This window comes from Anguilla rostrata, chromosome 3, assembly GCF_018555375.3.
Source record: "Anguilla rostrata isolate EN2019 chromosome 3, ASM1855537v3, whole genome shotgun sequence".
NCBI classification, from domain to species: Eukaryota; Metazoa; Chordata; class Actinopteri; order Anguilliformes; family Anguillidae; genus Anguilla; species Anguilla rostrata.
In genome coordinates this window covers 576,018-645,723 of record NC_057935.1, presented here as the reverse complement: position 1 = coordinate 645,723, position 69,706 = coordinate 576,018, and the positions used below count along the sequence as shown (strand labels likewise).

The 69,706-nt window shown below is 48.2% G+C and overlaps 5 protein-coding genes and 2 long non-coding RNA genes across 20 annotated transcripts in view; 5 read left to right on the top strand and 2 right to left on the bottom strand.

Annotated features, from left to right (window-relative positions):
* Positions 1-4,389, top strand: part of lcp2b (lymphocyte cytosolic protein 2b) — a 7,919-nt gene extending 3,530 nt beyond the window's left edge. Inside the window, exons 3-11 of the mRNA XM_064325262.1 lie at positions 110-222; positions 494-557; positions 975-1,046; positions 1,572-1,647; positions 1,738-1,775; positions 2,089-2,192; positions 2,582-2,656; positions 3,252-3,401; positions 3,931-4,389. Of these exons, the coding sequence (XP_064181332.1) occupies positions 110-222; positions 494-557; positions 975-1,046; positions 1,572-1,647; positions 1,738-1,775; positions 2,089-2,192; positions 2,582-2,656; positions 3,252-3,401; positions 3,931-4,056 (818 nt within the window). The 3' untranslated portion in view covers positions 4,057-4,389. The remainder of the gene's footprint in view (positions 1-109; positions 223-493; positions 558-974; positions 1,047-1,571; positions 1,648-1,737; positions 1,776-2,088; positions 2,193-2,581; positions 2,657-3,251; positions 3,402-3,930) is intronic.
* Positions 2,367-7,990, bottom strand: LOC135249745 (uncharacterized). Of its 12 annotated transcripts, none has more exons than XR_010328760.1 (4): positions 7,969-7,990; positions 5,453-5,567; positions 4,391-4,472; positions 2,367-2,706 (listed from the first exon to the last, which is right to left on the bottom strand). It is a non-coding gene; the product is annotated as an uncharacterized LOC135249745 (long non-coding RNA). The 12 variants fall into 12 exon arrangements; XR_010328761.1 differs by lacking the exon at positions 7,969-7,990 and adding an exon at positions 7,593-7,613; XR_010328752.1 differs by lacking the exon at positions 7,969-7,990 and adding an exon at positions 7,477-7,608.
* Positions 6,369-11,823, top strand: LOC135249743 (forkhead box protein I3-B-like). Of its 2 annotated transcripts, none has more exons than XM_064325259.1 (3): positions 6,369-6,472; positions 9,459-10,213; positions 10,587-11,823. In XM_064325259.1, exons 2-3 carry the CDS (start codon positions 9,619-9,621, stop codon positions 11,150-11,152), a joined length of 1,161 nt encoding a protein of 386 aa, XP_064181329.1. In that variant the 5' UTR covers positions 6,369-6,472; positions 9,459-9,618; the 3' UTR covers positions 11,153-11,823. The 2 variants fall into 2 exon arrangements, with proteins under 2 accessions (XP_064181329.1, XP_064181330.1); XM_064325260.1 differs by having other exon boundaries at positions 6,398-6,472; positions 9,328-10,213.
* An 8,376-nt stretch (positions 11,824-20,199) lies between these two features.
* nhp2 (NHP2 ribonucleoprotein homolog (yeast)) lies at positions 20,200-22,474 on the bottom strand. The gene is made up of 4 exons (XM_064325258.1): positions 22,173-22,474; positions 21,788-21,857; positions 21,503-21,626; positions 20,200-21,215 (listed from the first exon to the last, which is right to left on the bottom strand). The coding sequence occupies exons 1-4, from the start codon at positions 22,327-22,329 to the stop codon at positions 21,105-21,107; spliced, it is 462 nt and encodes a 153-aa protein (XP_064181328.1). The 5' UTR covers positions 22,330-22,474; the 3' UTR covers positions 20,200-21,104.
* Positions 22,475-28,053: 5,579 nt separating this feature from the next.
* On the top strand, positions 28,054-36,426 carry gabrp (gamma-aminobutyric acid type A receptor subunit pi). 2 transcript variants are annotated; one of them, XM_064325257.1, is made up of 10 exons: positions 28,054-28,682; positions 29,913-29,989; positions 30,306-30,415; positions 30,683-30,750; positions 31,178-31,395; positions 33,156-33,238; positions 33,965-34,102; positions 34,342-34,494; positions 34,861-35,054; positions 35,333-36,426. In XM_064325257.1, exons 2-10 carry the CDS (start codon positions 29,934-29,936, stop codon positions 35,651-35,653), a joined length of 1,341 nt encoding a protein of 446 aa, XP_064181327.1. In that variant the 5' UTR covers positions 28,054-28,682; positions 29,913-29,933; the 3' UTR covers positions 35,654-36,426. The 2 variants fall into 2 exon arrangements, with proteins under 2 accessions (XP_064181327.1, XP_064181326.1); XM_064325256.1 differs by having other exon boundaries at positions 30,303-30,415.
* An 867-nt stretch (positions 36,427-37,293) lies between these two features.
* Positions 37,294-47,863, top strand: LOC135249739 (hyaluronan mediated motility receptor-like). Its single transcript, XM_064325255.1, has 20 exons — positions 37,294-37,490; positions 37,781-37,876; positions 38,101-38,177; positions 38,301-38,378; positions 40,016-40,204; positions 40,391-40,477; positions 40,587-40,698; positions 40,897-40,962; positions 41,162-41,235; positions 41,589-41,659; positions 41,754-42,121; positions 42,867-43,015; positions 43,305-43,747; positions 44,032-44,148; positions 44,428-44,586; positions 44,711-45,001; positions 46,023-46,098; positions 46,560-46,736; positions 47,029-47,191; positions 47,309-47,863. Exons 1-20 carry the CDS (start codon positions 37,445-37,447, stop codon positions 47,326-47,328), a joined length of 2,859 nt encoding a protein of 952 aa, XP_064181325.1. The 5' UTR covers positions 37,294-37,444; the 3' UTR covers positions 47,329-47,863.
* Positions 47,864-49,917: 2,054 nt separating this feature from the next.
* Positions 49,918-53,236, top strand: LOC135249740 (uncharacterized). The gene is made up of 2 exons (XR_010328749.1): positions 49,918-50,930; positions 52,496-53,236. It is a non-coding gene; the product is annotated as an uncharacterized LOC135249740 (long non-coding RNA).
* The last annotated feature ends 16,470 nt before the right edge of the window (positions 53,237-69,706 follow it).

Genomic DNA, 69,706 nt, shown 5'->3' with positions numbered 1-69,706 from the left:
CGTGTGTGTTGGTGTGCGTGTGTTGGTGTACGTGTGTGTGTGTACGTGTGTGTTGGTGTGCGTGTGTACGTGTGCGTGTGTGTGTGTACGTGCGTGTGCGTGTGTGTAGATGCTATCCTTAGTCATGGTGACTCATCAGTGGGTTCAGAAGGCTTTACCCTGCCCCAGGGCCGCCGGCCCCGAGACGGACCCAAACACCTCCGTCCCTGCAGCAGCCACAGCGTGAGCCCTCTCTCCTCCTTATTCTTTCTCTCTGCCCTCATCCTCTCTTCCCTGCAGCAGCCACAGCGTGAGCCCTCTCTCCTCCTTATTCTCTCTCTCTGCGCCCTCATCCTCTCTTCTTTTCACTCCACCGTTTTCATTTCAATTTTCTATTAGCACCACCCTTCAATCCCGCTTTTCCACAACACTCTTCTCTGCTAACTTAGCCTGCCCCTCCTTTCTCTCTCTCTCTTCCCTGGCCGGTTATCACTCCATCCTTCTCTCTATGCAGGTGCAGCCCTCCTCTTGTGGAGATGAGCAGCTCCAACAGAGGTCCCTCAGCACTTCTGCTAAACGTACGTGTTACTGACATGATGCTCATTCTACACGCTGCTAAGCGTGCGTGTTACTGACATGATGCTCATTCTACACGCTGCTAAGGGTGCGTGTTACTGACATGATGCTCATTCTACACGCTGCTAAGGGTGCGTGTTACTGACATGATGCTCATTCTACACGCTGCTAAGCGTGCGTGTTACTGACATGATGCTCATTCTACACGCTGCTAAGGGTGCGTGTCACTGACATGATGCTCATTCTACACGCTGCTAAGGGTGCGTGTTACTGACATGATGCTCATTCTACACGCTGCTAAGGGTGCGTGTTACTGACATGATGCTCATTCTACACGCTGCTAAGCGTGCGTGTTACTGACAGACGAGGGTCTGGTTTGTGTTAAGTGTGAACACTGCTTATTTCTCCCTCTCCTCAAGACCCCCACAGCCTTACTCCTCCCCGGGTGGACCGCAGTACGAAACCCTCCTGTCTGAAGATCTCTTCCCCAGGTACGACTCTCACCTGCCCACCTGTGCTGGATGCAGAGGAAGCCTTTCACACTCACTACGTCCTGCAGAGCACCATGCAGTTCTGCTGTCCTGCAGCATATTTCATACATGTTGCATTTCCACACAGGCTAATGTTGGTTAGCTCGTCCCCAAGGCGTTATAAATTTGTGCCCTATCGTATTAATGGTCATCCCTCTCTCCCTCTACTGTTCACTGCACGGCCAATCTGTGCTTAGCCTGTGTCACAGTGTCCAGGGACAAAATGCTAAATATGGGGAAAGAATTAATGTGTGGTTTAGTTACTGATTTTGTGCATATGTCCCTTTACTGTGCTTGCACATCCATCACCAGAACCATGTCTGAAAAAAGTAATTCATTGAGAAAAGATAGCTCCAGGGATGTGTGTGTGAATGATGGTGAAACAGAAGGATATTCTGTGCAGTGAGGACCAGAGCAGTTACTGCTCTCTGAGGAGCAGTGCAGTGATCTCACCACTTGCATTCTACCCATACCCGTAACATCCAGGAGGGGGCGTTCTACTAAACTCCAGGAACCCGCCCTGTCGGCCAAAGCATGCAGGACTGGGAGGACCCCACAGCAGGTGCGCTTTTGTATGCACTACAGAGCTGGGTGCAGATTCACAAAGACTACACTAACCCCTGCACAACACGTCTTTATTCTGTCCCTCCAGCCTGCCCCCTGGTGTTGCAAAAGGCAAACAGCAAAGAGGTAAGCACATCAAGAACACACTCAGTAGGTTGTGTACTGTAGTAGAGGACCAAACCTGGTCATTTAAAACAAACAGCTGAAAGCAGTGAATAAAGAAATAACTGCCAGATGTAACTGCCAGTTATATTTTAAGGAAGTGGTATTCTACCCACAAGTTAATTTTTTATGTAATACATTTTGTTATTTTGCTGGATTCATTTATTGAACAATTAATATATTTTGGTCCACCACACTTTAATGGCTGCTGGGATTAAAATGTGACTCCACTCCTGCACTGATTCAGACTCAAGACTGTGACTCTCTCTCCACACAGATGTTCCTGCTCAGTTCAGCTCCAGTTCCAGGTCAGACAGATGTTCCACAGCAGCGCCTCAACCCCCAGCACCACCAACAATACAGCAGTTTGAGAGCGAGCAGGTACACACACCCTCATATACACAATACATATACACACACACACACTCACACAACTAATCAAAGCCATCTAGGCCTTGCTTTTGTTTTGTTTTGTTTTTTGCCACAAGAGGGCACTAGAGTTCCAAAGAAGACATTTCTCATCCCCTTTTGTGGGCTCCAAGTGTCATAACAAGCTTCCATCTCTAAATACTTTAATAGTGAATGTGTTCCACAGGGTGACATTCAGCAGTCCATAACAAACAAGGAATAACATGGATCCATTACAATAATGACACAGATGAGATTAGAAACATGAATAATACTTGCTTTCTGAGCTCTGATTAAACTGGTGAAAGTGGACGCAGGACTGTAATTCTGTCTGTCTGTCTGTCCGTCTGTCTCGCTGCCAGGACCCAGACCCCAGGTGGTACATGGGTCAGGTGACTCGCGAGCAGGCGGAGCATTATCTCAGACAGGTGGGACAGGTGAGGCTTCTCCACCAATCAACTCACAGAACGGCTTCTTCACACACGGCCTGTCAATACGACACATCACACACACATTTTACACACACACAGCCTGTCAATATGATGAATCACACACGTTTTACACACACACACATGCTCTCTCACACACACACACACACACATTACATTACATTAATTTGGCAGACGCTTTTATCCAAAGCGACGTACAAAAGTGCATTTTCATGATCGTAGACAACTGCTGAACACGGCTGAACACACACCTGCTCTCACACACACAGACACACCTGCTCTCACACACACACCACCTGCTCTCACACACACACACACACCTGCTCTCACACACACACACATGCTCTCACACACACACACACACACACACACACACACACATGCTCTCACACACACACACACGCTCTCACACACGCACGCACACACACACACACAACACACCTGCTCTCACACACCACACACACACCACACACATGCTCCACACCCACACACACACACACACACACACACACACACACACACACATGCTCTCACACACACACACACACACACACACCATGCTGTTAATGTGTGTGTGTTTCAGGACGGGACCTTCCTGATCAGGGACAGCTCGCAGTGCTCCAGCTCACAGCCCTACACACTCATGGTGCTGTACCAGGGCAAAGTCTACAACATCCAGATCCGTTACCATAGCCACCAGCGCACCTACGCACTGGGCACCAGAGGCAACAAGGTACCACAGCTCCCTACTGTCACCATGACCACCACAGCCATGTCCTCACCATGACAACCACAACCAAATCCATGTCACACCCACACACAGCGTTCAGCTACAGCCATGACCATCACTGGGAACCATGTTCTCACCATGACAACCATTAATCCTCCCCAGGAACTCTACGTCTGCACTACAGCATAATTAGTAATAACATGTACAAGTGCTCTACCTGCGGGTCATAACTGAGCTGCTCGGTGTAGCTGCTGATCAGCTCAGTGTTAGTGCTCAGTGCTAGCTGCTGATCTGTTCAGTGTTAGCACTCAGTGTAGCTGCTGATCTGCTCAGTGTTAGTGCTCATTGTTAGCGTTCTTTGTTAGCTGCTGATCTGCTCAGTGTTAGCGCTCAGTGCTAGCTGCTGATCTATTCAGTGTTAGTGCTCAGTGCTACCTGCTAACCTGTTCAGTGTTAGCACTCAGTGTAGCTGCTGATCTGCTCAGTGTTAGCGCCCAGTGTAGCTGCTGATCCGTCTCCTACTGTCCTGCAGAGCTACTTGGGGCTGAGTGATCTCATCCAGCACCACAGGAGGGCGCCACTCATGCTGATTGACGGAAAGGAGCAGGGATCTGCGCCCCAGAAGGAGTGTCTGCTCACACACCCCGCCAACGCCTGACCCCGCCCTCACACACATTCCTACCTGGAAATTGAACCTGTGACCTTTAGGTTACAAGACCAGCTCCTCACCCATTATACTACAAGGCCGCCCAGTTTCTGTATTTATATACTGCCCCCCCATGGACTCACATATCAATTAACAAATGACCTCAACCATTCCAAGGAACGCTGATGTGCACCTTTAGCAAAACGTTATCTAGGATGAAAGTATCTGATCCTGTCTGGTTTGAGGTGTCTGGATTCTTTGCTTTGCCTCGTTTGTGTTGTGAGCTTCTATTTCATGTGCAGTGTATGACTTTACTGAGTGAAAAATAAAGTTTTTTTAAACTCACCACCTCCCCTCTGCCAGGGCTGCCATCTTGTCTGGGTGGGTGAAGCAGGTGGTCAGGTTGCACTGGAGGAGCTGAGTCTCCACTGGCATCGAGAACCGTCACAGAAAAATAAACTCGTTCATTAGCCTGACCACTGGGGACGTGTGTACTAATGACCACTGGGGACGTGTGTACTAATGACCACTGGGGACGTGTGTACTAATGACCACTGGGGACGTGTGTACTAATGACCACTGGGGACGTGTGTACTAATGACCACTGGGGATGTGTGTACTAATGACCACTGGGGACGTGTGTACTAATGACCACTGGGGACGTGCGTACTAATGACCATGTATGTTTGTAGTATGACTACTGGGAAAAAGTTTTACTAATGCCCACTGGGGCGTGCGTACTGATGGTACAGCAGGGGATGTGTGTACTAATGACCACTGGGGACGTGTAACTAATGACCACTGGGGATGTGTGTACTAATGACCACTGGGGACGTGTGTACTAATGACCACTGGGGACGTGTGCACTAATGACCACTGGGGACGTGTGTACTAATGACCACTGGGGACGTGTGTACTAATGACCACTGGGGACGTGTGCACTAATGACCACTGGGGATGTGTGTACTAATGACCACTGGGGACGTGTGTACTAATGACCACTGGGTACATCTGCACTAATGACCACTGGGGACGTGTGTACTAATGACCACTGGGGATGTGTGTACTAATGACCACTGGGGACGTGGTACTAATGACCACTGGGGACGTGTGTACTAATGACCACTGGGGACGTGTGTACTAATGACCACTGGGGACGTGTGTACTAATGACCACTGGGGATGTGTGTACTAATGACCACTGGGGACGTGTGTACTAATGACCACTGGGGATGTGTGTACTAATGACCACTGGGGATGTGTGTACTAATGACCACTAGTAAACTTTGTTTTTTTTTAGTCAAAAAGGATAACCGTTAGCTGGACGCAGTACGTTTGCTTGGCTATTAAGTGATAAAAAGGATAACCGCTAACTGGGGCCATTAAGTGATAAAAAGGAAAGACTGTACCTTCCAGAACTTTCATGCAGTCCAACATGGAGTCGAGCTGTTTGAGGACACAGTCGAGATTAACAGGGTCTGCAGGCCGTTCACCGACCTCAGCAATGCTCTCCACTCCCTGCATCTGAAACACCCAAGTGCACAGTCACTGCACAGCACTGCCGGCCCAGTCACTGCACAGTCACTGCACAGCCAGCCCAGTCACAGCACTGCCGGCCCAGTCACTGCACAGTCACAGCACAGCCAGCCCAGTCACTGCACAGTCACATCACAGCCTGCCCAGTCACTGCACAGTCACAGCACAGCCAGCCCAGTCACTGCACAGCACAGCCAGCCCAGTCACTGCACAGTCACATCACAGCCGGCCCAGTCACTGCACAGCCGGCCCAGTCACTGCACAGTCACAGCACAGCCAGCCCAGTCACTGCACTGCACAGCACAGTGTAACCAGCAGTCATTACATTACAGGCAGATGCCAGAACGATTTACACAAGAATTGCACACATCCATTTACACAGCTGGGTATATACTGAAGCAATGCAGGTTAAGTACCTTGCTCAAGGGTACAACGGCAGTGTCCTACCTGGGAATCAAACTTAATGTCTCACAGGTGTGAACCTTTAGGTTACAAGCCCAGGTCCTTACCCAACATGCCACCCTGCAACAGTACTAGCACTACACTGCACAGCACTAGCATTCACACCTGTGTGACATTAAGTCAATTACACTTACAATTACACAATTCTGAATGTACAGGAAGTGCATTGACATTCCGTTCAGTTTTGTATTAACTGAATTTTAACAGTTCACGATGTTTTCAAAAGCAGAGATCAGATAGCGACTAAAACAGTTTTTTTAAGCAATTTTGCAAGGTCAAAGAAAATCATTCATCAAAAAACTCCAAAATCAAACTCAATAAATCTTACGAATTGAGCTCTGAATTGTATGGACCACAATGCAAATGCTGATGAGGTCAATACGCAGGTGACCTCCGGCCACACCTGTGAGGGACATTCCTTTCTCGGGCAGGTGAGCAACACCTTGCCGGAGGGATTGACTGTTACAGCGGAGACAGCTCATCACCTCGTTATCGCCGTTTCATTAGCACAGTGAGCAAGTAAAGGCACAATCCACCGAAAAATCTCACATTTAAATGTAGGCCACTATGCCAGTCCAACCCTGGGTCACATCTGAACGATTATCTTACCGTAAAACGCCGTGCAACGGTTAGTAACCGGTTATTTAGTGTTAAAGATACACGGTGGTAAGCTTTGATTAGTCTGACGTGTAAAACAAAGCACTTGGATTGTATAGGCTACTTATTCGCCGGCCAGAAACTGCACACCCCTATGAACGAGAAGTGCGCAACAAAGTAATAAACTGAAAACGGTTCACTTTAAGTTTGTTTTAACTTCAATGTGAACTTTAAGGTGATATAAATCGTGGCCTCAGGCACTAGGCTCGGACTACGCGCGCATGCTTCTGTTGTAGATAGCAGCATAGCTAGCCTTAGCTACAAACACCGTGAACAAACTTCTCTCCGACAACGGTCAAAATTCCTATGTTTATATAGGCTAAATTACTGAAATATGACTCACTATTTAGACTATCTAGCTAACCGGGTTACAACGTTTCCTCGTCAACTGAAACTGCCTTTACTTGACTGTATTCGCATTGCTAGTCTAACATTACCAGCGGCTAATTTATCTAGTGTAGCTAACGGCAAACATGAAGGAGAAAGCAGTTAACGAATCCTGAAAATAATAAGCCTGGAACCAAGACGCTAATGAAGATGATAACGTACCAGTTTGTTTATATTGTTTGTGGGAATTTAAAGCTAATTTAATTTTTTTAAAGGTAGTCAGGTCACTTGGGTCTAACGGTTAGTCTAGCCTACCAAAGAGCACGCGACTGACTTCTACCAGTTTATACTGTCAAAGTGAGTCTAGTTTTGTTAACTCCGTAGGCTGTCGCTCCAGAATTTCCAGCAACGCTCGTTGAACTCCCGGTGTAACACACAAACTCACACACACCTTTACCTGCTCTTGTCCACGTAAGAGATTAGGCGCGAGGACGCGGTAATATTGTCATTTTTTGTATTCACAACAACCAAACACACAAGTCACAAAGGATGAATACTTGTCAGTACATTTCTGTCCACAAATAGGCGCCATGACACCTGAGGGGAAATGTTATTTTATTTAATTTTTTCAGCCAAAACAGAACTGAGTGTATGTGATAGACTATTGCATTAAATAAAAAAATAAACGAGACATTCATTGTGCTTCTAACAGTAACTTTCCCGGTTTGTGTTAGCTGACATCAGCGAAACGAGTCGACAACGTTCTAAAAAAACATATGTCAGCCTAAATGACGCGTCAGCTATGATTTACTGATGTTCTCATCAGATAACAGTTTATCTGTTCAATGTTTTAGAAGTTCATGACAGGGGGATTTATATCGTATTTGAGCTCTTGGGCATTGTGTGTGTGTGTGTGTGCGCGACAGAGAGAGTGGGACTTAACTGCTTTTCGCGTCGTCTGTTCTCTAGTTAGATAATGCAGCGAATTGGCAACTGTAAGGAGACTAGGCTTCATACCGTGTTAGATATTATCTCGTCTGTTGGTAATAAGAGCAGTAATTTAGTCAGGAAAATAGCGAACATTGTTGGACTGTAAGGGCTGTTCTCGTCATTATGTTATGTTATGTTATGTTATGTTATGTTATGTTATGTTATGTTATGTTATGTTATGTTACGAAAAATCAAAGCCAGAACATGAAACCAAATAATGAATGTGTAAGCACATTTATTTAATAAAATATTATCTGAACCTGTCGTTTGGCTGAAAGAGAAATAGACTATAATGTTGCTGAAAATCAAATGTAATCATATCACAACTAAGCCAGGTAATGTGGAGAGGATTTAAAAGAGACAGAGAGAGAGAGAGAGAGAGAGAGGCAGGCCTGCTCCTTGGTGCGTGCTTACGGGTGCGTCGGCACGTGGCGAGCGGGGCTCCAGGCGGTGGTAATGTTGTGTAAATTTAGGGGGGAAACCCCAAACAGATCGAATAAGAATACAAGTCTGTCTTATGTGGGTGTCTAATAGGGAGGGGCTGTCGATGGGCAGTTATTATAATGGACTCCGAGACAGTCTGATTCAATTAGACCGCATCATCTATCCGTATAATACGATGTAAACCGCTTTAAATATCAATAGTCACAAATCTATGAATAATCTTAATTTCACAAAATAGGTCATTTGTAACGGGCAGCTAAACAAATGAGGGAATTTTTAAACGGTTAAAAATTGTTATCTTTCAACACCTGCCTAGACATAATTTTCCTATTTTAAAATAAAACCTTAAATCTGACACTGGTTGCCTACTGATAAAAAATAAATAAATAAATAAAAATACAAGCCATTAATTACAGGGATTGCAGCTAAAATTAACTTAACTTTACAACTAAAATGTGACGCACCTTTCCTTCAGGCAAGAGTTACATTTTTACTGAAAAGTTTTGTTGAGAAATGGATGAAAACAAATTTCAAATTAGTATTTGTGATGTCGAAGTCCATGATCATATTTCTGTCGTTCCTGTCATATTCACCCAAGTTGCAGTTGGCTGCTTGCACATAAACCCACAGAAAACTCAAAATGATCTCCGTAGGCCCCAAGCAGGGAAGAAACAGAGAAATGGAAATATGGAATAAGTTGATCAATCACGTTATGTAGCTGGGTATCTGGGTGTTGTTTTGAATGCTCATAACTGAGGAAACATCCGCAGGATGGTTTGGGTTGTCGGGGCACCTGTAAGGGAGGACGGTTTTGGGTCTCCCTGTGGAAAATTCCCTTGTGTCTCCAGAATGATCCTTTGATCTTCAGGAAGAAGCTGATATACAGGAAAGGCACAGTCACACTCAAAGACAACCAATCTGGACAGGTGGGGGCGTGGCTAAGGCTGCATATATAGTCCAGGTGAGACAGGTGGCAGGTAGTGGCTTTCTTACTTGCAGGTGACACAGCGCAAGGACAAAGGTTATTTTCCCTTGGGGAGGACCTGAGAGGTACTGAAGAGAGCAAGAGGCCCTTTACCGGAGAAGGCTGGACGGACGGTGCTTGGACAGACCGGAGGACACTTGTGACACAGCAGGAGAGGAGACGGAGGGGGTGAACATGGCGTCGTTCGAGCCGCAGGGACAGTCGCCGCCGCGCTGCAGTCCTCAGTTCCCCAACCTGGCGCAGGAGCCCCCCGAACTGAGCCTGTACACGGACAGCTTCTACCCCCCTCCCTCGCTGCCCAGCCCCCAGAGAGCCACGCCCTCCTCCTACGACCTGGGAGACTACGCCGCCCCCTCTCCCAATCCCTACCTCTGGTTCAACGGCTCGGGCATCAACAGCTCCCCCTACCTGGGAGGAGGACCCGGTGCGGCCGGGCCTCCGTTCGTGCCGCAGCACTACGGGGTGCAGCGGCCGTACCTGGGGGGCGGCGGGGCGGGCGGCGCGGCGGGGGACCTGGGCTGGTTCTCCCTCCCCTCCCAGGAGGACCTGATGAAGCTGGTGCGACCGCCGTACTCGTACTCCGCCCTCATCGCCATGGCGATCCACGGCGCGCCTGAGCGGCGCCTCACGCTCAGCCAGATCTACCAGTACGTCGCCGACAACTTCCCCTTCTACAACAAGAGCAAGGCCGGCTGGCAGAACTCCATTCGCCACAACCTCTCGCTCAACGACTGCTTCAAGAAGGTGCCCCGCGACGAAGATGACCCAGGTGAGAGCTGCTCCTCTTCCTCTCGCTCACCTGTCACAGAGTCAGAGTCCGCCGCAGTGCCTTCTTACTGCCAGTCACCTGAGGCACCTGTCTGAGCGTGTGGGTTTAGGGCAGAAGTGTAGATTAGATCAGATTATTCCTCTGCCAGGTAATGCATGATCAAGTGAAAGGAAATATACTGTGTGTTTTCCTAAAAAAAAATGAGCAGCCTTTTTTTTTTTTCAAAAATGAAAAATGATATTGGAGTGTCAGCCAGTTAGAACACTGAAGGGGTTGTGGGAAGGTTTTTATGAATGAATCTGAATTGTGGTTTTGCTGAAGTGAGTGAGCTCCATGGTGACAGTCCAGTGTTTCTCTCCGCCTGTCCTTAAAGGCAAAGGAAACTACTGGACGCTCGATCCCAACTGCGAAAAGATGTTTGACAACGGAAACTTCCGCCGCAAGAGGAAGAGGAAGTCCGACGCGCTGGCCGGCGAGGGGGGGTCTTCGGGGCTCGGCTCTGATTCGGGGGACGGGAACGGTGCAGGGAGCCCCAAAAACACCGCCGCTGCGCTCGACGTCTCCAGCACGCCTGAGAGAGGCCCCTCCCCCACCGCAGCAGGCCCCTCCCCCTGCCTGAGCAGCTTCCTGTCGGAGATGTCGAGTGTGGCGGTGGGCCCCCCCGGCATCAGCGGAGACCCCCTCAGCCGCTCGCTGCCCCTGGGCCTGCCGGGGGAGGGGCCTCAGCGCGCTCCGCAGGGCTTTGGGGCGTACTCCCCCTCCTCCACAGTGTCGGAGTGGGGCCCCCCTCCCCTCCCCCCGCCCCCGGCCCTGTCCTCCTCCCCGCCCCACTCGTCTCTGGGCTACAGCGGCTCGGTGCTGGGCCAGTACAGCAGCCACTTCTACCCCAGCCTGAGCTCCACCGCTCTGCTGTACCCGCGAGAGGGCACCGAGGTGTAGACGCACAGACGGACAGAGGCACAGACGGCCAGAGGCACAGACGGACAGAGGGACAGACGGACAGAGGCACAGACGGACAGAGGGAGAGACCTGCCGCTTCATCAGCCTGCGTGTCTGGAGACTTCAGTCTACCACAGCAGACAGAGGGACAGAGCCACTGCACACACACACACACACTCACACACACACACACACACTCACACACACACTCTTTCCAGCGGGTGTGTACAGGATGGGTCTGCTCCCACAGGAAGGCCTGAGTCAGCGAGTGAGGAGCTGCTCTCCCATGTCCCTGTGCCCCCCCCCCCCCTCCCACACCCTGATCTCCTATCAGCTGGGCTGGGCTGAGCACAGTCTGTATTACTGTCATAGACAGTAAAAATAAAATCAGTAGAACACATCTACACTACTCAACTCTCGCTGCACTAAGTGCTTGCTCAGGAAGGACAAGCATACTGGTATTTGTATTAAAAATGTGTATTTTATTTGTCTGTGTATTTATCTATTGTGGCTGTATTATATATTGATTTAATGTTGGAAATATATATGTTTACTTTTCCTGGAATGAGTTTTGGGATGTCGCTGTGTCTCATGGGACTCGTGGGACGTGCACTGTAACCACGGGGCTTACGTGGGAACGACAGTGTTCGTTTTTTAAAAATAAAGTTATAACCAAAAAAATTCATTTTTGTCTTTTCTTGTATAGCAGTGGAGAAAGTTATGAAAAGCACACAAGGATGCCAAAGAGAATAAGAACAGCCTTAATTCATGTTTGTTTGAAAGAGTTTCTTTTATTAGAGCGAGCCGGAGCTTCTCTGGGAGTCAGATATCAGTTTGGCTTGGAAAAGCCGCAGTACGGGTAGTGTGACGGTCTCTACAGCATCACTGTCTGATCCGCTCGCCTTTACACGCAGGGATTCAGCAGGTGCCCGCATGCAGAATGGCTTACATAAGCACATGCATGTAGGCATAGGCAAATCATGGCCCCCACAGCACATAGCTGCAGTTCGCACATAAACCTACAGCATAATGTCAGCGGACTGAGGGGTTTGTGGGTTCAGAGGGGTTTGGGTGCTTTACACAGGAGAATGAGCTAAACTGCCTCCCCCCCAGACAAGAGATCTGTATGTTAAGTGCCCCCCCCCCCCTCCCCAGGGAAAAGATCTGTGCGCTATACTGGACTCCTGCTCTCTCAGCCTGAGGCAGGGACTCAAATGCCGTCAAATATAATTCCACAAATCCGCTTGTCATTTTCTCCTTCATAACCCACCAAAGGAACAACAGAAGGGGAAATACTATCCTCAATTTCTCTGTCACTTATATTCAGTTTTTTCTTCATTATTTGCATATGCAGCAAAGCCATGTTTACAGAATAGTCAAACAGTTGCATTGCTTCATGTATAGTGAAATTTTGACACCACAGATGGTAAGATGAAAAAGATCTGATGGTAAGATGAAGAAACACAGTGCGAAGTAACTTGAAATAATTTAGAAAACATTGGGTGACATTGCTGTGAAATACAGTTGGTTCAATTTGTGTGAGCTAAGATAGCCAATATAGTTTATTGTAACTTGGCCTAATCTTGATGTCAGTAAAAGAAAGAATGACTTATAAACAGTGCTTTGTATGTGTAACTTAGCATTTTTGTATGTTGAAATGGTTTTTCTTCTGATCTAATTCAAATTCATCCATGCTATATCTGTGTGTGTGTGTATGTATGTGTGTGTGTGTGTTTATGTATGTGTATGTGTGTGTGTCTGTTTATGTGGGTATCTCATTGTTGAGGGAAGTCCAGACAAGTTGCGGTTGGTGCAGTCAGTGATCCGCATTGGGGGGGTGGATTCATGGAGGGAAGGAAACCGTTAAACAAAATATTCAGAAAGAAAAAGAAAAAAGGGCAGGTTTGACAGCAAAGAAAAAAGATGAACACAGAAGAAACAGAACTTGTTCCTCCAGGTCACCCTAACCTCCTAGTCACCTTCACTTTCTCCTTCTCTCTTTCTTTCTCTCTCTCCCTCTCCTTCCCCGCCCTCTCTCAGATAGTCACAGATATGACGCTAATGCTGTGAAGACTGTAGTGAAGGACAGAGGGGAATAGGATGGCTTTCCCTCTTCCCCTCTCTCTCTCCCTCTCCCCATCTCTCTTTCCCTCTTCCCCTCTCTCTCTCTCCCCCCTCTCTCTTGCTCTCTTTCTCTCTCTCCCCCCCTCTCTCTCTCATCCTCTGTGAAATTTGAGATGTTGATATCAGTCGCTGTCCTGACTGATGTTTAACTGATTCCCAAAAAGCTATGGAAACGAGCGTACCCCTACTCTCCACAAACCCCTCCTGTTCTGCTGACTGGGCAGGGGGTGTGGGTGTAGGGGGCGCACAAGGGGAGGTGGGAGAGGTTCTAAGCAGCATTCCCGTGTCCCACAGCACTTCAGTACAGAAGTGTTTGTTTTAGATCCTTGTCTGAGATCAACAGCATGTCACAAAAGCAGATGGGCACAATGTGATTGAGTTCCAATAGCAGTGCTTCAGGTCCAATAGCAGAGCTTCAGGTCCAATAGTAGAGCTTCAGGTCCAATAGCAGAGCTTCAGGTCTAATAGCAGTGCTTCAGGTCCAATAGTAGAGCTTCAGGTCCAATAGCAGAGCTTCAGGTCTAATAGCAGTGCTTCAGGTCTAATAGCAGAGCTTCAGGTCTAATAGCAGAGCTTCAGGTCCAATAGCAGAGCTACAGGTCCAATAGCAGAGCTTCAGGTCCAATAGCAGAGCTTCAGGTCCAATCACTGTCGTAAAATGAGTGCTGGCTGTCAGTGATACCTGCATTAGAGGTTTATATGCTTTATTTAGCAATATACTAAATTACAATGATGGGAATGCCTGCCATTGTTGCCTGTAAGCAACTGTCCAAAAAAAGGACAGGTAGGTCAATAGGACAGAAGGACAGGTAAAGTATCACCTGCTGTCAGCCAGTATATAAAGATAATCTACAGTATAATAATATATAATCCTTAACTATAATGCAGATCTTTGTAAACCACAGAGTGGCAAACTAGGTAACAAAACTCACTGTACACAAGTGGTGGTGTCACAGTGATGAAAGCTTGGCATTGCTTTATCTTAGTGTGAATTTATAATAAAATGTAATGATGATTCAAAGGAAATTATGCACGTGTGGATGTGAGTTTAAATAATATTTCGGGAAGGGGGCTTATTCTTCATTTAAAAAATTATATTTGCACACTAGGTTTAAAAAAAGTAAAACAGACCATGCAGTGCAGGAGGGGTGAGAAACCAAAAGGGACTCACACAAGATGCCCCCCCTCCTCCGTGTCATGAGCACAGATATAACTGACAGTTCATCATTTATAATTTTGTATAAAAGACAGTTCATCATTTCATATTCGCACTGAATGAAGGTGGTGGTTCTGTTTCATAATGTGCAAATGAGTCACACGATGAAGGCCAAAGTTTAGAAGGCCTAACCCTAACCCTAACTCAGTTTTATCTGAGTGTTTCTGAAATTAGTGGGATATGAAAATGGACAAGTTCTGACTCCCGATATGCTGAAAACGCCAGGATGGACAACGTTTCAGCACAAATTTAAATCTCACCCTGACTTATCACTCAAATGTATATACTTGAAGTTTGCTTGTTTGGAGCACTGATGCGATTATCGCTATCTGCAGGGCTATTACTCATTTCTATTTGTTTTTAAACAATTCTGCCTCCGGGTTTATCTGACAGGGGACTGTTTAGCCCTAAACACAGGCAGCATGTCTCCTTTCAAAAAAAAAACTCTGCTTTGGTTTCATGAGTTGCAGGAATCCATTTGAGTGTCAGTGTGTGCATGTGTACGTGTGTGTGTGTGTGTGTGTGTATATATGTGTGTGCTTGTGTGTGCATGTGTGCGTGTGTGTATGTGTGTGTGTGTGTGTGCATGTGTGTGTTTGTGTGTGTGTGTGCATGTGTATGCGTGTGTGTGTATGTGTACACGTGTGCATGTGTATGTGTGTGTATGTGTGTGTGTGTGTGCACGTGTGTGCGTGTGTGTGTGAGAGAGCATCAGCAGTTGCCTGACTGTTAGCTTATCAATGGCCCCCTATCATGGAGGGTATTTTTATTGAGTGCCTCCTCTGACACATTAATCCTCGACTGAAAAAGAGCCTGACAACAATAAATAAACTAAACTGACAGCCAAATTGCACCAAATTGCAAACCGCTTGAACAGCTGTCGCTGGCAGTGTGGAACGCTCCGGTAACGACTGTATCTCTCTCTGACAGGGAGTCGCCTTCAGCCCCCGACAGGGGATCAGGGGTCGCCTGTACAGCAGAGCCCCCCACACCCCACACCCCCATTTGCATACAGAAAGGGGGGGGGGGGGGCTGGGGGGTGAAAGAGTGCTTTACAGTGAAGGGGAGAAGTTCAGCTTAACCACACACCTGAGTGCATCACCCAGGTGTATACGATCCAGTCAGGTTTTTTTTTTTTTTTTTTTTTTGGGGGGGGTGGGGGGGTCAGGTATGAACTCTTTGCAGATCATTTCCTACCATCTTTAAAGGCCACAATGAGGCAGGACTTCAGTTTAGGGTCTCATCTGAAAATGGGTCTTGTAATCTAAAAGTCACAGGTTCGATTCCCAGTAAGAAGGAAAGCAGCTCACGCTTCTGCTACCACTAATAAGCAAACTCACTGTAACGCTTCATGTCTGGTCATACCTATACAACACACCACACGCACACCACAACACACGCACACGACACACTGACACGCACACGCACACCACACACACACACCACACACACATGCACACACACACACACACACACACACACACACACACACACACACAGACACACACACACACACACACATGGCAGTTGAGTGGAAAAAGCCAAACCTTCGCTCCACTCACAGGTGGCTTTGGCTTCCATGGAGACGCAGAGGTGAAATTTTTCCACTCCGATCATCCCAAATCGCAGGTGCACCATCCCCCCCCCCCCAAATGGATGTACAGCCATTTTATGTTATTTTTTCAAATGGAACAAAATCCAACAGAACAACATTTGTGAAACAAACAATGGAATGGAGTCTTCCTCCCGGGTCACTAAATTAATCCCTCTCATCAAACATTTCCTTCATGTTAACTTTAAAACACTCCCAACTAGTTGATTTGAAAACGTGCACCAGTTTGTTTTTTTTCAACCCTTTTTATATATTTCCAACTCTCCCTTTTTTCTTGGTGTTTACCTTCCATTCCCAACATCTCTCCATCTCTCCAAATGTCCCATGTCCCATAATTCATATTAAAAATACATATTTGTTCAGGAGATCATCTCCTGGACTGACATTTATCACACGACTTTACCTACATTTTACATACATCACAGTGTGTTTGAATGCATCACTATCTGCCAGGTCTGCACCGTTCACAGTGCGTTTCACCCAGTGACCCAATGTGCACTAATATGATTATTGTCCAGCAGACTGACCTTCACTTATCTTCCCCCTCTGAACTGGGAGGAGAAAAAATCCATGGAGCCCAATGAAACACATAAAACACCACCATGGTTTATTGTGAATGTAATGCTTATTAAAATACAGTGAAAGTCCCCTGGATGCCCATCAATCAAACAGGTGCTGACAGGACACGCACTCCCGCCTACGGCCTCCGGGGGGAGAATTATTGCCCAACAGCATGTGATTAAAATCAATAAATCTACAGCTACACCTGCCCCATATGAGGACAGGTATACACACACCTGTCCTACAAACGGGCTGCACCAGACTCAGAGAGAGAGAGAGAGAGAGAGAGAGAGAAGAGAGAGAGAGAGAGAGAGAGAGGAGAGAGGAGAGAGAGAGAGAGAGAGAGAGAGAGGGAGAGAGAGAGAGAGGAGAGAGAGAGAGAGAGAGAGAGAGAGAGAGAGAGAGAGAGAGAGAGAGGCGAGGGTGAGAGGGTGAGAAAGAGAGGAGAGAGAGATTCTCTGGTTTATTATTAAAATTATATAATAGCAGGTAAAATAATCAACAACAACAGCTACATGCAATGACATTTTCATTTTTCTTTTTAAGTAGGTTTTAAATCAATACAGGAAATCAATTCTTGCTATTTCAAAATTACCATAGAACATTATTGGCATTTTTGATTTCAGTTAATTTCCTGAATTGCCTGAAAAGGGCCAGGCTCTGTATCAGCGAGGGCCACATTATGAGAAGAAAAAGGAAAAAGCTTAAATCTCCGAAGTTAATAGTTTCTTCACATCATGCTACAGAGTAATGACATTACACTCACAAACCTCTATCTGTCTGACAAAATTCAAAGACAAGAACAGTTGGAATTTCTGTCTTCCTGAAATTCCCCAAGACACATCACTAGCCCAGAAAAGTATGTTACTGAGGGAGGACAGAGAGTGAAGGAGAGATACGGAGAGAGAGATGGAGGTGAATAGCACTGTGACAGTAACACCTGGGTCAGTCCAGTTCTCTGGTTCTGTTGCTCTGATGAGGAGAGATGTCCTGGTCTGAAGCTCTTCCACTCTTTGAGCTAAGAGGGATTGAATATTTCAGCACGTTTCTGTGGGCTGGAGTAGACGTGTTCTTTCTTACTGCGCCTTCTCAACTGAATAATAAAATGTAATAAAACGTGCCTTCTGTACAAAATGTAAAACCAAGACTAATGCCATTCCACACAAGCCTGTCAGTCTGCAGGGCTAGGGGGCACAAACTCATGAGCTCGGTGGTGACCTCCAGCAAGGACGACGCTCCAAGAAGGACGTTTGGGGGGGACAAACCGTCCCGCTGGAAAGGCCAGAAGCCAACCCAACACACAACAGCACCCCTCCCAGCACGCGCGGTGTGTTTACGGGAGAAACACCGCTTCCTGTCATCCATGTTTACTAAACTGCGGAGGAGCGCCGGACGCAGGGCCTCACAGACCGCCTGTCTCTAGGGCGCGGCCCTGGTGGCTGTTGTGTGTAAACACAGACACACGCTGTCTGACACGTATCCATCAAAGAGACTCACTCACAGAGGGCAGCTCTCACTCTTTCTGTGTCTTCTTTTTCCATCTCTGCTTCCTGGGTGATTTCCTCTCTCTCTCTACTCCACGGGCTAAGCTTACCCCCTTCTTTAGCGTCATGTTTGTGTTCCCTTGCTGACCACAGCTCTGCAAAACTCAACATGAAGAAAACAACCTTAAAGAGCATCTACAACACCTTGCATTTTCACTAAAAAATGTATGATTGACCCCGAAGGACATTTAACTGCCCAAATACAAGATTAGCATAAAGGTCATAGATCCTCAAGGACCAAGCGAGCCTGAAGTCAATATTGGTTGAATTTTAGATGCTTCATGTAATTATTCAAATTCAAATCCTGAGTATATGTTGGCTTTGATCATTTACTCTTACACTTCAATTTTATAAGCAATAGTAAGGGTCAATATCAAAATCTGATTAAGACCTGATTAAAAACATGTGGTGAATACAGAACATTACAGACTAAACTGTACTCCATGAATGCTTATTATACAGACACATCTCTTCTAATAAATATACATTTAATAAAGAAATGAACACAACAGGTGAGTCAGAACAGAGATTAACCAGTAAAGCAAAAAAACACTTCCTTTTGCCTCTGAATCCATGACCTCTGACCTTCAGGCCACGGCCAATTCCAGTGCAGGAACATGATGAGGACGTCCCCACCATTCCAGTCTGAGTGGAGAAGGCTTCCATCTTCCTCTCTGCTACCAGAAAACACTTCCAGCACACATGCACAAAACGTTGAAGGAAAAAAAGCACATGCCATATCTTACACTAAATTGAAGCCCGTTTAAAAACAGAAAGCCCTACCGAATTCTCCACCTGACCAACAGCCTCTTGACGCATTCCAGACCCTCATTTTTCCTGTAAAAAATGTCCTGATAAAATATCATCCAGCGACAGAAATGGACTCTGTCCTTCTTCACACTTTCCAGGGGAAATCGGACTGCTATGGCCAGCCACTCTCACGCTTATATACTAGATTTGGGGAAAATAGAAGTCAAACACAACAAACAAGCCAGGCAGTGTGTACACTGTGGCTATTTCTCCCTAAAATATTTGAGCTGTCAACATGGAGTAAACAAGCCACAGAGAAGCCAGGGATGAGGAGAGAGGGACGCAGAGAAAGGAAGGAGTCTGCTGGCTGAACATGGACTGTTTATCAGTTTCAACAGCTAACACGCCATGTTTCCCCACCAAATACAGCAGGGGGGTCCAATATAATACTGAGAGAGCCGGAGTGGGTTCAGTCTAGCTCAGTACTACAACACCTGAGTCCACTTATCCAGGTCTCAACTGGAGGCCATAATTGGTTAACTGAATTGGGTGTCATAGCACTGGGCTGAAACAAAATCCTGCACCCAGATGGTCCTGTTTTTTGGATAAGACTGGACACCCCTGAAACAGTGTGGCTGGGCCCCTGTGAGAGGCGCTAACAGAGGGACTCAGCAGACTTGTTCAGACACTCACCTGGGGGGAGATTATGCAGGACAGAGCACTATACAACCCTGTACAACTACTCTCCCTAGTGGTGAAACTTTGAAAATAAACAAATGTGAAATTCACTGCTTAATTGAGCAGCAGTTTATTTAGGGGCCGGGCACTCAACTGCCCCCTTGTGGTGAGAACAGGAGACACATTCAAAATTGAGAGAGAAATGTGAGCACTTATGTAGCTATAATCCAGTCACATTTTAGCTTTGAAAACATGAGATTGAATTCCATAAACTAAGTCACGTCTGCACGCACAGATGCGGTTTAATATTTCCAAGACAAGTTTTTATACCAAATAAATCTGAAGCAATCGGCAGCATCCAAATCAGAATCCACTGCTTGAGTAAAAGAGGAAGGAGAAACATCGGATTGAACAGGTTTCAGTTTGCAGATTTATTGCTGGTGTGGAAAAGTGTGCAGAAATCAGGGTGTAACGTTTGAACCCCACTCCTCCTGAGGCTGCATGCAATGAGTGACAACAGACTCCAGTCACCAGACTCCAAACTCCTTTTGCATTACCAAAGTTTCTTTTGTTTTTTAACATTCACAGCAGAACAGAAACAGAAAAAGCAACTCCCAAGTTTTCAATTTACACATTTTAAAATCAAAGTTGTGACTCGCACGTAAATGTTTACTTTATTAAAAATCATAAGTTCAAAGTCAAAACATTTTTAATAAACATGTACGAGTGACACACAGTTCCTCAGCCACACACAGTAGTTTCCAAGGCAACACTGCAGCTGTGGCATGAGCCATTCCCATGTTCACTTGTACATAAAACCAGAAGACGGTGGAACAGAAACACATTCTGAAGATAAGCATTATAAGCCACTGAAAATTATGAAAAAAGAAAAATCATACTATGACATTCCACCTCACAGAGCAATTCAATCTAATCATAAATCTACATCAGACTGCGATTCAGGCAAAGTATGCCTGCTGACTCCCTTAGAAGTTCATGATTCCTGCAGTTGCTGAAACAGGAAAGTTTGTTTTGTGTAACTAAGAGTGGAGCTTGCTTACATCTGTCATTTCCAGAAAAGCACTAAAAACCCCTCCAGTTTCTTGGGGTTATTTCAACAAACATGGAGATATCAAACCGTAGAAGTCACACCTAATTCATAAAAACACACAGTTGTACACGCACACACGCACGCACGCACACACGAACACACGCGCACACACACGCACGAGGACATGCGCCCACACACACCCGTTCTCTTAAGTATGGGCATTATAACAGATTATCAGCACTGGCTCTCTGTGAGGTGGCATCACTTCTGTTGTGATGCAGGAAAAACAAGGAAGAGAGGACCCTTACAGTCTGTGTGTGTGTGTGTGTGTGTGTGTGTGTGTGTCTCTGTGCACGCGCGTGAGAACGTCCACGCCCGGTGGACAGGGGTCCGCCCGTGCCTCGGTGTGAGCGTGCTCAGACCGGTTTGGGCAGGGCCGACACCTCCTCCAGGCACTCGTCATAGGCGGACTGGTACTCCTCGTGCGGCTTGATCATGATGACGCAGGTGGGCCGCTTGGAGGCCGGCTGCGCAGAGACAATCCGCAGGTACCGTGCTGGGACAAGGAGCACAGATCACACAGCAGGGTGGTGTAAATCACACGCGTCACACACTGACTGCCAACACACACGGTACTGTCCCACAAATGCTACTGTCCCCCACACACACGCACCACTGTCCAATAAAGCAGGCGAATAAATCTGAAAATTAGTGAGTCAAAAGAGACTGTATTCAAGTGTGACTAGCTTTGCTGGACTCATATTAGAATTATGAAATTAATATTTCAGTAGTTATGCAGGACTTAGAACATCACGGCAGAGGGCAGACTCACCACTTTGGAGGGGATGTAGGCATAGGGGAGACTCCGGTCTTCACACATGACCGGCAGGTGACAGTACACATCAATGGGTAGCGTGTCTCCGGCCAGCACCACGATCCTACCCAACAAGACAGTGCGTCACACACGCGCACACATTACCTTCTCGAACACAGTAACAGCGTCAAACCTGGAAAGCGTACATTGAAAACCTGGAAAGTAACACCACAAAATACAGAATAACTGCATATTATGGTCAGATATGGAGAAAAATCACCTTACCCGGTCTCTCCTTTGTTTATAAACTTCTGAACTTCCTTCACACCACGCCGGATCTGTTTTACCTTGGAGGCTGAGAAGCAAAAGAAATTTAGCATTAGCTCGCTAATGCTAAGGTTGAACTACATCAATGCATATCGACGGCAACCCTGCGGAAACTACCCTTTCGCTAAAAAATATGGGTTTGTTACCTAATGTGCGTTATAACTAGCTAGGGTACCTACACACTGAATGCGCTGCCAACCGCTAGTTAATATCACACTAGACTAAATAACAAGCAGCTAAGACATCTCGTGGATGCGGTGTATTTTAATCTACAGCCGTGTCTAAAATTATTACAGAAACACTTTCATACTGGATGTTGCTGACGCACACTGCTGCAGGTTACCTTTTTTCACGCATTTGTAGAGTTTCTTGCTGAGTTTTCTCGAGGCGAGAGGCTGGGCGATGGGGTTAATATTGGCGATCAGCTCCTGGTAAGACTTCTCCGTTGTCCCGGTTGCCTCCTCCTCTGTCGCGCCTTTCTCTTTTTTAATCTTTGTCATCGTTTTATTTTTCCGTTCCTCGTTATTTTATCGGCAAAATTGAAGTTTTCCCAGAGATAACTACAACTACAGCTACAACTTCTTACACGTGTGGACCGCACGTCCTTATAAAATGGCGTCACTTCCTGTTCCTTGTGTAAAACGGAAGTTGTATAACATCACTAGCGCGAGATCCCAAGAGAATCGTAGTTCGATTCATAGTATAGGCCCCTGTATTAGAAGCATTGACCGTAGAAAAAGAATAAATGTGCTGCAGAGAACTCTAAATGTTCGTGAAGCTTTTGTTTATTTTCCTTTTAAGTGTGTAATGTGTAATACCCTGTGTTGCTCTATTGTTATATTCTTATTTGATATATGTTCAAAATATTTTTATATGTTAATTTCTTTTCACAAAATATGGTTGCATATTTTATTTTATTTTATTTTACATGTAAATATGTCTTATGAAGCTTTTTCATTCAATAAAATGTAATAGGTGACATATCATACAGCAGAACTGCAGAATCCTGTAGTAATATCTGAGATTGAGATAAGGGTCTCTTATGCCCCATGGCTAGGCTAACCTCCAAACCAGGCTGAACCTTTATCAGGTCTACAATTGGTCATGCAATCACAGATGTGTGGGGTATTCACAATGAAAGCAACAGAACTAAACGCAACAGGCAGTACCATGTGCTTTAGGGTACCAGTGCAGTGAAGGCACTGGTCAGATCCTCGCTGATCTCAAAATTCTAAATGACTCGACCGTAAGATACCTCATGGATGCTGTGTGTTTTGATCTAGCTCTTTAAAATTGTACCAGTAACACTTTCATATGGGACGGGAGTGTCGTTGTTCAGTGGTATGTTGAGAAGTCTGCATTTCACTTGAGAGCAGGTACGACGTGTCACCCGGGATCGCCGTACTGCTTATTCAAATTATAAATCCAGCTCTATTCATTAGGCCCTGCTTTATGGAAAAGTTAGAATTGAGAGAGTTTTATGTTTTCCCTTTTATGATTTGTTTTCAGAAACTGAGACTCAGATCATCAATTTTAAAAAGTCTGTTAATGCACTTATGAGATGCTGAGCACCGGTGGACAGGATGAGGGAGAAATACTCCAGCCTGATCTCTGGAGCTGTGCAGTGCAGCGTGTGCCTTTACCTCACACAGGACTGGCTAAACTCTGGGGTACAGTCTCCCAGCACACCACCCAACAGCTGGAGAGAGGCTGAGATTCGCACCGCAGCGCTTATTAAAATTATCCTTATGTGATCTGTCTGGACCGTTTTTTTAAACGTGATTCAGCCAGCTGAAGAGCCTGTTCGTGCAGGTATTGTGTGTCAGGGGTAGGTAACGCTGGGGGGACTGAGGTAATTGGTTGGACTGGAGTTGTTTGCTGAGGCGCGCTGTCCCATACGGGAGAGAGAGGGAGAGTTGGTACGTGTACAGAGTCGGACAGCACGGCATCGGCAGCACACCGTTTTGGGTTTGTTTGGTGAAACACCCAGTGTCCCATGTTAGGAGGGAGAATCGGAGGGTGGGGGGGCGGGGGGGTACCTGCTCAAATCTACATCCCTCAGAGTTGGGCCGGTACCCTCAGAGCTGGATGCAGAGAAAGCTGCAGCTGACCCAGACTAGAACACACCCTCTCCTCTCATTCCTTCAGTCCAAAGTAAGCTGCAGTTATGCTCTAACACCCAAATCAGACCTGAGTGCAGATGCATAATGATCTCAATCACAATGTGCCCAAAACTAAATAATGAACAAATTTTTTTTTGGAAATTAATTTGTCAGCAGCCAAACAATTCATGCTTTTGAGTTGGTTTGTAGTATGTTTATGTATCTCAGTCTTCCAAAGCTATACACCAACATCTAAAACAAAATGGCGGGTAATCAAGATGGTAAACATGGGTAGTCTCGATGGCATTTGTAGATCTAAAATGCCCTAATGTATGTATGAAGTTTAGCATCAACTGGACTTATGTGATGCTTATATGATGGACTTATACAGTGTGAACTTCACCACTCCTATTATATATTTAATATTTTTTCAGGGTTGGGTGAATTTGAATAATAATAATAATCATCATCATCATCATCATAATAATAAACCTGAAAACAATAAACCTCTCCCTCTGACTCTCTCTTTGTCTCTCTCTCTCTCTCTCTCTCTCCCTCTTTGTCTCTCTCTCTCTCTTTCTCTTTCTCTCCAGCTCCATAATGTTTTATTCATCTCTAATGCTCTCTCCATGTGCATTGCACTTCTTGTACGTCGCTTTGGATAAAGGCGTCTGCCAAATGAATGTAATGTAATGTAATGTAATGCTGTTGCTGTTATAAGTAAGTCCCAAGGTTGTTTCCTGTGTTCACTGTGTGAACTAAACTGTGCTCTTGGCTAAAAATAGCTGTACAAAATAAGTATTGTATCTTACTGAACCTGTGTTTTGTAGTTGTCCATGACCATGAAATGCACTTTTGTACGTTGCTTGGGATAAAAGCATCTGCCAAATAAATGTAAGGTAATGTAATGTTCCCGCAGTTCTAATCCCTGGTGCATGTCCCGCATATACATGCCTATGTATATGCACATACATGCGCTTACATGCACATACATGCGCATACTCACCATGCATGATGCAATTCATTGCAAGCGTGTGTTTATATGTGGCTTTCTGACTGTTTGCTTCTCGTACTGTATTAATTACATGTATGTGTGTATCTTTGTATGTTAGTGTGTTTGGTTAGCATACATTTGTTTTTTTGTGTGTTTGTCTGGTCAGAGAGGAAAAAATTAAATTGAGAGGGAGAGAGAAAGAAAGAGACAGAGATGGAGAAGTGCAAGAGAGACAGAGAGAAAGATTTAATTTAATTAGATAATTTAAATTCTACACAGGGACAGATTATTTATTTTGTCTAATTCGAATTGATCTCATTTCTCAGAGCGTGCAGGGAATTGTGGGAAACAGTGGGGAATTGTGGGAAACCATGGGTAATTGTGGGAAACAGCAGGGAACTGTGGCAGATGAAACCTGTCTCAGTGGATGCATGATGAACGCTCCACCTGCATGTTTTACCTCTGAGAGAATGTTCCGGAAACTCTGACGCGTACAGTCAAAGATACCAGCAGGAGGCAGTAACTTAGTCTCTAAGCCAACCATCGCATTACAGCGGGAGAAGATGGAGACGGACGATAAACTTCCCCACTCTGTGTCCGCACGCAGCCTACGGCCGTCTGTGAGTTAAGCGGCAGAACTGTGCGTGGTGAAGAACAGGAGGAGGAGGAGGAAGAGAGAGGGATCTGTAATGGAAGAGGGAGTGAGAGGGGAATAATGGAGAGAGATTGAAAGAGACAGGGACGGAGGCGGGGAGTGGTGTCAATATCGCCCCCCTGAGGCCGGATGATGGATTGTGTTGAAAATGAGAAGAGAGAGGCTGTGCGGGGGAGCTGTGATTGAGTCTGTTGCCATGGCGATGCGGCTGTTCAGCGGGGGGCTGCGGGACAGGCGTTCAGTGCTCGGGCGGGGTGAGGCACTGAGGGGGGATTTACCGAAATCTCCCCTGGACCCGCTCTTGGCCCGGCAGTGTACCCCTCTCTCCCCTGGACCCACTCTGGGCCTGCTGTGTAACCCTCTCTCCCCTGGACCCCCTCCTGGGCCTGCAGTGTACCCCTCTCTCCCCTGGACCCACTCTGGGCCTGCTGTGTACCCCTCTCTCCCCTGGACCCCCTCCTGGGCCTGCAGTGTAACCCTCTCTCCCCTGGACTCCCTCCTGGGCCTGTGGTTTCCCTAACAGAGCCCCCCATCGAGGGGGAATCTGTGTGTCAGGAGACCGGGTGGTCATGGAGACACAAAGTACTTGCCGGCCTGCCGATCTCCCCTCCTCTCATTCTGCAGCCGGCTGTGACTCAGAAAACGCCACAGATAAGATATCAAAAGTTTGGGTGACGGTCGGGCTGATGCTGGCTCTGTTATCTCATCTTTGCCTGCAGCGCTCTGTAATTGGACGATATTCAGCACCGAACACTGAACACTGATGCGTGTTGATACTGTCACACATGAAGGATCCGCCAGGGAGAGTGCGTGGTGATTCGAAAATGGAAAGGGGGTAGAGAGAGGGAGAGAAAGCCAGAGAAGATGAAGAGCGCAAGGGAGGAAGTTGAGGATATTGAAGGCTAGCGCTCAAGTCTCTTCCCAGCGCTGCCCGTTTGTTTCCCTCCTTCCATCTCTCCCTGGCTGTGGCCCACGGTTCGACACCCCGCCCTGCGTCAGACTGAGGCAGGGATTCAGGGTCAGAGAGAAGGGGGCTAAGAGGAAGACAGCCCCCCCCCCCAACCAACGGAGAGGATCTGGCAGTGAGGCCTCAACTCACCAAGGGGTGACAACGAGTCAAATAAATCTCCATCATTCTGACACCGGAGGCACCAGAGCCCCCTCCACTGCAGCCCTCTCTCTCTAAATGAGACATTCGAGCTGACAGCTACAAGCATGTATGCGTGCAGACACACACACACACACACTCACACTCACAGTAGGACAGTAAAGAGTCCTGCAAGACCATGGTGCCATTTCGGACTGTCTGTCTCCAGGGGATCTGGTTCGATCCCTCAGATCAGACAGTGACTCGCCCTCCCAACGGCTTCATCAGTTGCTCAGGGTCAAGGGTCATCGAAAGGGAGGAGCCTGGCAGCGCTGGAGAGATGGGAGGAGCCTCTCTTGACACCCGTCTGCTGTCGAAGTGATTGACAGCCTGAAGTGCCTGAGGCGGAGGGGTCCTGATAAATGGTTTATGGGTCACACGTAACCGGTCACTTCCTGTTTCCTCTGGGGAATTCTGATTCTCCTCTGCCAGGGCAGATCCGACCGGCGCGAGTAATTACCACAGAAATATGGCAGACGCCTCCCGGGAACACAGTGCAGGTGACTGGGTGCACGGTCTGAAGCGTGCCTGACAACTCTGTGCCAAGACTGAGTGACAGAGTCCGGCTCTAATGACAGAGATGCAGTGCCGTCCTCCACAGATGTGGAATGGGCAGTGAGGGAGATTGTGATTCTGTGTTTGCCTGGGCCAGGATCCCCAGTCTGTCACAGATTGAATAACATGTGATCAACTAGGGACCAGAAGGGAAGCTGACACTGATTGGTTGTTCAACTGCATTATTTGAGTTGAATGTGTGTGTGTGTGTGTGTGTGGTGTGTGTGCGTGTGTGTGCGTGTGGTGTGTGTGTGTGGTGTGTGATCATGGACCCACCACCCCGCAGCATTATTCCTGTATGTGACCCAAGTCAAAAGTCTTGTCTGCATACAAAAATTTCACCAGTACTGCCCTGTAGCACTGCTGTAATCTTTACGTTGCTCCACAGACAAAGTCCCCCTCAGAACAGATCACCCTCTACCACAAACACACCGTTCTTAATGAACGTAACATTTGTCCCAACCTCTCTCATGCCATGAAAATGTGGGACACTGCCCCCTGGCTTGCACAAAAAGAACATCCCCCCCACAGCAGGTCTCCAGTCCGATTAGAGGTGGGGGCCTTATATAGCACCCTCCACCTCTACCCTGCCATCGTCTGACCCTCCACCTGTACCCTGCCATCATCTGATCCTCCAGCTCTCCCTTTTATCCTCTAGAGCCCTCGTTTGCCTGACCTTAACACATACTGCACACGAGAGAGAGAGAGAGAGAGAGAGAGAGAAAGGGGAGGGGAGAGGGCAGGGCAGACTGAAATTCGGGAAGGGGAAGAAGTTCCGGAGAGAGAGAGAGAGATGAAAGGAAAGGAGAGGAAAAGAGGGAAAGTGATTTGGAAGTAAGGGTGCACCAGGGATTATATGTGCACAAACTGAGGGGGGGTGGGGGAACTCAAAGGAGAGTAAAAAGGGGTGGAGAGAGTGGAGTGTGAGAAAGAGAAGAGAGGAGGAGAGAGAGCACGACAGAAAAGAAGGCAGGAAGCGTAAACACGCTGTCACTGAATTTCAGACGGTGATTTATTGAGAGCACAGGCGAGAAGAGAATTCATATATACGCAAACAAAGGCTGCTAGTAAACACACACAGAAATACACACATACACACACACTCACTGAATCGCACACACACACATACACACGCATGCTGAAGTGCACACACACACACACACACACACATGCATGCACACTGAAGCTGTAACCGGACCAAAGACAGCGCAAGGCTGAAACTCTGGACTCTTAAATTCTCAGCGAAACAGAGGAAGAGATTTCCAGGACACTGCTGGAGACAGAGGAACCGTCTGCTGGAAACACACTGTCACTGAGAGAGGGAGGAAGAAAGAGGAGAGAGGAAGATAAAATACTGAAGAAGAGGAAACAGTGAGCAGCAGGGGACAGACGCTCCACAGGTAACTGCGTCCCGTTTAAAATGAGCCCTTACGACAGGTGACCCAGGGGGCCACAGAGAGGGCGACAGCACCTAGAGAATGAAGCAGAGGTATGGAGAGAGCTGCATATGGCTGCGTGTGTCGGGTGGAGGGGGGGTATGGCTGCGTGTGTGGGGTGGAGGGGGGGTATGGCTGCGTGTGTGGGGTGGAGGGGGGGTATGTCTGCTTGGGTGGGGTGGAGTGGGGGTATGGCTGCGTGTGTGGGGTGGAGGGGGGGTAATGGCTGTGACTACTCTACCTTACATTCAAGTTTATCCTGTTACAGCTTCTGCAGATATGACTGTTTTTTTCAGTTTTTAATTTTCTGTGACAGAAAGTTTTTTTTCACATTTAATGTCTATGAGTATTATGTTCAGTGAATGCAGCGTTAAAAAACTACATCAGTTAGCAGTTGCCCTGATTGCGATGACAGGGTAGGTGTGATATTCATAGAAATTGGTATTCATATTTGTATATGCTAATGTTAATGGTTAATGTATGGACATGCTAATACATATATGGACATGCTAATATATGGACATGCTAATGCTAATGTATGGAGAGGCTAATGTTAATGTATGGACATGCTAAAGAAGGAAGATCGGTGATAACAAGCACAGCAACCTCTGAGTAAAGATAAACAGATCTGCTCTCATATTCCTCTGTGAAAAGCAAAATCAACATCAAAAGAAACCATTTCCCAAAAATTCCTCAGTTATGCCCAATATTTACATCTCTGGCTGAAAATGAAAAACATCCCCTTCTTTTAGGAGAGGAAATGTCCCACCGTCTGAGGGACAAAGACTGACCAAAATCTCAGCATTATTATTATAAGTAAGAGAGGAGGGAGAAAGGAGTAAGGGAGTTGTAAGAGCAGAGTAAGAGAGAAGCGAGAGAGGAGTAAGGGAGTTGTAAGCGAGAAGTAAGGGAGGAGGGAGAGAGGAGTAAGGGAGTAAGAGAAATGAGAGAGTAGTAAGGGAACAAGAGAAAGGATGACAGTAACACAGGTGTGATGAACAGCATACATATTTTCGGTCGACGGAGGTGTTGCCACCTGGTGGACAAATTTGGCCACCCGATCTCAAAGCTGAGCTGCATGACTGTTCTGTCCAAGAGTGAAAGATGTCAAACATGTCAGTGCAACAGACGAGTACACTGTGTATGAGGTGAAATAAAGACAACGTCTGTCTGTCTGTCTGTCTCTCCACGCAGGGGCTGGTCAGATGTTCTGAGATGCCACGTATCCCTGTGTTGTCGTTTGTGACCCTGAGCTTGGTCATCATGCACAGGTGAGTGGTCACAGGTAACCAGGGTGAATCTCCCTGTTGGTCACTTCAGTGGTGAACCACTGAATCACGCTGAGCAGCGGTGAAATTGAAATAAGATGAAAAGCTGAAGTGTACTTTCAGGGTCTCTTTGATGCTTTTTCCCTTAAAATTTTCAAATACAAAACCACATGCCACAGTAAGTACTCCCATAAAGGTTGACAATAATAGGGATAAATCTGTTTAAATTCACTGGCAGTAAAGGGATTGTATGTGTGATCTCTTCTCTTTGCTTGATCACCTTTCCTCTGGATGTCCCCCCCCCCCCCCCCCCCAGCAGAGGGGTGGTTCTGGGAGCTCAGTATGGAGACTGGACTGATTCAGATCTTCAGCCCACCATTCAAAAGCTGATGAAGGGCTACAACCGTTACCTAAGACCCAACTTTAATGGTGAGCAAAGGAATTACAGGACATACACACACACACACAGACATGCACACACACACAGAGACACACACCCAGACATGCACACACAGACACACACAAACGCGTACACACACACAGACACACACACCCACACGCAGACAGACACATATACACACACACACACACACTGATAGTGTGTATTTGTACATACTGATGTGTGTGTACTCTAATGAGAGCTGTATTCTTGGGAAATGCACACAGCTGTAAGAAGCAGAGTTTCTCTCACTGCAGGGGGTCCTGTGGAAATTGGAATGAGCCTGGATATTGCCAGCATTGATGCCATCTCAGAAATCAACATGGTACGTCTATACCGAACACACACACACACACACACCATGTGTGGAGGTGTGGAGTAATTCATTTTCTTCCTTGTTATCAGTTTGGAGTGGAACCCAGTTAACACTTATCTCAGACCCTATATTATCAGCTTCAAACCCAGTGGCTGTAATGATCTGACTGATCCCTCGGGTGTGTGGGTGTGTATATGCGCGTGTGTGCATGTGCGCGTGTGTGCATGTGCGCGTGTATGTGTGTGTGTGTGTGTGTGTGCATGTGCGCGTGTATGTGTGTGTGTGTGTATATGTGTGTGTGTGTGTGTGTGCGTGTATATGTGTGTGTATATGTGTGTGTGTGTGTGTATATGTGTGTGTGTGTGTGTATGTGTGTGTGTGTGTTTGTGTGTGTGTGTGTGTGTATGTGTGTGTGTGTGTGTGTGTGTGCGCACAGGACTACACTGCGACCATCTTCCTGCGGCAGCGCTGGCGGGACTCGCGGCTGGTGTTTGTGGGGAACGAGAGCGTCAGTGTGGACGGGCGGCTCGTCTCCCTGCTGTGGATCCCCGACACCTTCATCCCCGACTCCAAACGCTCCTTCCTGCACGACGTCACCGTGGAAAACCGCCTCATCAGGATCTTCAGCAACGGCACCGTGCTCTACGCGCTCCGGTACGCCGGTCTACGCACTCCCGCATGGAGCGCTACACTCTACGCACTCCCGCATGGAGCGCTACACTCTACACACTCCCACATGGAGCTCTACGCACTCTACACACTCCCGCATGGAGCGCTACACTCTACACACTCCCGCATGGAGCGCTACACACTCTACGCACTCCCGCATGGAGCTCTACACACTCTACACACTCTACACACTCCCGCATGGAGCTCTACACACTCTACACACTCTACACACTCTACACACTCTACACACTCCCGCATGGAGCTCTACACACTCTACGCACTCCCGCATGGAGCGCTACACACTCTACGCACTCCCGCATGGAGCGCTACACACTCTACACACTCTACACACTCCCGCATGGAGCTCTACACACTCTACGCACTCCCGCATGGAGCGCTACACACTCTACACACTCTACACACTCCCGCATGGAGCTCTACACACTCTACGCACTCCCGCATGGAGCGCTACACTCTACACACTCCCGCATGGAGCGCTACACACTCTACGCACTCCCGCATGGAGCGCTACACACTCTACACACTCTACACACTCCCGCATGGAGCTCTACACACTCTACGCACTCCCGCATGGAGCGCTACACTCTACGCACTCCCGCATGGAGCGCTACACACTCTACACACTCTACACACTCCCGCATGGAGCTCTACACTCTACACACTCCCGCATGGAGCGCTACACACTCTACGCACTCCCGCATGGAGCGCTACACACTCTACACACTCCCGCATGGAGCTCTACACTCTACACACTCCCGCATGGAGCGCTACACACTCTACGCACTCCCGCATGGAGCGCTACACACTCTACGCACTCCCGCATGGAGCGCTACACTCTACGCACTCCCGCATGGAGCGCTACACTCTACGCACTCCCGCATGGAGCGCTACACACTCTACACACTCCCGCATGGAGCTCTACACTCTACACACTCCCGCATGGAGCGCTACACACTCTACGCGCTCCCGCATGGAGCGCTACACACTCTACACACTCCCGCATGGAGCTCTACACTCTACACACTCCCGCATGGAGCGCTACACACTCTACGCACTCCCGCATTGAGCGCTACACATCTACGCACTCCCGCATGGAGCTCTACACACTCTACACACTCCCACATGGAGCGCTACACACTCTACACACTTCCGCATGGAGCTCTACACACTCTACACACTCCCACATGGAGCGCTGCACACTCTACACACTCCCGCATGGAGCGCTACACTCTACGCACTCCCGCATGGAGCGCTACACACTCTACACACTCCCACATGGAGCTCTACACACACAGATGCTGATGGCCTTATGACTGAACTGCCGACGGAGCCGCCATCGGGCCAGTACCGGGCCGTGCGTGTCTGATTGTGGCTGGCAGTGGGCTGACTGTGAGCTGTTCTCTCCAGTGAGAAACTTTGCGTTTCGTCCCACACACACAGTGAGGATCTTTGAGTGTCATCCCTTCACATTCAAATCCAGCTGTAATGAGCTTTTGTGTGAAGGACAAAAGGCTCTGTGTTCCTACAGCAGTTAGTGCACACACAACACAGAGCACTAAAGAGACAGCACAGCATTTCACTAACTAAAAACTTTCAGAGCCACAATTAGGAGCTACAGATAATACTGTTAGCGTGATATACATTCTCTCTATCTATCTCTGTTTCTATCTCTCTCTCCTTCTCTCTTGCTCTCTCTCTCTCACACATTCTCTCTCTTCTGCCAGAATCACAGCCACCATTGCCTGTAACATGGACCTGACCAAATACCCCATGGACCGACAAGTGTGCACCCTACAGCTGGAGAGCTGTAAGTAATACACACTGCATACACACACACACACGCACACTCTCACATACGCACACACTACACACACACACAAACACACGCACGCGCTCACACTACACACACACAAACACATGCACGTGCTCACACTACACACACACACACACACACACAGACACACGCACAATATTTCATAATTCATAGGTCTCTGTTTACGGGCTCATTAGTGACCAGCTGCTTACCGGTATGAACTGAGCCCCCTGCTTCAGGCTGCTTCTTTATTAGAGAGCCAGAGCTGCTCTGTGAAACACACTCACTGGGGAACTCAAGGAGGAGAGTAGATTCTCTTATTAAGTGGGATTAATAAAATGGACAGCAGATGCTATTCCAGGCTCAGTTCTGTCCGCAGAGTAAGTGTCCTTACTGAGGACATAAATAATTTAATGGTGAATTTACACTTTTTATTCCCAAACAGTCACCACCCTGTGGTGCACGGATGAGCCCCCCATGGCTGAGATCTGGGCCGTCCCAGTGCTGACGAGGGGTGTGATGATACAACCGGATCACCATACAATATGATCTGAACAATACAATGCGATACAATTTCTCATAATTTATCGCAATATGATACAATTAATAAAGGTTAATCTTGAAATCATATGATGCGATTAGCTGTGATGTGAGAGTAACCATTGGATTTGACAGATTCCCCCAACCCACCAGTGTGTGTGTGTGTGTGTCTGTGTGTAGGGGGGTATAACCTGCAGGATGTGGTGTTCTACTGGACCCGTGGTAATGACTCTGTGAGGGGATTGGACACACTGAGGCTGGCCCAGTACAGTGTGGAGAGCTACTACACCACAGTGACACAGGCTGTCTATGAGACAGGTATCTGCACCTGAACACTCACCTGAGACAGGTATCTGCACCTGAACACACACCTGAGACAGGTATCTGCACCTTAACACTCACCTGAGACAGGTATCTGCACCTGAACACACACCTGAGACAGGTATCTGCACCTGAACACTCACCTGAGACAGGTACCTGCACCTGCTGTCTGACTACTGGATGGACAGTGCTTAGACTGAGCTGTGTGTCTGTCTGTGTGTCTGTCTGTCTGTCAGGTCTGTACCCTAAGCTGGTGCTACACTTCGCTCTGCGCAGAAACGTGCTCTTCTTCATCCTGGAGACCTACGTCCCCTCCACCCTGCTGGTGGTGCTGTCCTGGGTGTCCTTCTGGATCAGCCAATCATCTGTCCCGGCTCGGACCTGCATCGGTCTGTTAATCACTCTCGCGGTTAAACTTACACTCTCTATCCCAAACTTCCAGAGCCCACCGCCCACTGCATGGGCAAACGCATCTGAGGCCCAGTGCATGCAGCAGCTGCAGTGATTCATCTGTCAGTGGAGTGTGTGTGACCCCTCCCATGATGCAACAGTGGGGAAGTGTTCACCTACCCAAATCATCACCTTCCTCTCTCATCACCTCTCTCTTTTGCTCTCTCCATCTCTCTTCTCTATCTCCTCCCCCAAACTCACTCTCTCTCTCTCCCTCCGTGCTCTCCACACCATCACTCTCTCCCTGTCTGTCTCTCTCTCCTCCCCCCCTCCTCCCTCTCTCTCGCTCTCTCTCTCTCTCTCAGGTGTGACCACTGTTCTGACTATGACCACGTTAATGATGGGGGCGCGCACATCGCTGCCCAACGCTAACTGCTTCATTAAGGCCATCGACGTCTACCTGGGCATCTGCTTCACCTTCATCTTTGGGGCTCTGCTGGAGTACGCCATCGCCCACTTCTGCACCATGCAGCACCAGACCATCGGAGACCTGCAGAGAGTGAGTCTGTGTGATTCAGTGAGTCTGAACGAGTGAGTCTGTGCGAGCGAGTCTGTCTGAGTGAGTCTGTGTGATTCAGTGAGTCTGTCTGAGTGAGTCTGTCAGTACGAGTGAGTCTATGATTCAGTGAGTCTGTCTGAGCGAGTCTGTGAGTGAGTCTGTATGATTCAGTGAGTCTGAGTGAGTCAGTCTGTCCATCCATTAGTTTCCGGGTGCATTGTGACCATGCTGCCTGTTGCAGAGCGTGTGGGAGGGTCCTCAGTCTCGTCTCTCACCAGGAGCTGCAGAAAGACCTGGAGGAGTCCAGTGGGAATGGTGCCATACCACTGGTTAGCTCCGCCCACCCCAGGCGACCAATGGAATTAGACCCCGCCCAGCCGGAGGATGTGGGCCAATCGGCTGGCGGCAGAGGCGGGGCAGTGCTGAGGGTGCAGGGAAAGGGGCGTGGCCTGGGCTCTGTTAAGGAGGCGTCCCGTAAAGCCACGGCAGCGTTCAGCGTGCAGAACCCCCACAACATCGACCGCCACGCCCGCACCGTCTTCCCCCTCGCCTTCCTCATGGTCAACATACTGTACTGGCTTTATTACCTCTTCCTCTGAGAGCAGTGGCCTTTTCAATCACTCTAACTCTCCATCACCCCACCCCTCTGCCTCTCTGTCCCTCTATCCCTCTACCCCTCTGTCTCTCTGTCCCTCTATCCCTCTACCTCTCTGTCTCTCTGTTCCTCAATCACTCTATCTCTCCATCACTCTATTCCTTAATCAATCCATCACCCCATCCATCTGTCTCTCTGTCCCTCCATCTCTCTGTGTGATACATCTCTCTGCCCATCTCTCTGTCCCACAATCCCTCTGCCCATCTCTCTGTCCCTCAATCACTCCATCTCACCATCCCTCCATCAGCCAGCTTTCTCCATCGGTCCATCACTCCATGTCGCATCATTCTATCACTCCTTCACACCATCTCTCCATACCTCAATCACTCCATTCCTCCATCATCCAGCCTTCTACACCACTCTCTTCCTTTATCACTCCCACACTCCTCTTACCTCCTGGCTTCTGCAAAGGAACAAACAAAAATTCCAGTGTGACTCCAGGGGCATATAACTGTAATACCAGAGTTCAACAACAGGGGGTGATATACACAGTAACATAGAATATGGTTATTGATGTAGCAGAGGTAGTTTGGCCCATACCTGTAATAATGGCCTTCATATTGTGCAGAGTGATACATTTCCTGAATACAGTTATATTACTGAATATTTCATTTGTCACTTTGATGATCTTGTTGAATGTAAATCGTGAAATTCATATCTGTATCTGTGCTCTATTTGCCTATACTTGTTTGTAATGCTGTTACATTAAAATCGTGTTAAGGGTATAATCTGAGTCGTAATTTCCAAAATGGTTCACCATTTGAATACCTACCCAGCAACTTCACCATCACCAGAAAACCTGACTGCCTTGCAGCAGCACCAGGAGAATTTGTCTGTACAAACAAGAGCTCTACCAAAGGGTTAAAACAGCACATGTTCTGTCTGGCCAACTGTCTGCCAGGTTAGCTAACCAATTACTCTAACAAGTGGTGATCGGGACACTGCAGAATACTTCAGGAGACAAATCTTGTGATTTGTCACAGTCTTGTTTGTCTCTTCTTCATCAAAATGTTAGTTTGTCCTTATTTAGGAAATAATTGACATGTTTCATTGGTTTTTTTTTAATGTTCAGCTCCTTCAAGGGGGACTTTAAAGCTACATAAACACAGGTAAAAACTGTTTAATTGATCCCCAATTAACTGCTGCCTTTTGCACAGATATAATATGTACTGACTTGCCTATCTTAGCTTCTCCAAAATCTTTGCTTCATGCTAATCTGTCTGCAGCGTGAAGTAAGGCTGTGTGCGTGCAAAAAAATTTGTGAACCAATGATTTTGCTTGTACGATACGAATGATATTTGTGAATCTAATTTCAATTCTGTAAGGTTCATATTTTTTTTAAGTTATGAGACAACACGCGCATAAGACACGTTGCGACGCTGGGTAACCTGCAAAAACACGCTGTTCAAAGAATGCGTTCCCAGGGCGGATCAGGGCTGCCGCGATTGGCCAATTGGCCAGACAAGCTGCATTCGAACGTGACAAACTACCCAACCGCTTCCGCCCTCTGCAACACTGATTGGCTAAAAATGTGACCGGTGCTCATGCTGGCCTCTGATTGGATTTGATGTTAATTTAAATTTTCAGCGGTCCGGCTCTACTCCTGTTGTTTCGGTGTAGCTATTTTTCGTTTTTTTTTTCCTTTTAGGTCGCAGCAAATACAGCTAGCAGCTATAGCTAGCGAATACTTTCAAAATATAACAGTCTATAAACAGGAATTAGCTGACGGTCCATTATGTCTTTTCCAAGAGCTCCTCTTAAAAGATTTAACGAGTCAATGGGTAAGTTGTGTGTGTAACTTGTGCCTGAATGAGATAGAAACCTTGATATATGAGCTAATCTGCTGATATGATAACGCTATCTGGCTGACACTAGCATTAAACTGCTAATCTGGCTTTATAAATTCATACCTGCGATTGGCGAAATAAAAGGCTTCAAATTAACTCTCGAACTACGGCAATGTATTGTTCGTTTAAGCAAGTGCTAACAAATAGCTAGCTTGCTAAATTAAGCTAAAGCATTGGTAGCCGAGTCAACTTTTTACTAGCTAAGATTGTTTATTTGTCTTCAGGTTGCGCTCCTCCACCGGGCACATACGAGGTGAAAGCAGGCGATGTAAAAGGTGCTGCTTCCTTCCACAAAGCCGAGCGGTTCAAGCCGCCCAAAGGTGAGCTGTGCGGTGCTGTAATTTCGCTTGACGTTCGCTAGACGGAACGAGCTGGCCATAACGCAGTTAGCATGGATGAGTTTAAGGAGAGTTAACTGTAGCGTTTTTGCCATCGGTAGCGTTTGAAGGTCTCATTTTGCATCGTTCAACAACTAGGAAAACGTAAGTAGATTAGTTAGTTGGCTGTTCATTTTGTTTTCCTCTGTTTTATTTGTTATGGTCAGCTACTGCTGGTCAACCCTGTCCTGCAAAAGATGTCCTGGCCTCGCCTGTGCGTCGATCACTGTCTGTGGATGGGTTGGTGAGTCCTTACGTTAAAGCTGCTACAACAACGTTTAGAGTCACCAATGTGACCTGGTTCAGTTAGTCCTGCGTCAGTAAGACCTGGTTCAGTATGAAGTTCCGTCTGTCATTTGTTCTGCAGGTGGAACCGTCCAGCTTGAAGAAGGACAAAACCGCAATTTCCGTGCAGACCAAGCAGCAGAAATTACTGGAGAAAGAGGTAATCGCTCGCCCATATGAGATTGCATTTACTATTTTGGTCTTTGTGTGAGTGCTGAATCAGGACGATGTTTCAGGACATAAACCAGGGCACACAAGTACATTGTAATATTTTATGGTGTTCTAAATTTAGTGCAGCCAGCAAAAATCTTTGTGGAAAGAAGTGATTTTGGAATGTACCATTTATGTAGCTAAGGCTGCAGGTTGAGAAACACTGATTTGAGGTATGTGAGTGATTTTAATATTTATGACATGTAGCCAAACGGGATATTCCTGCCATTCTCTTCCTGCTCTGCTGTGTTCCCTCCAGAGACTGTAAAAAAAAATAAATAAAAAAAAAAAAAAAATATGGACAAAGCTACTGGGACGTCACCCATTGACTCTCCGTGGGTCTCTAAAACACGTTTTGAAACTCAATGGCGGGCGCGGCCATGTTGTCGATTTGGAGCCAAAACCATAGAGTTAAGCGGCTCTGTGATTTTTGCAATGTGATTGACAGTCCGGTGCGGAAAAGCCCATCAACCTGAACGAACGATTGCAGAACGAACTTGAGGCTAGCTGACTCTGTCGTTATGTTTTAAAATATATTATCAAATGTTTACGAGTTTAATTTCCATCCGTGACTATACTGTCATGTAATTACGTTATATGTATGACATTAATAATACAATTATGTTCAGTTATCTTCAATTTATGTTTCTCAGCAAAACGAATATGCTTAGCTAGCATATCAGCTTACCAGTGAGCTAGGTATCTGTGGTTAGCTCACGCATTAGCAATATGAACCACAGGGAAAGAACATCGACTACACTGATGGTCAATCAATCAGAGATGTGTAGGCTACTGGTGATTTGACTAGGCTAATTTTCGTATAACTGTCTGGTAGACCTGCTGTTAACCGAGCAAGTTATCGTCGTAGGTTTTCGCCACAGTCAGTTAATGAGCCAGTAACTGATACTCCACCTCCCACCCCAGTGACCATAGACTGTAGCCCCTAATGTAGCGTATTTTTTCGCAGTAATCAGGAAGTGACGCAAACTGTACCTCATTGGTCCACAACAAATATTATAACAGTGTCCAAATGACACAATAAATCATGAAATCGACCCATGGACAGTCATAAAACGAATAAAATTGCATTACATTACAGGCATTTAGCAGACGCTCTTATCCAGAGCGACTTGCGCAACTTTTTTTTACATAGCATTTTACATTTATATCCAGCTGTATAAATGGATACATACTGAAGCAATTTCGGTTAAGTACCTTGCTCAAGGGTACAACGGCAGTGTCCTACCTGGGAAGCGAACCTGCAACCTTTCGGTTACAAGTCTAGTTCCTTACTCACTCTGCTACACTCCGTCCGTCCAATACACATAAAATATGTGAAATACACATTGTGACTATTTGTACTCAATATGACTTTGTATTTTGGCCACATTTGTACCGTAGACTTGCATGGAAACCGGATATGAAAACACCTATACTGGAGCCAACCGTAGTGGCGCTAGTGAGCAACCAGGAACAACAAGACCAGGAAATGGGCTTCAAAAACGAAGTCTGGTTTTGGCCGCTTGGTTCCCTCCCCCTGCTCTTCCGTGGCCCCTCCCCTTACCCTGCCATGCCCCTCCCCCACAGATCCGGTCCCTGCTGCAGCAGCGGGCGGAGCAGGACCGCAGGCTGCAGGCGCTGGAGGAGGACCTGCGGAAGGCGGAGGCCAAGCTCCTGTCGGCCGTGCGCGAGAAGACCAGCCTCTCCGCCAGCGCTGCGTCGCTGGAGAGACAGCTGGGAGACCTGAGAAAGGCCAACGAGTTCCTCAAGACCAAGGTGCGTGCGTGCGTGCGTCTGTGTAACTCTGTGTGTGTGTGTGTGTGTAACTGTGTGTGTGTCCGGTGTACATTTTGTGTTTGGCCAATGAGCTATCAGCCCTCGCTGTCTGAAGGGCCAGTTTAAGGTGTAAGTGATGTCATTGGGGAAAAGCAGATCTGAGGAATCCTCTCCCCTTTCCTGCAGTTCTCCACTGATGTTTCAAAGAAGAGGATCAACTCTCTGTCTCTGGAGCTCATGGAGGCCAAGAATAAGCTTGACTCTAAAGACAAGGTGAGATGCAGGTGATGTCGTGTCTTTGGCCTGTAGCTCACGGTCAGTGATGTTGTGTGGCCACACCCATGAGCGGTTCCCATGGTAACGGTGTGCGTGGTTGCTGCAGGAGCTGACTTACCTGCGCATCAGCACGGACGGCCAGGTGAAGGTGCTGCACACTGACCTGGAGGCCCAGAGAGCTACGCTGCAGGCCCTGAGGGAGCGCAACAGAGACCTGGGTGAGATGAGTGCCGCTGATCCTTCCCCTGATCCTCCCCTGATCCTTCTGCTGATCCTCCCCTGATCCTTCAACTGATCCTCCGGCTAATCCTCTCGTTAATTCTTCCGCTGATCCTCTCACTGCTCCTCCACCGATCAGTGGGACGGGGCAGGAGCGCTGCTCTTCACTGACCTTTGACATTTTGACCTTTTTCTAGAGGACCTCCACCAGGAAACAAAGACCCAGAACGAAGAGCTGGAGTCTGAAGTGGACAAACTGCATGGTGAGTGTGAGAGTAATGCGTGCAGGCGTGGGGAAGTGTGTTTTTCCTGTTTGAATGAAATGTTTGACATTGGAGCTGTTAAAGTTAAATATGTTGTGACAGGGGGAGATGGGGCTCTGTGTCTGTGAGTGTGAGGGTGAGGGGGAGATGTGGCTCTGTGTTAAATGTGTCTGAGGCGGCCCTTCCTGTTCCTGTTCAGCTGTGATCCAGGGCCTGAGGGAGGAGACCAAAGTCCTGCAACTCTACCTGGACACGGCCACCGATGAGATCCAGGTATCGCCTGCGTCTTTAGCTCTTGACCCTGTTTCTGCTGCATTTCTGTCTAACACTGCACTCGTATCTAAAAGGTTGTGGGTTCGATTCCCTGGTGGGGTACTTTCTGTGGTGCTCTTGAGCGAGGTACTTCAGCTAAATTGATTCAGTGAATATCCAGCTGATAATGAGCTCTGTAGGAGGCTCTGGTGTGTATGTGCTGAGTGTGAATGTAAGGACTGTAGATGCATTAAGGCTGTAGGTGGAGCGCGCTGTATAATCAGAGTGTGAATGTAAGGACTGTAGATGCATTAAGGCTGTAGGTGGAGCGTGCTGTATAAGGCTGAGTGGTGTCCCTCTCCCCTCCTTCCTAGGACTTGCGCTTGAAGGTGCGGGAGCAGGAGAAGATGGACGTGCGTGTGTCAGAGTCTGTGGCTGAGCGGGGGTGAGCTCACCTTTCCCTCCTCATTCTGATCCGCTCAGTCAGGCAGGCAGTGCAGCTGTGAAACAGCGAATGTGTCCTGTGCTGCTCTTTCCAGGGAGCTGCAGAAACGGCTAGATCAGTGTACCCAGGAGCTGCTGGACTCCCAGAATGCACTGGGGCAGAAGGAGCAGGAGCTAGCTCAACGTGCCCAGGAGCTTCAGGACTCCCAGAATGCACTGAAGCAGATGGAGCAGGAGCTAGAGCAGCGTACCCAGGAGCTGCAGGAATCCCAGAATGCACTGGTGGAGATGGAAAAGCAGCTGGAGCAGAGTGCTGAAGAGCTTCAGAATTCCCAGGGTGCATTGGGGCAGCAGGAGCAGGAGATGGGCAGGCTGAGGGAGGTGCTCAGGAGGACGGAGGAGGAGTTGGACCAGCGAGTCGCTCTGCTTGGAGAGAGGTGTCTGTTTCTGGAGCAGGAGAGAGGTGGGGACCAGCCATCACATCCTGAACATGTACCTACTGAACACTGCAGCCACACGGTATACTGTACACTGACCTACTGAACACTGCAGCCACACAGTATCCTGTACACTCACCTACTGAACACTGCAGCCACACAGCATCCTGTACACTCACCTACTGAACACTGCAGCCACACAGTATCCTGTACACTCACCTACTGAACACTGCAGCCACACAGCATCCTGTAAGCTCATCTACTGAACACTGTAGCCACACGGTATACTGTACACTCACCTACTGAACACTGCAGCCACACGGTATACTGTACACTCACCTACTGAACACTGCAGCCACACGGTATAATGTACACTCACCTACTGAACACTGCAGCCACACGGCATCCTGTACACTCACCTACTGAACACTGCAGCCACACGGTATACTGTACACTCACCTACTGAACACTGCAGCCACACGGTATACTGTACACTCACCTACTGAACCCTGCAGCCACACGGTATACTGTACACTCACCTACTGAACACTGCAGCCACACAGTATACTGTAAGCTCATCTGCTGAACACAGGAGCCACACAGTATCCTGTACACTCACATACCTTCTCTCTGCACATACCTTCACAGTGCCAACCAGCCATGCTTCCTGCATGTGATAGTCCCGCCCACAGAGCCCATGAGTGTGCGGTTGTGTCTGTCTCTGTGCGGGCGATTCGTTGGTTGGTTGATAGATGGATGCACTCTCTGCAGGTCGGACCCAGGAGGAGGGATTGCGGAGGGTGCAGGAGCTGCAGGCGGAGGTGAGCGTGCTGGAGGAGAAGAGGAGGAGCGAGGAGGAGAAACAGCAGCAGCTGGAGGAGGAGTGCACACAGCAGGCAGAGCTGCTCACGCAGGAGAAGGTGATCCTCACATCCACCAATCAGGAGAGCAGCTCCACCAATCACAGATTATGTTGCTATCAGACAATAGAACAACAGCTGCTGTGATTGATGGATACCTTCTGACTTGTGGTTGCTTCCACCAATCATCATCAGTTGTTAAAGAACACCATTTAAAAGAAGCTCAGTCTCTTCTGAACAGTGTTGTTGCCCCCAAACGGGGTCATAATCTACAGTACTTTTATTTTACTGTCCATTCCCTCAGGAGCAGGTCTTACCGTCTCTCTGTCTGTCTGTCCCCCCCCCTCAGGAGCGGTCGAGCTCGCTGGCCTCCCGCCTGGAGCAGCTGCAGAGTGAGGCGGACACTGAGCGTAAGCAGCTGGAGGCGGAGCATAAACAGCTGGAGGCGGAGTTAGAGGTGAAGCGGAAGCAGCTGGAGGCGGGGCTAGAAGAGGACCGGAAACAGCTGGAGGCGGAGCAGAAACAGCTGGAGGCGGAGCGTAAGCAGCTGGAGGCGGGGCTAGAAGAGAAGCGGAAACAGCTGGAGGCGGGGCTAGGGGTGGAGTGGAAACAGCTGGAGGCAGGGCTAGTGGCCGAACGGAAGCTGCTGGAGGCGGAGCTGGAGGAGGTGCTGGATGAGCTGTCTGCGATGGAGGCACAGGAGCAGCTGGGTGAGGAGGCGCAGCAGCTGCTGCAGCAGGAGAACCAGCAGCTGCAGCAGGAGCTGAAGGACATGCAGACCCTGCTGGACAGGTGAGACTCCTGCCAGGAGGTGGATGGAAGTACTGCTGACACACATGCTAGCGTTGGATCATCTGTGCACTTTCTCTGGCCGCGTGGCTGAAGATGATGCCCTGCTGATGAGACTGAGGCTGAGTCACTGTACCTGTGTGTCTTTGTGCGGAGATGTGTGTGCTCACAGGAACCCGCTCACAGCTGGCCGTGCTGCTCTGTGTCAGAAGTAAATCTGAGCTGTGTGAGGAACTGCTGTTTGTTTTGACACTGAAAGGTGCTGATCATCATGCTGCTCCTCACAGGAAGAAGACTGAGCTGGAGAGCTGGGAGGAGCGCCACCTGGTGGCCATGAGGAAATTACAGGAGGAGCACAGCAGCTCCCTGAGGAAGATTGGAGACCTGAGTACAGAGCTGGAGAGGTGACTGCATACCTGCGCATACCCGCACACATACCTGCGCATGCATCTGCACACACCTGCACATTCACCTGCGCATACCTGCACATGCCTGCGCATTCACCTGCACATCCACACGCGCATACCCGCACACACACCTGCGCATACCTGCGCATTCACCTGCACATCCACACGCGCATACCCGCACACACACCTGCGCATACCTGCACATGCCTGCGCATTCACCTGCGCATACTTGCAGAAATATGAACTAACAGTGAAGGCGTGGCTCTCGTACCACAGCACGAGGAAGTCTTTGGGGGAGGAGCTGAGCCAGGTGGAGTCTCGCAGCCGGGAGCTGGAGGAGGAGGTGAGGAAGGCGAAGGAGCAGCTGGAGGAAGAGCGTGTGCAGTGGCAGGACGTCCGGCAGTCCCAGGACAAGGCCAAAGAGGAGTTCGCACGGTGAGGTGATCCCTGTGTGGAAAGTCTAAATGCAGCAAAGCTTTTCCCAGTGTTTATTTGAGCAGGACTGCCCCCTAGTGGCTGTGTTTGGAGGTGCAGTGAGGAATGATGTCTCTTCCTCCAGGATGCTGTTGGAGGTGCAGACCAAGCTGGCTCAGAAGGAGGCGGAGCTGAAGCATACAGAGGAGGCGCACGCGGAGAAGGTGGGGCGGCTGGAGGAGCGGGTGGAGCAGGAGCGCAGGGAGAGGAGGCAGGAGGAGGCGCAGAGGGGAGCTCTACTGCAGGAGCAGGCTGCTGAGGCCCAGCTGCAGTCCCAGGTGGAGCGGCTGGAGCAGGAGGTGCTGGAGCTCCGGAAGCGCATGCAGGAGGAACGGGAGGAGGCGGAGAGGAGGCTTGCGGAGGTGCTGGAGAAAAGGTGAGCTTCAGGGTCCTGACAATACAGGGTGTGACTCTGCATTTTAGAGTGGCATTTCTGTCAACCAATGAGGGTGCTGCACCTGTGACCTCAATGGTTGAATCTGGAGCAGCAAGGGATTGGGGGTGTGGTCATGATCTCTGACTTTGCTTTTAGTCTTTTATCTAACTTCTAGCTAGCTAGCCAGTGCCAATCTTGCTAGCTTTATAAGCCAGCCAAGGTGGATGGTAAGTCATTCTGGGTAATGTAGGAAAATGACACACAGGAGCAGATCCAGAAGCCTGACAGGATAGCAAGTGGAAAAATGATAAAGTAAAATATTACATTACAGGCATTTGGCAGACGTACGTTGCTCTGGATAAGAGCAACAAAGTGTATAACCAAAACCAGGAACAGGTGTGTTGAAAACCCTAGAGGGAAGTACAGTTCCAAGTGCGGCGAACGACCGCATAGTTTGACTTGGACCCTGTAGGTTAATCTGATCAACACCGCAGAACACACATCGGATGGTAAACCCTGGAATAAATAGTGCATCACTGCTACAGGTTTACTAATGATGGCGGTGTACTAGCATCAATTTTCCTATCTATTTTCAGAAAGTGTAAATATACACTTTCAACGGCACAATTTGTCATTTCGCAATTTGTGTACACGTGTTTTTTCTCGCTTGGACTGAAAGAAAACAGGACTCTGATGTCACTCGAGATGAGCGTAAAGTGCAGAACAAACGGGACCGCAGTGTGAACACGCTCTGCTTCGCTGCTGTCTGAAGGATGAGAGTACTGTCACTCTGCACCGTTCAGTCTCCTTAAATTAAAAAAAAATTCAAATATTTTCAGTGTCTTTCAAGTGTTCTAGCAAAAGCAGAAAGAGGAAAAGCTGACACTCAACAAACCAATCATTTGTTTGATTTTATTTTCAAGGTGCACTAGACTCCCTGTTGCACCGATGCATTCTGGGTAATGGCATCCTGAAGGCTGGCGTGTGACCACACTGCTCATGGTGATTTCTGTTTACCCAGCATTCCTGCAGCAGACGAGGCGGTGGCCTGGAGAGGGCGCTACGAAGAGCTCTATGCCAAGGTGAAGCCCTTCCAGGTGAGCCGCTGGGCGTGGTCAGCCCTTACGCTGCCATGGAAACGCTCATGCATGCAGAGGCGGAGCTTAATTAGCCTGTCACTGAGGCCATGTCTAATGCATGGAGTTAGGGTCGGTGCTGTGGGACGGGGTTGGGGTCGGTGGTGTGGGACAGTTGGGATTGGGGCACAGTTGGGCGTTGACCGCTTGCGCAGCGGGCGGTGGCCTGGAGAGGGCGTACGAGAGCTCTTGCAGGTGGTTCGGGAGCGTGGGCGTGGTAGCCTTACGCTGCCATGGACGCTCATGCATGCGAGGCGGAGCTTATTAGCCTGCATGAGGCATGTCTAATGCATGGAGTTAGGGTCGGTGCTGTGGGACGGGGTTGGGGTCGGTGGTGTGGGACAGTTGGGATTGGGGCCGGGGCTTGGGGGGGTTGGGGTTGAGGTTGGGGTCAGGGCGTGACCGCGGTCTCTGGCGCTCAGGAGCAGCTGGACGGCTTTGCAGCGGAGAGGAACGCTCTGCTGAACGAGAACGGTGCCACGCAGGAGGAGCTGAACCGATTGGCCGACGCGTACGCCCGTCTCCTAGGACACCAGAACCAGAAGCAGAAGATCAAACACGTGGTGAAGCTGAAGGAGGAGAACATCGGCCTCAAACAGGCAAGTCCCCGCTGTGTGTGTGTGTGTGTGTGTGTGTGTGTTTATGAGGGTGTGTGAGGGGGTAGTGGGGTGGGGTGTGAGGGTGTGGTAGGGGGTAGTGGGGTGGGGTAGTGGGGTGTGAGGGTGTGGTATGAGCAGGGCGGTGGGGTGTGAGGGGGTAGTGGGGTGTGAGGGTGTGTGGTGGGGTAGTGGGGTGTGAGGGTATGTGAGGGGGTAGTGTGGTGGGGTAGTGGGGTGTGAGGGTGTGGTATGAGCAGGGCGGTGGGGTAACGTGTGGACCTGTGCCTCTCAGGATGTGCTGAAGCTGAGGGCTCAGGTGGGGAAGCTGAAGAAGGAGGCGGAGCAGCTGAGGGACGCCCCGCGCAGGTTCGACCCGACCAAGGCCTTCAGACTGGAGAGCAAGGAGAACCAGCACCCGCCAACCCCGCTAACCCCGCTAACCCCACTCAGACAGGGTGAGCACCGCGCAGTGCTGTTGTATACACACACACACGCACACACACGGCTATCCCTGCTCCGTTTTATCCGTGCTCTTTCAGGGGTCTGACCTGCTGTCTGAACCTCTCTTTCAGGGAAACGGAACATGGTCTGAACACTCCGCTCTCTGGACGAAGTGCTCATCTTCAGCCAGCAGTGAAGGCCAGTCGGGAGGGGGGGGGGGGGGTTATGGCGTGGCGAATGTAACGTGTTCAGCCGTTTATTCTGTGTTTACATGTGTGTCTGTCCTGGGGGGGGGGTTCTCTGTTACCCCCGTTAGAGATGAGTTTAATACTCTGAATCCTCTGGCCCTTATTAGTCTTCCTTTTGAGGCCTAAATCATTTTTATATGACCTGTCCTGTCTCTGCTGAGAGACTCGGTGGATTTTAGTTTTCATGTTCGTGTGCTGCTCTGGCTCCTGTCCATAGCCTCGGCCCCCTGTCCTGTAAATATTTACTCTGTCCCTGCACCCTGCACTGGTACTTGTGCTGTCCTGAATGAAACTCTTTCTGCAAGATTTTTATAGTATAGTAACATTCATTGCTTTTATCTTTTGCATATAACCAGGGTGCGTGGTCATTTGTATGTTTTTATTGTTGTGAAAGACTAAAATTCATGGCAGTTTTGAAATAAAATGATTCACTACCAACTGCTGCTACATGAGTTTATTGCTACACTAACCTGATTGAGAATGCATACAACATAAATTCTGCTTTTGCTCTGATTACACACACCTGAGCTCAGTGCTAAAGAATTGGAGCAGTGCACCCAATGTCCACCAGAGGGCAGTAGCACACCTGAGACAGGATTTCAGCAATTGCCGGTCAGTGTTTGTGGATCCGCCAGTTTATGCAGCAGGTTTGTGTAATGCAGTGGCCCCGTCTGAAATCGGCATTAGAATGGAGTTGAAACGGGGCCCTCTTGGGTTGTTTCAGACCAAAGCAGCTTCAGTTTGGAATATTGAATGATGGTGGGCCTGTTTCATTGCTGCAACATTCTCTGTACTGGAGGGCATGGGTACTGCTTCTTTCAGTGCAGCTAGCCCTTCCAACACTACACCTTGTGATACTGCACTCACCCAGTGCATAGTACACCCACTCTAACCCACTCCCACTGTGACCTGCACCCACTGTAACATGCAGAAAGAGGGTGGAAAAATATTCCTCTAAAAGATGATGGCCCCCCCCCCCCCCAGTGGAAGGCTGGCTTTGTACACCAGATTGATGTGTGTTTCTGTATCCAGAGAAGGCAAGCAGTCCCAGCTCAGTCCTATAAACCAAAGAGCTGCCCATGACTCATTCTGTGAGCAGACTGCTTAAATCACGGCTGAGCCCCCGCCAGCGCCTGGACGTCCCGGGACACGTGAAGCTTCCCTGTCACCGGCGGCAACATGGCCGTTAAAATGGATTCATGGGCAGAGAGCGGTTATCATCAGCAAACAGCAGATATCACTTCAAAGCACGAGCAACGGCCCCGCCTTTCACTGCGAAGCCAACAGCTGTGCGCGATGGCGCCATCACGTGGGCAATGGCGGTATGGACAGAACATTGGGCCATTCGAACCTCATTCTGAAGCGCTTCGGTGAGGACAGTGTAAATGTAGTCAGAGATGGTAATAGCAGGGCTTGTTAAGCTGCTTGCTGTGCTGCTCTTAATTCTGCTTCAGGACGGCAGAGGGACTCGAGGACACTGCTATCGCTGACCATGTCTGCCACCCCAGCGGACACCTGCCGGAGCCTCAGCCACACCTGGGCCAGCGTTACTCTTTAAGCTGAAAGCAGCAGGTGGCTCTGAGCGTTCCGGAATGTGGCGTGGGGGGGTCAGAAGAGGGCGTCGGCCTGAGTCGGTGCTTTTCATTTCCACACACTCCCATTGCCTTCATACAGTAAAGCAGAGACTACATTTCCATCATCTCTGCTCTGCGGATCGGGGGGGAACAGGTGAGGGGGGTGAGAACAGGTCATGCAAAACGTTGCTTGAGTTGTTTGAATGAGGGCAGAGTGATACTGGGAAGAGTTCGTTCAGCACATGCAGTATTTATACGATGTAACTGCATCACTTCCAGGGAGAAAGTTTGGGAGCAGGAGTACAGGAAGGAGACTCGGACTGCCAGGTCTGTTCAGTGCGCTCAGGGCGAGGAAAAGCTTCCTTTACTGAAAGGATGAAAAGAAACGCAAAAAACAGGAGGCCCAGTGCTGGGATTTCAGAGCAGAGCTTTGTTCACGACTAGCAAACATGAACGGCCATAACTGAGGAAAAATCACACAGGGAATTCTGTCAAACCTCAAAACTTTCATTTGAAAGACGGGAACATCAAAAACATAACAACAAACGAAGCTAAGGACAGGTTTGGCTGTTTCCCAGAAGTAAAACTACATAATAGTACTTCAACTTCCCCTTTTTCAAAAATCACATTTCCTAAATGAAAACTTCATCCACGCATTCTGGCGTTAAACCAGGCTGCTCACACGGCAGTCTGTCCTCACGCTGCAGCCTCTCTGTTCTGCTTTCACCTGGAAAACCTCGGCCAACCTTGAGTTCCACCGTCACAAGTGGGGCAGTGTGGAACCAGCTAACCCAAAGGACAATCTTCTATTAAGACATTGGGCGTAGACTGGCTTTCTCACAGAAATGCACGCTTGCACTTAAAGATGCAAAGCTAATTAAGTATCATGTTATACTGTTACATTTCTACTGTGTTAAAATTCTGTGCTACAGTCACTTGTTGCTGATGTAATATGTGATGTTCCACTCCACCAGCTTGCCTTGCCTCGCCATCTATCCCAGCATGCCTTGCAGAGGCGTAGAATGGGCTCCTGTTGAAATGAATGGAGGTGCTTACGAAGCCGCTTCTTGTCGGAGGATGTGTGGCTCCAGCCGCGAGGTGTGGACTGTCTCCTGAAATCAATGGAGAAAAGGAGAAGAAGAAGAATGCACTCTCTGTCCTCCTTAATCTATTAACAAGCTGCAGCCAATGATTCCCCCCTCATCAGAGTTTATTCAGTCAGGGCAGTGATTAGGACATATACATGCTATTTAATAGGTGACAGACGTAGGAAATTACTACAACATGTGACAAATTGACATAATTAAATGCCAAATCGTTAAATAGTTATATATGTGGCATGTATTTTAACAGTTTATCTCTCTGGTATCTAATTACATCAATTTGTCACATATTGTAGTAATTTGTTACACCTGTCACCTGTTAAATAGCATGTATATATTTTAATCACTGCATTCACAGAACTAAAGCCTGATAAAGGGGAATCAGTGCAGTTAGATTGAGGAGGAAAGAGAGTCGTTCTCTTCCTTCGGAGTCGCTTTCTCTCTGTCGATGCGCACTCCGCTCCTGTCGATGCGCACTCCGTTCCTGTCGATGCGCACTCCGTTCCTGTCGATGCGCACTCCGCTCCTGTCGATGCGCACTCCGCTCCTGTCGATGCGCACTCCGCTCCTGTCGATGCGCACTCCGCTCCTGTCGATGCGCACTCCGCTCCTGTCGATGCGCACTCCGCTCCTGTCGATGCGCACTCCGCTCCTGTCGATGGGCACTCCGCTCCTGTCGAGACGTTTGGTGATGTGATGCCCAGAACCCCGTTTGGCAGCCTGCCCTGGCAGACTGGCACCAGACTGGCACCAGGACCGGCCCTCAGACTGGCACCAGACTGGCACCAGGACCGGCCCTCAGACCACACCTACGCAGAGACAGGCCAGGTAAAACTCCTTCTCACAGCGATCTGCTTCATCCAAAACTGTGCCTATCCTGGCTCAGCAGGCATGGAGAACTGGCCAATAATATGACTTTAGCAACCCCCACCCAAAAAGAAACAAAAACAAAAAATATAAATCGGTCACAATCATGTGATGTCATTGTCCAATTTGATTCAATAATAAATCGAATGAATGAATGTAGTTTATTTCGGTCACACATTATAGGGAACAAAATTTGATCAAACTCAATAAAAATACATATAATTATTTGCTACTTAGTTTTTTTTTTCTAAACTGCAAGTCAGTTGATCATTTGAAAACAGGAGGGTTATTTTCGGTAATGACCTAGACCATGAAGACTGGACACTGGTGAAGAACCCCCTGATTATTTATACAGTCTGCTGAGTAAATAATTGAAACGCATATTTCCCCTGTGACTGAACTTGACTCAGGTAAACACGCAGCATAATTAATCATTCATAACCCGCTCCCTCTCTTAATGCCTTCATAAGCCATGCGAGCAGAGAATGGAATGAAGCGTGCTTCTGGAAGAGAGGTGGAGGGAGAGGTGGTTTGGGGTGAGCGCTGCCTGGTGTCCCGCTGAGGAGAGTTTACCTGCTGAACGCTGCTGAACTCTGTGGGGCGAACGAGCTCCTGGGCCTCGTTCTCTTTGTGTGTGGGGCAGGTGTACATCAAAGCCTGCTCTCTGTTCCTCTGGCCGAGGTCTGCAGATCTCTGAGCTGTCAGCCATAGATATTCAGTTAGGGGTGTGGAGAGCGGTGTTGGTGTTAGGGGCAGTGTTTGGTCAGGGGTGTAGGGGGCGGTGTTGGTGTTAGCGGCAGTGTTTGGTCAGGGGTGTAGGGGGCGGTGTTGGTGTTAGCGGCAGTGTTGAAGCCTTTACTGTTTAGGCTGATGGCTTTGTTGTTGAAGGACCGTAATCCTTTTCGGTTTTTCCGTAAACATCAGCAGACAGATCTGCCAAACAGAGAGAAGCCCAGGCTTCTGACTGCAATACAGAACAGGCTGAAGGACAATCCTCCCTTAAATCACCGTCCCGGGCCTGCACAGCAGGACTGCCCCCTGGGGCTCATATTTGCCCCCATATCAGAAGTGACGCTGCGCACATTTTAAGATTGTGTTTGTGTTCGACACTCACGTTGGCTGTTCATCAGTCTCGTATATTTATAAATCAGCAGCATCAAAAGGAGCGGCCATTTTAATCCGGGCTGTAAATCTGTGACAAAGTGAAGACTTGAAGAGCCGAATTTCCTCTGGATAACCTTCCTGTGTTTAAAATGCACTCTGCTTCTAAAGTAATGTGATTTGATCTAAATTAAATGCATATCATTAAATGCATCAAGATTCTTTTCTTCAGTGATTCATTGATCAGCCATGGATGCAGACAGTTTTGACAAATTGCAGACGGATTAAATCACTTTAATGCTAAAGAAATGAATTAGATTTATTAGTACTTTCACCCCTGCATGAGGTTTCTATGTCTAGTGCCCATTTTATTTTTATTAAACCAGCATGTTTAATGTCTTGTCTTAATTTATTTTTATTTTTAGCAAATGCAGTTCTGTCTCCTACCACTGAGTGGCGCTCACATCCCACTTGCTTGTCTCGCTCTGCTGCGGCTTCTTCTCTCATCTGGGTCAGGCTGATCAGAGCTCCGTTTCGGACATGTTTGTGACAGAAGCTGAAAGTGCAAGAATGAAATGTTTTCTGCGTTCAAGAACAAAAAGAATAATTTTGTTTCGCAGATGCACCAGATTCTTAACATTCTTTCAGTTGATTTCTTTCCTTTTGTTTGATTATTAAGGGAAATAAAACATTTTTAATACTGAGGCAATCCTGAATATGAAGCAAATTGATGGTATGATGAGAGGGGGACAGGTCTGGAGGTTGTGTAGCTTAATATAATATACATTTCTGATGTAATTATATGTAATTATAAGAAACTGATATGAATATGCTTCCCGTGATGTTGCACTCCCTTATACACACAGGAGTTTCATGTCTGGACCCAGTCAAAGGGATCATACAGATGATTTAGTATGGTGATGATGATGATGATGAAGACATGGATTTATCTTACCGACTTGTGTTTCAAGAGAATATCAGACTTGTTATTGTTGGTCCTTTTAGTCGTCTCTAGGAATTAAACACACCCTGTACGCTTGTGAGAATTAAATTGTTGGAAATTTGCGTGCAGTACATTCTGTCCCTGATGCATTCTCTCCCTGCTGCATTCTGTCCCTGCTGAATTCTGTCCCTGCTGCATTCTGTCCCTGATGCATTCTGTCCCTGCTGCATTCTGTCCCTGCTGCATTCTGTCCCTGATGCATTCTCTCCCTGCTGCATTCTGTCCCTGCTGCATTCTGTCCCTGCTGCATTCTGTCCCTGATGGAATGAAACCGCTCTATGAGGCAGCCCACTCCTCTGCCATTTTGAGCAGCATGTCAAGGAGGGTTTTTTTGCAGTACAACAAGAAAAATCTCAGAGAACCAGACTGCCCCTTGGACAATCTAGAATGTTCCAGGGATAACCAAAGCCAGTGAGCAGTTTAACCCCCCCCCCCCCCCCAACAACAGCCACCCAGCAGTCAACCCCCCCCCCCACCACCACCCCCCCTCCTCCAAAAAAAAAAAAAACAGCCCCTCAGGCTCAACACTTATAAATCTGCCCCTGTGGTAAAGTGTCGAGGCTCTTTGTGAATTCAGCAAACTCACTTCTATTTTTCCCACCGGAGACCAACACATTTCACACTGACTAACACTGCACATGCCCTGTAAGTCAATGTGTCACCGGCTTGTGCAGTACTGGGTAAGAACGGCCGTCCCTGTGTTCAGCTTCATATTCACAAGGGTTTGGCTGAATTTTATTTGGGCCCATTCCAGTTCTGTCATTCAGAATACTGGAAAGTGCTGTAGTGTTCTTTGAGCATCTGTCAATTCATGAATCAAACTGCAATTAATTTATTGGGCTGAATGAATTGAAATGGAATGGAATGGACAGCAACTTGAATCCTTTTCTTGTTTTTTTTTTTTGGTGTGACCTATATTGTCTTAAAGTTGGACACCTTTATGTCACAGGTGTACCTGTGGATTTACGGATAATGGATATAAGCCTGTCAAGTCCATATTTAGGTTTTCATTTAATTGCGTGGTAGTTCTTGTCCCAATAGGACATAACACAACATAACAGAGTTTCTGCTGCTGCTGTGTGACCTGGCTGGGTATTTCACACATCGACCACTCTGTGTGGAAAAAACTCTTCCTAATGTCTGTATGGAATTTACCTTTTGCTAATTTACATTTATGTCCCCTTGTTCTACTAACAGAACTCAACCTAAAGAATCTCTTGTAGTTCACTTTGTTAATCTCCTTTATGAATTTAAAAGCGCAATTAAATCACCCCCAAGTCTCCTTTTACTCAGCTTAAATAGATTGAGCATCTTAAGCCTCGTAGCTTTTATCTTTCATACCTGGAATCAATTTAATTGGCCTTCTTTGAACCTTTTCCAAAGGCTCTATATCTTTCTTGTAGCGCTGTGCCCAGAACTGCACACAATACTCCTAGTGTGGTCTAACAAATGGACTGTATCAGATAAGTTTAACTTCCTTGGGTCTATATTGACAGGCAGGCTGAGGAGCAGGCAGTGATGTCATAAGGAGCAGGCTGTGATGTCATAAGGGTCCGTTTCTCTCGCCAAAGCCGCGCTGCAGGGAGGGGGCCCGGAGGATCTTCAGAGGACTAATGAAGCGGAGGGTAATGAGTCTGTCCGCACCCAAAGGCATGCTGGGACGGCAGGCGGGGTAATCGATCTGGATCTCCCGCTGGGTGAGTTGAGTGGCTGGGATTGATCTGGATCTCCTCGCTGGGTGAGGTGAGTGGCTGGGATTGATCTGGATCTCCCCGCTGGGCGTGGTGAGTGGCTGGGATTGATCTGGATCTCCCCGTTGGGCAAGGTGAGTGGCTGGGATTGATCTGGATCTCCCCACTGGGCGAGGTGAGTGGCTGGGATTGATCTGGATCTCCCCGCTGGGCGAGGTGAGTGGCTGGGATTGATCTGGATCTCCTCGCTGGGTGAGGTGTGTGGCTGGGATTGATCTGGATCTCCCGGCTGGGCGAGGTGTGTGGCTGGGATTGATCTGGATCTCCTCGCTGGGTGAGGTGTGTGACTGGGTCAGTACGCATGGGCGGCCCCTGGGGGTCAGATCTGCACACAGATCTCAGAGACACATTCACATTATATTACACAAAGGCTAATATAACTTAGCGATTAGAAAATGTGCAAAGATTTTACTGTGTGTGCGTGTGTGCATGCGTGTGTGTATATGTGTGTGTGCCTGTGCATGCGTGTGTGTATAAGTGTGTGTGCGTGTGTGTGCGTGTGTGTGCATGCGTGTGTGTATGCGTGTGTGTATAAGTGTGTGTGCGTGTGTGTATAAGTGTGTGTACGTGTGTGTGAGTGTGTGTGCGTGTGTGCATGCGTGTGTGTATAAGTGTGTGTGCCTGTGCATGCGTGTGTGTATAAGTGTGTGTGCGTGTGTGTGCGTGTGTGTATAAGTGTGTGTACGTGTGTGTGCGTGTGTGTGAGTGTGTGTGCGTGTGTGCATGCGTGTGTGTATAAGTGTGTGTGCGTGTGTGTGAGTGTATGTGCATGTGTGTGTGTGTTCTGGGACAGGCCAGGGGCCATGGTGTCACTTTGGTTTGTACTAAGAGGGCTCAAGCCCGGTTTTAGGCGGGACCCTCCAGACAGTGTGATGTGAGAGGAGGATCTGCTTCCCGGCGATGTGCTGGTTCCTCTGGAGGGGTTAGGGTTAGGGTTAGGGTTAGGTGAGTTAGCCGCTGAGATGCGCTGAGGGTCACGGCCGCCTGCTACAGACAAACCCAGAGAGAACAGGAGAATAATCCTGAGGCTGAATCTCACGACTCAGAGTTCCTCCTGAGAATGAGGATTCAGCAGTGCTGAGAGAGTAGTGCTCCCGTCTGTGTTTCAGATGCAACAATGTGGAGTTTGCTGAGGCCATGCGCCCTCCCCCCCCCCAACCCCGACCTCATTAAGGGACCTTTGCTGGAACAATCCGATTCTCAGCCGTGAGAATGGAGAAGGCTGGGATCGATAGGACGCTGCCTCAGTAATGCTAACGCTCACATTTATGCCACTCTGTTCATATCACATGTATATATTACAGTCAGAGCTCCACACACACACACATACACACACACACACACACACACACACATGCACATACATACATACTCACACACGCACATACACACACACACACACACACAGCCAGTCCAGTCTGCTGACCGCTGCGCTATGGAAGGTCATCACACATATCTGTGTGAGGAAAATGGCCGCCACTCCCGCCCTGGCTCCTCCCAGTCAGCTTTTAAAGGTCTCAGTATTTCTGAACTCCCAGGAGCGAAACCGCAGCTTAAAGGCTAAGTAAAGTGCACCTGTGCTCTGTGGGCTCACTGTGGGCTATAGAGATCCCATTTAAAAGTGATCGATATCACAGCTACTATTATTCTCATTTATAAAAAGGGGATATATTCATGTTAAATATTAGGAGCCTTAGAGGTGCTTTTATTTAATCACTCAGAGCCGCTAATGGACAGATGGTGATTTCTAAACGCACGAGAAAAGCCCCCGATTCCCTGTGAATGAACAGAATTGTACAATTATACCGGTCAATTGAGTCATAATAAAATGCACAGGTAGCATTAAAATCAGTTTTGCATTATCCAGAACCTTCTGTGGTTGCAGTTAAAGTTTTTCTGGAACACGGCAGCCTCGGTCTTACTCTGTACTTGACTGCAGAATTTATGTCACATTGTGAGTAGTTCATTTCATGTGGTTTCATAATTTCATAGTTAGTAAAGAATGACATACTGACAGGTTACAGCTGAGATTTGAACCTGCGGCCCGCTGGTTTCTAGGTCATCTCTCAGAACACAGACTCTCTGCGGCCTGAGAGTTTGTTCCACAGGATGCACCTCCTGTTCTCACTGCGAGCAAAATAAAACTGAGGAAGATGTGATAAAAAGCAGATAAAGGAGACATTTGCGAAGGTGCTGAATTACACAGTATTCTGGTTTAGGCAGCAGCTCCAGGGCACACAGCACCTGGCGTTTGACATTTCCTCAACAATTCATTTTGTGAGCCGTGTCCGCCTAGCGACAAGCCCTATGAACGCAGACGGCCAACCCTCTTCCCCTAATCAAACATTATCCCACTCCCACACACATCGGCTTTATACTTACCGCTACACAAAAACAAAAGAATATATAACTGGAGGGAGCAGTAATGGGGTACATTATGCACACTGGTCTGCAGTAATGGGGTACATTATGCACACTGGTCTGCAGTAATGGGGTACACTAGTGTGCAGTAATGGGGTATACTAGTCTGCAGTAATGAGGTATACTAGCCTGCAGTAATGGGGCACACTGGTCTGCAGTAATGGGGTACACTAGCCTGCAGTAATGGGGTACACTAGTCTGCAGTAGGGGTACACTAGCCTGCAGTAATGGCATACACTAGTCTGCAGTAATGGGGTACACTAGCCTGCAGTAATGGGGTACACTAGCCTGCAGTAATGGGGTACACTAGCCTGCAGTAATGGGGTACACTAGTCTGCAGTAATGGGGTACACTAGTCTGCAGTAATGGGGTACACTAGCCTGCAGTAATGGGGTACACTAGCCTGCAGTAATGGGGTACACTAGCCTGCAGTAATGAGGTATACTAGCCTGCAGTAATGGGGTACACTAGCCTGCAGTAATGGGGTACACTAGTCTGCAGTAATGGGGTACACTAGCCGCAGTAATGGGTACACTAGCTGAGTAAGGGGTACATCCTGCAGTAAGGGGGTACACTAGTCTGCAGTAATGGGGTACACTAGTCTGCTATTGCTCGCGCCAGGAAACCCAAAGCCTTCCGAGCTTCATTTCATTCTTCTGTGATTTTTTCCCTTTCCAGGGCGAGATTAAATTATCACTGCATTATTCAAAGTCTCCCTTTTTGTCTGACTCTCCTGAAGACTGAGTTTCATCCTGCTGGTCTGTAATTTAAAAAATTAAGTCCTGTTCCAACTTCCATTAATCCTAAATGAATTTGAAGAGCGAGGTATTGATGTGTTTCTTTGGAAGCCGGAGGTTAGCGCTGTGGCGTTAGCTCTCTCCGGCTCAGTTCTCCGGGTGGATTCATCGCTGTATTCTGAAAGCGTTGCATGTTAAGGCTCCAGCTTTAGAACTCGCCCTCAGTGCAGCAATGTTCCCCTTGACCTGGAACTGAATCCGCACCGCGGGGCGGAGCCAAGCTGTCAGCTGATCAATCACTCGGGGCAGGGCCGGCTGGTGACCCGCTGGCTGATTGGGTGAGAGTGGCGGGCGGACTGGGTGCCTGCAGTCAGGGCGCGGGCCGGGGTGGGGGGGGGAGCTCAGCTCTGCCAGTACTTCAAGACCCGGGGACAGGATCATTCCAAGACAAGATCATTCAGGGACAGGATCATTCAGGGATGGGATCATTCAAGGACAGGATCATTCAGGGACAGGATCATTCAGGGATGGGATAATTCAGGGACAGGATTATTCAGGGACAAGATAATTCAGGGACAGGATCATTCATGGACAGGATCATTCAGGGACAAGATAATTCAGGGACAGGATAATTCAGGGACGGGATAATTCATGGTAATGTAATAATGAAAGGATAATTCCCTCCCTTTTTTACACAGTTCAAACTCACCATTGTCTACAAAACAGTCTACATGAGAGAGATTTGTAGGGATTATTTAGATCAATTCTTATCCTTGTTTTTTGGTTCCTTCTCTTGATTTTAGAATGCCTAATTTGGAATGTCTATTTTAAAGCCCAGTATAGCTGCTGCATTCTCCACAGTCCTGGGCAGGGAGGGGGCAGTCAAAGTGGTCCTGGGGAGGGAGGGGGCAGTTTCAGGTTTTTCGCAGCTTTACCCCAGACATCATCACCCTCTCAAACCAGGCGTGTTCCCCACCGATCTGTTTGGGGGTGACCCACTCTGTTTGGGGGTGCAAGCCTCTCTGTTTGGGGGTGTGAGATGCCCTGTTTTGGGGTGAGCTGTCCTGTGTGGGGGTGTGAGCTGCCCTGTGTGGGGGTGTGAGCTGCCCTGTGTGGGGGTGTGAGCTGCCCTGTGTGGGGGTGTGAGTGCCTGGTGGGTGTACTGCCTGTGTGGGGGTGTGAACTGCCCTGTTTGGGGTGTGAGCTCCTGTTGGTGTGAGTGGTTTGGGTGAGCTGTCCTGTGTGGGGGTGTGAGCTGCCCTGTGTGGGGTGTGAGCTGCCCTGTGTGGGGGTGTGAGCTGCCCTGTGTGGGGGTGTGAGCTGCCCTGTGTGGGGGTGTGAGCTCCCTGTGTGGGGGTGTGAGCTGCCCTGTTTGGGGTGTGAGCTGTCCTGTGTGGGGGTGTGAGCTGCCCTGTTTGGGGTGTGAGCTGCCCTGTGTGGGGGTGTGAGCTGCCCTGTGTGGGGGTGTGAGCTGCCCTGTGTGGGGGTGTGAGCTGCGTCTACAGCGGTGTGCGCCAGGAGAACAGAACGGGATTCCCCGGCGCATTAGCGCTGATATCGCCATGCCGACAGAGTGGCCCAATCACACGCAAACGCAGAGACGGTGCTGCTCGTTTCCCTGCGTTAGCTGCTCGTACATCACTAACTGAGCGCTGAAGCAGAGCCAGCCTCGCCTCAGACACTGCAGCACCGTCTCCTGATCACGCCGCTCATCCGTGCTGCTCCTGTGATTAATGTTCTACACCTGAAATTTAAGATCCCAGCTGGGCGGGTGTGCCGTACTGAACAGGTGGGGAAATCAAGGGGAGCTCTGGGTAATATAGCTCAGTTAGTGAGAAATATGCAGTAAAATGATCAGCTGTGCGTCAGTTTACTGTCCAGTTGGGTTATAACTGTTACATAGAGTAGTTACACTGTAACTGCCAAGTACAGCAATATTTCCAAAGCACTATATCAAAGCAGAGACAAAGAACAAAGGAAGAGTCAGAGAACATACATGGGGATTTAAAGGAAGATTTCAATTTAAATTTTTGTTGCGGGATACAGGATTCATGCCTGGGGATCCAGGAGGTGTGATGTATGTGAGGAGACTTCTGTGATGTCACAGTCATGTGTGAGAAGGCTGATGTGATGTCACAGTCATGTGTGAGGAGACTTCTGTGATGTCACATGGAGGTGTTGTCACAGTCATGCTGGATACATGCATGCATAGCTGAACAGCACCTGTATGCTGTAGATGGCAATGAATAGCCTGTTTATTTATTTATTTATTTATTTATTGCAGTGGCTGAAGTAGTGACTGAAAGCAATCCACTGAATTAATGCATGGGACAGAATGCACTGGGAATGTATCACAGAGAGACAGAAGTGTAAGATGCCTCCTCTCTACACCTAAGGCCTTTTCACAGACCCTTAAGTGCATGCTTTTTTTACCCAACTAATAACATTTTAAGGTTTTTAGATTAGTGCATGTGATTTATACGCTGACTTATATTACAGCCGGTATATTCTCCTCTTACTGCACAGAGCAGGTGCTGCTTTCAGGGTTTTCTCCGGCTCAGATGGGCGTGCCCACCATTAGCGAAGCGTTGCAAATGCGCGCTCCTCGCTGAATTATTGATTTATTCATCTTTAAAAGGCACGGTTTTATGTTCTCATATAGGTGAACATAATCTTGGGGCGTGCGGGGGAAAATATTGTCTTGTTAAATGTGCTTTTTAATATTAATGTTAATGGCTATCATTAATGAATGTCCAATAAATGCTGATTTTATTAAATCCACCCTCTCCACCATTATTTCTCCCTGTTCTTTTTCAGACTCTTTTCCATCGGAGTGCCAGACCCGGCGTGACGCTTCAGTGCAGAAATGGCGGTCAGGCAGGTGTTTTAAATGATCCTGCGTTTGTAGCCCGGATGGTTCCGCGTCTTTAGGAAGCACAGAGCTATTTGTTCATCTTTAGTTCTGTAATGTATGTACGTGTTGATTTATAATTTGTTTGCTGTTGATATCAGGTGATGTAGTAGTTCTTCACTGTATTTGGTTTAGTGAAGCTGCACGCATCATTCATTCCATGCGAACTCATTCCACTTCCCTGAATAAGAATCATCTAAACTGAATGAAAAAGTGTTTTTTCCTTCATTTTGTTTATTCATTAGTAACAAATGTTCGATGAGAAAAATAACAGTGGGAAAAAAGCAAGCAGTTTTGCACTTGGAGGAAAAACATAAAATGTTTTCTTTTATCTGCTATTAGCTATACATCTCTGAGGAATGCTCTAAGAAGGCCTCACATTAACCTTGTGTAAAAGGCCACCATTTTCAGAACAGCTTCCTCCCATTTCTTTACAGCTGTCCTGAGTGATGCTCCCTGGTGGTTTCCATTAATGCCACAACTTAAAAAAAAATATATATATATATATATTTTTCTCATATTCTTAATTGGCCAAAGATCTCTGAGGAATAATTTAAAAATACAGAACTTATATTAATTTCCTCTTCATAACTGCTGTAGTTTCAGAGCTAGAGCCATGCAGGACTGTGATTTAATGTGATAGCGCCACCTATATGTGGGACTGTGCTGTTGCATGGCTGTCCAGGGCCTTGCCTGCTGTATTGCCCCATTCTAGACAGCCTGCAGGGACTGCCTGAGTCCCCCCCCTCCCCCCTTGGGTGGGGGGGTGAGCACTTTGACTGCACAGCCTGGGGCAGTATGATGATCTTAGCTGCACACCAACATGTGACCCAAACCAATCTCTCTCAGAAATGGCCAGAGTAATTTTCCCTGTATGAAGAGGGATGATGGCTTTATGTTTTATATGTATTGAGCTTCCTGTTTGCCCTGAGCAGATGTGGATCGCTGCGCTGTGGAAAATCTTCTCACTTCCATTTAAGAGCCGCTCCCTCCCCTGCAGGCACGTTCCCCAGCTGTAAAAATTCAGCCTGCAGACACGACCGAGAGAGCGAGGAGTCTTAAAATGTGATTAAAAAGGTCAGAGAATTAAAATTCCCCTTTGGAGTGAAGGTGTAAACCCGCGCCCTTCTGCGCTGCTGAGATGCAGTTATCGCAGTGGAATCAGACTCAAGGTTGAGCGAAGGCAGGCTCGGTCATTTGGGGACCCGGTAATTCTGAGCGGGTTGGTTCTCCTTCAGTGAATCCCCACCTCTCCCGTCGGCAGGGAGACTGTGTAATTGGCTTTAAAAGTGCAGACTAAGGGGTGTTAAATGGTTTTAAACGATTGAGGTTTGGGGAGAGTACGATTTAAGGTCCATTGCTACTATGGCTTTTGCTGGGTCCCTGGTCTCTAGGGTCTGTTCTCAATGGGGTCCATTCCCTAAATAATGTGCTAATATCTGGTCTTAATGCAATCAGAAAAATCCTGTTTCCTTTCTGTTGTGAGCCTTACCGCATTCCTAGAACTCTGGCCAGGATATGGTGAATAAGTAAAGCGATGAAACACGGACCCCTAACCGACTGAACTCTCCTTTACCCAGGGCAGCCTCCAACCACCTGTCGCCCTGTGGAGCTTCATAAACATTTTGATTATTGAATATTCAGCATTTTTCTCCGCTCAGCAGATCTGATTTGTGTCCAAGCAGATTGCGAGGGCCGGACTGAGCGCGCTCAGTGAGAGCTGGAAATATGGCCGTCTGTTTGGCACAATACGCCAATTACTGCATCTGCTGCTCTCAGGAATCCAAGACCCTGTCCTGGTCTCAGCATAACTTATGCCTTTGCCTCCCCAGCTACGGGGGAGACTGGGTTCATGCTAATGCTGGATTAAGGGCATTGTTCCTCTTTCCCCAACTCACCCTCACGTGGCAGCTCCTCCTAAACTGTAGATGGCGCCACTGTGTAAACCGACCAGCAGAGCTGCCTGCAGTCAGCTGGCTGAATGGAAGGTTAGCTGGCTGGCAGGCAACTGTGCTGTGGTCCATCTTCACCCACTGATTGGCTCCCAGGGTGTCACCCACCAGAACTCCGTAAAGAGAATGTTGCAGTGATCAATCTGGTATCTATTAAGGCTCTGTTCCAGTGTGTGGATGGGCCCCATTATCTGGTATCTGTTAAGGCTGTGTTCCAGTGTGTGGATGGACCCCATGGTCTGGTATCTGTCAAGGCCCTGTTCCAGTGTGTGGATGGGTCCCATGGTCTGGTATCTGTTAAGGCTCTGTTCCAGTATGTGGATGGGCCTCATGGTCTGGTATCTGTTAAGGCTCTGTTCCAGTATGTGGATGGGCCTCATGGTCTGGTATCTGTTAAGGCTCTGTTCCAGTATGTGGATGGGCCCCATGGTCTGGTATCTGTTAAGGCTCTGTTCCAGTGTGTGGATGGGCCCCATGGTCTGGTATCTGTTAAGGCTCTGTTCCACTGTGTGAATAGTGGATATGACTGGACATTTCAATCATGGAGAAAAAAGGTGGCAAAAGGCACAGCACTGATTCGAGTTTTAATTTGACATTAAAACAGTTTAATTATATGTTTGAACATGTCAAACTCTATTGTAATGAGTGGTGCAATAAAGAAAGAAAACATACTTGCTCATTATGTGGGTTTTGTTTGCTCATTATGTGGGTTGTGAGTTTTGAAAGCCAAGACTTGTCGCACAATTCATAAGCTGGTTGACTCTAAATTCCCCCGAAGGGTTGGGGGTTCACCCACCTGTAATGACACTTCCCGAGCTTTCTCCTCTTCTGAATAATAAACATAGAAAGATGGCTGAAAGTATAAGAATTCCCAGAAATGTACACAGAGGTTTCTGGAAGTAAAAAAAAGAGACTTTCCCCCTCTTTTCTCTTTGCAGAATTGCTTGCTCTGCCTCTGGAGTCACGGATAGAATGTGATCAATCAACCCGCGCCGTTCATCCCAAAGAGCAAGGAGATTTACTGGAGCCTACCGCACGATGCGACTTTTAATGTGTTTTTATTAATATATTTTTTTTATTTTATGAAATGGGATGAAAGGGGTCACGGCAGCTGTTAAACAGATTAATGCTCTGTGTTGGGTAAAGAAGACGCAATAAACTTTAAGCTTAATGCTGTCGTCTCTGCAGCAAGGGCTGATGGGACGCGGAGCCAGGAAGTGACTGGCGGTCATAATTCAGAAAGGTAATGTCTGATAACTGCAGACAAGATGGATTCCGCTTGGCAGTATTACAGAGAGCGTGGAGAGGGCTGGGCATGTTTATGTACATTATTTATGCCCTGTAATGAACACCATAATGAAAAGTGGACACAACTATAAATATGAGCCGGTAGCATAATGTTCAGGATAATCATCCACGCAATTAATGCCTCGCAAATGTACCAGGAGCCCGAGCTTTTTACAGTTTTTTTCCTTTTTTTTTGTGCAAAGCATATTTTATCTTGAAACATAACATTTAAGCAGACTTGTAATTCTGAATAAATTGGGAGTTTTTTTTAAACCATTGTGTACATGACTCAAACTGCCGTCACTGGAATGGAAAAGAGCCTGGTTTGAATACATTTACATTTGGGCAGGGTTATTTATATTTCACTTACAGCCAGCTCTGCTCAGAGGATGATTGAATAAGGGGTGAGGGAGGGGCAGGTAGGGTGGCAGAGGGATTGCAGTAATGGGGGGGGTGATGGGAGGTAGAGAGGGTGCTGGGGGGTGGGGGAGTGATGGGGGGGGTGTAGCGGGTGCTGGGGGGGGATGGGTGGGTGTAGCGGGTGTAGTCGGTGCTGGGGTGGGGGGGTGGGGGGTGTAGTGGGTGCGGGGGGGGGGGGTGCACTAGCACTAGCTGTCCTCTGAAATCGTGTGGCTTTCAATGGGAAATATTCCCCAGCTCGTGGATGAGTGTGTCTGAGGTGTGCAAACGCTTCCGTTTTACACTGGTGGTTGGGATCCCAGCGATTCCAAAAATATAACACTGTGGAACTGAAATATGTGGTGATGAAATTATTCATCGGTTTATAAATGATCCTGTGCAGCCTGGCATCCACACAGACAGTTCTCCTTTGAGGATGTCACATATTGCTCTCAACAGACAAAAAGGCAGAAAAGATTTATTTGAGGGTTGACAGCTGTCAATCATCTGGAAGAATCTGGGATTTCACAGCAGGAAGTTTATATTATATATAGTATTTATATTTATATTTAGAGAAGTCTGCAATAATTCTATACCAAGTCAGTGTAAACATGCCTCCAAATACCTTATTTGATGCTATATGCTGTAGCATGAACCTTTTTTAAATGATATGTTCTGCAATGATACTGTTATATTACTCTGCAGTGACCTTGCTTATTTATATCTGACATGTGTTTTATTTTGTTTTAAAAATATGAAAATATGAAAATGCAGAGCGGGCGCTGAGGAGACATGGCGGGCGGAGCAGACGGCATTCCCGCCGCGTATCCCAGGGTTACGTGGGGATTATTCCGGGTGTCAGTGAGCCGTGCTCTCCAGACGAGGAGGACGAGGAGGAGGAGGAGGAGGAGGAGGGAGAGGGAGATCTCGAGTGACCTTCTGAGACTCCAGCTGATAAACTGCCATTACTGAGCAGCCGGTCTGGCAGGTCTAATCCGTCAGTGTCACACCATATCTGTGTCTGTCTCTCTCTCTCTCACTCTCTCTTTCTTTCACATGCTTTATTCTTTTCTCTTTTGTTCTGTGCCTCCTTTTCTCTCGCCCTTCCTCTCGCCCACTCCCCCTTCTCTCTGTCTGCCCCCCCCCCCCTTTCTCTGAGGCAGGAGGTCCTTGGTCTCATACCCGGTTTGCCTCCATGCGTATGGAGACCTGTGGAGGAGATGGCACGGGAAGTGAGATTGGCACAGGGAGCGACAGCTTTTATTTTCATTTATGAACGAGACAATGGCCATTGGGCTCAGAAACACATGGCGTTTCCCAGATGGGCCCTGTCCTCTCTCACACTGACATATTATACACAGGCTGTGACCAAACAGAGGAGAGCTCTTGCACTATACACAGGCTGTGACCAACCAGCAGAGTCCTGTTCAGATAAAGAAACTCATTGAGAAGGAAGCACTGGCCAAGAAGCAGCACAGTTAAAAGTGCGTACATTATAAAGAATAACAATAAGCGCTCAAACAGCAAACAGCAAGCGAATGAGTCTACATCTGACCATGAGGGAGAAATGGGGAGCGGGTTCGGGAGCTCAGCAAAATGAGAAAGGAGAACAAGCTATCCCATCTCAGCCCTGGATGACCTTTAACCTCCTGGAACGTGCCGGAAACACAGAGAGTATGCCCCAGGGGTACCTCCATTTCATACGTTCAGCTTTCCCTCCACACAGTGGTGCGTCACACACACAACTCCACAAAGACAAGCAGCTCTGCTCCATTTCTTTTCTTTTTGTCTCTGTTCTGATTGACACTTAAATGGGTGCAAATGAAGGAGAGAGAGGAACTGATTTGTGCTCCTGTGGATAAGATTAAATTACCCCCCCTCACCCTACTCTGCTCGTGGGGGGGGGGTTCATGCTGAGGTAGCGGGATAAACACAGAGGGGGGGTAAACAGCAAGGGTGGGGGGGTACACAGTGAGGGTGGTAAATGTTGAGGAGGGGTAAACAGCAAGGGGGGGGGAGAGGTACACAGCAGGGGGGTAAATGTTGAGGAGGGGTAAACACTGAGGAGGGGTACACGACAAGGGGGGGTACGTGGCGAGGGGGGGCCTGGCTTCGCTGAATCCTGTCATTTCTCAGCTGTCAGGTCCCGCTACGCAGCATCCGCCGCCCGGCTGTGTGAGTCATTATCTCCCGCCAAATAGCTGCCCCCCACCCCGCCACCTCACCCCCAAACCGCCCCCCACCCCGCCGCCTCGCCCCCAAACCGCCCCCCACCCCGCCGCCTCGCCCCCAAACAGCCTCGCCCCCAAACTGCCAATACAACACTCCCCCTGCTACTACCCCTACCCTAACCTCCATCTCAACACACACACACATATACACACACACACGCAGACACACTCACACACGCACACACACACACACACACTCACACACACACACACACACACACGCACACACACACACACACACACACACGCACACACACGCAGACACACACCCACCCAGAGCTTTTCCACATGAGTATGTGTGAGTATTACCTGTGATCTTGGTAAATACAGTAATCTTCAGGGCAGTTTGTGAGCAGGTCATGTGATGTGATGCTGATGCTAAGGCTCTCTGATACAGCTGCTCTACCAGTCATCAGACAAACCCAGATTTCCCCACTCTACCATATTAAGGCATACTTAATATACATTAATATGTAATTTTCAACAGATTCTACTATAGATAATATGATGATTAAAAATGTATAAGAACAAATTGCTAAAGGAAAAGTAAAACTTTATCAGGTTAAGCCAGTGCAGTAAAACATATCACATTTTACTGAGAGATTTAATTAAAATATATTTATTATATAGACTTTACATTGCGACTGTAAGTTACATACTGAAATTTATTTAAAAAATATGCCTTTAAATTGACTTCTTGTTTGAGCCAAAAGCAAACTCATTATGAAGGTAACGGTCCTGTAATTACTGTTCCGGTTCATATCAATCAAGGCACATGAACACCAGAGTAGTAATTAGCAAGCGGCACACACCTCCGCCCAGTCCAGTACCTGCCCACAAGGCTAACATTAATGAAGGCCATCAAAAGGACGGCGATCGCTTCTTTGATATTAGTTTTGCGTCAGGCAGCATGTCCAAACCGATCACAATTACATTTCTGTGCCTTTGCAGAGTGAATCAAATATTCAAATAAGCTGCTGCTAATCAAATATTCCAATTCATATTCCTTTTATTGTGTGTTTAAAATTTTCCCTGTCAGTACAAAATAGAGAATACCAAGTTGGTAGTGCAACTGGCTTTATAAATGTTTTAATATTTACATTGTGTCTGGTTGTTTGTCACGGAGCTGCACTTTCCTAAGGCGGTTACAAACTCTCCTTTCAGCAGCCTGAATAAAAGACCCAGCAGATCGTCCGGCTTGGAAAAGCAAATTGCCCAAATGAGTAAACAGAGCGGGAGACGGGCACTGATTAATGAATAAGGGATGAGACGCGAGTCGCTCCAAACACCCAAACTGGGATTTGGGACAGGAAGGGGGGTGTAATTGTCCGCTGACCTGCAGGTGATCGCTGCAGTTCAGGCCCGTGCTCCAGCGCAGCCCGTCCTGAGCAGCTCACTGCATGCGCCAGCTCCACGCTTTCACCCCTGCATGTACTGCGCTCTCTCTCTCTCTCACTCTCACTCTCTCACTCTCTCACTCTCTCTCTCTCTCTCTCTCTCTCTCTCTCTCTCTCTCTCACTCACACCCCTGCATGTACTGTGCTCTCTCTCTCTCTCTCTCTCTCTCTCTCTCTCACTCTCTCTCTCTCTCGTCTCTCTACTCAGCACGCCTGCATGTACTAGCGCTCCTCCTCCAACTCCACGGTTTGCGGTCCTTCTTACTTTCACTCTCTCTCATTCCTCTTCACTCTCCACCCCGCACTGACTGTGCTCCTCTCTCTCTCTCTCTCTCTCTCACCCCTGCATGTACTGCGCTCTCTCTCTCACTCTCTCTCTCACTCTCACTCTCTCACTCTCTCTCTCTCTCACTCTCTCTCACCCCTGCATGTACTGTGCTCCTCTCTCTCTCACTCTCACTCTCTCTCTCTCTCTCTCTCACCCCTGCATGTACTGCGCTCTCTCTCTCTCTCTCTCTCTCTCTCTCTCTCTCTACTCTCTCTCACCTCTCATTCACTCTCTCTTCTCTCTCTCCTCTCTCTCCTCTCTCTCACTCTCTCTCTCTCTCCTCACTCTCTCTCTCTCTCTCTCACCTCTCTCTCTCTCTCCTCTCCTCTCACTCTCTCCTCTCTCTCTCTCTCTCTCTCTCTCTCACACACCCCTGCATGTACTGCGCTCTCTCTCTCACTCTCAGTACCTCTTCCTAACGGCGCCATGCGTTTTTCTAACTGCGCCGCGATGCTAACGACTTTGTCAAACCCCCCTTTCCTTCGCCACTTGGCGGAGAGAACAGCCTCATCAATAATGCACACGTTTTCCTGCTGAATCCCTCTGTTTTTTATTTTTTATTATTATTATTTGTTCTGCGTTGGCAGCGCGGGTCCCCCGGGTGGACTGGCTGTTTAGCACCCGCAGGTACATGCAGCTGAAGCGTATTTATCATCACAGATGTTACCCCCCCACCGGGGGCAGATTGGAAATGCCCCCCCTCGCCCCCGCCCATGTGCACGGGGGCAGATTGGTTATGTATGGCTCTGTGGAGCCGGAGAAGACGGTGAATCTCATTCGTGTAGCGCCATGATTGCCGGTCATGCGCTCGCAGTTGATCACAGGTCGATGTGATGCGCGGGTGTGCGCGGCAGCGTGTGATGTGCAGGTCATGCGAGTGTGCAAGGTCTGCCATGTCGCAGGTGGATGCGCAGGGTCTGGTGTGATGACAGGTCATGGCAGGTGATGAAAGGTCTGCGCAGGAGTGTGCACAGGTTGCGCAGATGTGTGCGCAGGTCTGCGCAGGTAGCGCAGAGTGATGCACAGGTGCGCAGTTTTCCCCTCCTCTGTTTGCGCAGCCCTATTTCACTCCGTCACATCTGAGCTTCCCTCCAGTGTGTCACGTATCTGCATCTTTCTGCTCAGACATCTTGAAATGATGCATTCTGGGAGTAGGACTGAGTGTTTGTTTTCAAGTGAAGAACTGTCCAACGTGAGAATACTGCTCCCACACGAATGC

Coding starts and splice junctions, on each gene's coding strand:
- gabrp (XM_064325256.1), top strand. CDS start 29,934: ATGCCACGTATCCCTGTGTTGTCGTTTGTGACCCTGAGCTTGGTCATC. Junction 30,751..31,177: donor CCATCTCAGAAATCAACATG/GTACGTCTATAC, acceptor GTGTGCGCACAG/GACTACACTGCGACCATCTT. Junction 33,239..33,964: donor CACCCTACAGCTGGAGAGCT/GTAAGTAATACA, acceptor GTCTGTGTGTAG/GGGGGTATAACCTGCAGGAT.
- LOC135249739 (XM_064325255.1), top strand. CDS start 37,445: ATGTCTTTTCCAAGAGCTCCTCTTAAAAGATTTAACGAGTCAATGG. Junction 41,660..41,753: donor GAGTCTGTGGCTGAGCGGGG/GTGAGCTCACCT, acceptor TGCTCTTTCCAG/GGAGCTGCAGAAACGGCTAG. Junction 44,587..44,710: donor GCCAAAGAGGAGTTCGCACG/GTGAGGTGATCC, acceptor CTCTTCCTCCAG/GATGCTGTTGGAGGTGCAGA.
- LOC135249743 (XM_064325259.1), top strand. CDS start 9,619: ATGGCGTCGTTCGAGCCGCAGGGACAGTCGCCGCCGCGCTGCAGTCCT. Junction 10,214..10,586: donor CCGCGACGAAGATGACCCAG/GTGAGAGCTGCT, acceptor CTGTCCTTAAAG/GCAAAGGAAACTACTGGACG.
- nhp2 (XM_064325258.1), bottom strand. CDS start 22,329: ATGACAAAGATTAAAAAAGAGAAAGGCGCGACAGAGGAGGAGGCAACC. Junction 21,858..22,172: donor CTACAAATGCGTGAAAAAAG/GTAACCTGCAGC, acceptor TTTGCTTCTCAG/CCTCCAAGGTAAAACAGATC. Junction 21,627..21,787: donor ATAAACAAAGGAGAGACCGG/GTAAGGTGATTT, acceptor CTTGTTGGGTAG/GATCGTGGTGCTGGCCGGAG.